Raw genomic sequence first — 72089 nt, 5'->3', positions numbered from 1 at the left:
CCCAGTGCACAGAAGTCCTTTGCCAGTTCCAAAACTTATTCCTGTTCCTGCTCCAGCACGTGTGACATTTTCTTGTTCAAATGGATCAGAGAACAAGATATTGACATGATTTGTTACAATTGTGAGATTAGAAGTAGCTTATTTCTTTTTTGCTTTTGATTGTTATAGTAGTATTGTTTCTGTCATTCACTTTTTAAGGGAAATCTTTTAAAAAGCAAGCTTGACAAATTCTTGATTTGATCTCCAAATGCTGCATTGTCTCCATGCAGATTAATCAATATCATACTCCTGAACATTTCTTAGTCTTCCCATTGCTTTGCAAATTGCCAATCTAGCGCATGCCAGCTTCATCCGGTCACAAAAGCAGTCAGAATGGCTTTAGAGCACTATGGAGAGGTGGACGGCCATCTTCTTCTAAATTGTCCCAGCTGCCCAGTTCATTACTCTCACAATGAGTCCAGCCTCCTGGGGAAATGAAGTGCTCTGTCATGCACTGATTATGCTTACAAGAAGATCTCTTCATCCTCTTCTTTTATTATCAAACAAGGTCTGTTGTCATTCACAGTTTATTAGTAATGATGCCGGAGGTGGAGTGGATCATGCATACCAGGTCTTTGCAATGAGATCTAATAGGTTTCCTCACAGACAGAGCAAGAGAAGAGTTTCCATGGACATGCTATGACCACCTTCCCCCTCCACCTCATGCTCCCATCAAAAAGACATCATGATTCATAAAAGCTGGAGAATTTGAACCAACTTTGAATTTGGTCTCCAGAGTTGTGGGCTTGTTGCCAGAAATGGACTACCAGAGCAGCTCCTCAGCCCCACCCAGTATCCAAGAGCATGGTAATGATCCTTGGTTCTTTTGGTTTTGATAAGTATTTGCTTATCTAGGTTCATTTGCATAAAATTCTAAGCTGAGTAGTTTTGTTCTTTTAATTCATCAACTGTCTCTTCCCCAAAATTCGTTTGTTAAGCCCTAACCCCTAATATGACTATATTTGGAGACAGGGCTTGGGAGGAGGTGATAAAGGTCAAAGGAGGTCATAAGGGTGGGGTCCTAACCTGACAGGATTAGAGGAAGAGCCCCCATAACTCTGTCATGTGAAGAAGCTGTCTGCAGAGTAGGAAGAGGTCCTCCAGGATCTGACCTCACTGGCCCCCTGACCCCCAACTTGGCAGTCTCCGGAACTGCGAGAATATAAATGTCTATTGCAGCCACCTAGCCTGTGGTAATATGTTCAGGTAGCCCGAGCTGACTGACACAGTACAACATGGGGAGGGCGAATGTCCTTGTCCTCTGTCCACAATCACTGCCCTGTGGGAATGGACGGCCTTTGCAATGGTAAAGGTTTCTGGGGGAAGAACAGAATGCCTCTCAGGTACCTTGTTACAAGTTGTAATGCTTCCCATAACTTACCTTGGTAAAATAAACCCAGATGTGTGATAAAGGAGTGAACCTCACTTTATAAACTTGTATTGCTTCTTCATAGGCTTGCCAAACAGGTCCAAACAGGCTATTAGATAGAATAGCTCATTAGTGTGTGTGTCTCTCTCTCTGCCTATCATATCTGCATCTAATATTGTTATAGGTTTGAAACATATCAGTTTTTCCATGATGTCTAATTGTATTAAAATCCCTTATCACATTTGTAATTCCTTGTTTGATATCTGTTTTCCCAGTTGTACTGTAAGTTCTGTAGTAGCAGGGTTTATATCTGTTTAGCTCAAGAATTTATCCCCAGTAACTACCACAATACTTGGCAAAGAGTAAGTGCCCAATGAATAGTTATTGAATGAATGAAATTGAATAAATGAATTCCTGTTTCATCTGGCCTAAATTATTTTGGGGCTCAGGCCAAAATCCTTCATATCTCAATTAAATTGACAGCTCTGTATCTCCTGGCAAGATTACAGGAGATCAGAAATAAAGATGTTTGGATGAATATGCTCAGTTTGGGCAGGAGGCACATTTATCAGAATCTAATCATCCATGTCTGTATCTATTTCTCTCCTTTTTTTTTTTTTTTACCCCTCATGCAACCCACATAAAAGGTATTTAATATCCTTTTCCCCTTCCCTCCAGTTTAGGGACTCCGAGTTAGATGACTACTCTCTACCCCAGTTCAGTCCTAGAAAATGAACCTGATCAAGCATATCTAAAGGCTGAACAAAGAGGTTAGCAGTAAATGGATCCAATCCCTGCATGGCTCTGTCTTTGTCTACATTCTTAGGAACTTATACCATGTGGGTTCAACCAAATTCTGAAATATTTTGTCCAGCATGGCATTTCGTAAGATTATTTTAAAACATACATGTAATTGAATTCATTAAATTTTCATCTCTCCATTCTCCACAAGTTTGATTATGCATTGTGGAATGGAGTCTGAATCTCTGTGCTGAAAGACTGTCACACCCTGATGTGAGGAGAATAGATCTGTGCTTAGAGGGTACCCAGGATAGGCAGAGAGAGCTGAACATTCCAGCACCTTGAGAATGTCCCTGCTTTCAAAACTAAAGAGCACTACTGTTGATCTGGGAATTCATAGTTTTTCTAGGTGTTTCTCTTTCCTGTCTCCTTTCTTTAACATGGGCTCTCAGTACATTATCCCGTTTTATGGATAAACAGTCTAATGATGAAATCTATGCCCTTATGCCTTTTACATGGAGTGTGTTTGTGTGTGTGTGTGAGAGAGAGAGAGAGAAAATCTGCTATGTGAGATTTCAACCTCTGGCCTTTCAGCCTACAGTTGGGAGCCAGTTCTTCTCTCACTGCTTGGATGACATTCAGGTGGCTCCTGTAGTTTTTTGTTGTTGTTGTTGTTGTTGACTTGAAAACATTCTCTGGTTATTAGTAGTCACTAGAAGTCTCATTTCAGTTTAAATGTCTATTTTCAAGCAATAGTCAAAATTCTGAAACTAATGCTGGTTTAGTTCCCCACTTCTTTGCTGTCCCAGACTCTGACATCCTTTAGAGAAGGGAGGATATTTTCTCCCGTTGGCCATTCACAACTCTCCAGGTATCTGATCGTTCAACCAACTCAGGTCCTCTCTTGGAGTCCCATTCCTTACTAGATGGCTCTCTTGGACAAATTCCTTTAAGACGATTTCAAGCTGACTTTCTCTTCTACAAGGCCCACATATGGCCCATGCAAAAAACTTATCTTATTGCCGGGGCTGTCTCTAGCTTCTATGGTACCCCTCCGCAAATAAGAAAGAGATGATCCCTTGGGAAAGATGCATCCTTGTAGAGCACTCGTTCCTTGGTGCAAAGAAAAGTGCACCCCTTGGAGGGGGCAGATGAGGTCTTACCCTTGTGGATCAGAGAGAGGGTGTGTTTCAGCCTCCACTTGCCACCTCTGCCCACCACCTTTATGCAGCACACACATGGTGCAGCCTTCTACATGCAAGGCAGGTGTAGGACAGTGCAAGTCCCTCCTGGTTCTCCTCTCTGAGTCGGAGCGGCTAGCTAGCCACAGCCACCCGTCCTTGGGCTTTTGCTGGTGTGGATCTGGCTCCAGTCTTTGTGCTCCTCGTACCCCAGAGACATAAATCACATTCTCTGGGTGCTTTCACCTGTCACAGCCTGATGCCTCGGAAAGGCTAGTACCCCTTTTAGACCACTGCCCTCCAACAACTCTTTCTTTCTCTCTCTCTCTCTCACACACACACACACAAAAATGCCACTCTCAACTCCTATAACATTAACCCCTTTCTATCTCTGAAGTAGTGTTACAGTTGCAAAACTGTTCGGGGCCACCTCCTTTGCAAGTCGGGTTCAGATGATCAGATCCCCTTTGGGATGTGTAAATGGCCGTCACCTAGTGGTTCATTGTAGCCTTTTGTGATCTCAGTCAAAAAGGAGATTTTTTTAAGAAGCTCCATTTTAATATCCTCTCACATTCTTAAAAAAAAATAACATATTCACGGTGTTTCCGAACGATGCAGAATTCTCTCATTTCCGTCCACCCAGTTCAGATATCTGAAGACAGCAGTCTATACTACCTAGCCTGCTTTCCATTGCCTCTTCCTCAAAATGACAGTGACTTTCAGACTTTTCCCCATCCTGATTTCCTCTTTGGTCATATTCTAATTTGCCGTGGTCCTTAAAATGTTGACCTGTAATTGAACATAATACTCCAGATGTGGCTTGATCAGAATATAGAAAGACGATTACTTCCCATAAACCAGAAATTACACTTTTATTAATGCAGTCTAAGATCCTTGGCTTTTTAGCAGCCACATCACACTGAATTACAGAGTTGACTGTAATTCAGAATAATATCCAATTTAAAGCAAGTGCTATTCCCCTGCCAGCTGGATAGGGTTTCCCATTTTAATGGAGCATTTAAACCAAAATGAGGTTAATATGTGACCAGAGGTGACATTAGACCACCAAAGCACGTTGTGCTCCTAAATTGGTTGACTAATAAGTGTCACAAATCAGCTCAAGTGAAACTGGAAATGTCAACTACCTTGACTACTTGTCAACAGGAGGAGAAATTGGGGTGGTAGTGGTAATAAACAAATCATTTTTCAGAATTATTCATCGGTATTTTGTCTGAAGGAATAGGCCTATTTATTATACAACTTGCTCTCTTCAGATTTTAATGTGATATTTAAAATTCAGCTCTCTTTAATTTTTAAAAACAACATGTTTCCGATTTTAAAATACATGTTCATTGTAGAAATTTGGAAAATATGGCAAAGGTAAGAAGAAAAAAGAAGAAAAAATAATATATATCCACTACTTCAGTTAACTTTTTTTTAGTGCAATGCTTTTTTTGTTTGAAATTGCTTTCGCAGAGGGAATAGTCACCTGAATGAACACGGCTTTCTGATACTCATCTTTAATAGCCAAAGACAAATGCCACTGAGTTTCTTCAACCAGGAAGTGCTTTCCTGAACAACGCTCATGGAGGACATGACTAGTAATTTCTTATGCAAGAATTCGAGAAACCTGACCCGTAATTTGTATCTATTAGAACCATATGGCACTACCATATTTGTAGGTAAAAAGTAGTTGAATATTAGCAATATGATATGGTTCAACATAGTATATTTGTGGCAGGCTTGCCAAGAGCTTCTAGAATTTTGTGAATGTCAAGACAATCACAGTGGATTGTCTACTACAATGTAAGTAGTTCCATTTGGCAGGAGAATGGCAGAGACTGGAAACAAGCTGCCCACACCTATGTTTTTCAATGAGTAAAATGCAAAGACTAAGGTTTAACAATTTGCATAAATGCTGATGTGTGAAGCATATTTTAATATATCTCTAATGTGTTTGGTAATGTGGACCTGGGTACTATATTTCTAACTATGAGTCTTTGGTGGTACCCCTCTGTTTTGTATTCTATTTCTAATGCAGAGTGTGCTGACCAGGAACTGTAGATTAGTATCCTCAGGAGGGTTAAAATTACATGGGAGTTTCTTTGGTTCCACTCTTTGACACTTTAAGGAAGCTCTAGGCCTGTATGTCCATGCAAACACATTTTCAGATAGGTTAAATAAAACATCCCTCTCTTGATCCAAATAAAATATCTTAAGAAGAGTAACACAAATCAAATTACTGATACCAGTCTTCCACGTGGGCAGTACTTGAGTGAAATAGAGATACATTTTCTTGTGTTGTGATTATTGCTTAGTGATCAACTGTTCAATTGAATTAGCCTTCGTTTTTCATTTCCTTGCCTCTCAAGGTATAATTAAAGCCTGATGTCAAATCTCACTTGAGGTCTCATCAATAACTTCCACTTAACCACTTTTAAGAAGACAGCCAGCCTTTGGGCTCAGACAGGGAGTATACAATTCACAACTTACTGTTTCAATGACCCTTAAAAGCCATCCCTGGTCAATAATTCAAACCAGTGTCCAACTCCCTATATAAGGGGGAAGGAATTAACCTTTTGTGCCCTCCTAGCAATGTTTCATCTAGGTAATGTAAATCATTTAGATTGAAAACATAACAAGATAAAGAACAGATTTTCTCTCTGCACATGAGTGAAGGGGGCTGTCTAAGAAAAGCAAAGCAGTCATTTTCCCTGATGCTGGAAACACAAAGAGTAAACAATGCTGTGGTTGAGCTGAAAGCTGCTCATTAGGCTGGTATTGGAGATAGAAGAGGTCAGAGCAGCACCAAATCGCTGCCGTGATTGCCAAGAAGCAGGTCACATGGAAAACAAATGACATTTGAGGTATTATACTAAACGTTGTTTCATTACTTACAATAAGCAAATACATTTCTATTTGTTATCTCCATGAATCTCCTCCCAAACTCTGGTATTCTACCTGCTTTACACAAAGGAAACTGAAGTCGCGAGATTTTAAATGACAAACTGGCTGTTGTTAAAGCGAAGGCAGAACTTGAATTCAAAACTTCTGATTGCGTGATCTGTGCTTTTTCTGCTAATCCCACAGCTCTTGAAAGGTCTTGAGTGTTCTCCACAGAAAGCCAGGTGAGGAAGTACATTCGAGGCCAGATGGTGGAGAGGTTCATTTCCCATCTCTGGTGATATCACAGAGCTGATGACCTTTTAACAAAGGAGGATGAAGCCAGATTCATTGTCCAACTTCAAGTCAGCAGTGATATCAGCATGAGACTTGACAAGTAATTGTAGAGCTTAGTGCAATTACCCCTCTTTAATTTTTTTGGAAGTCATAAGATTAAATATATATATATATTTTTTCTTTTTTTTTTAACAGAGTCCAAATATTTCAGAAGATATAAAATATAGACTACATTATCTCCCCATCCCAATTTTTCACTCTCATGCCCACTCTTGTTCCTAAACTGCAAACATTTTAACTCTAACTCGTTTTAGTTAATCTGATGCTTATCACCAGACTTTTAAATAGCAGGCTCACATTTAACTCTGTTCTTTGACTTATAAATGTATAGTTTTTCTTTAAATTGTATTTAAAAAGATGAGTAATTAAACCCACATTTACTACCTCCCACATGGCCTCCATTCCTTTGTGTTTTTAAAATAATAATGACATATAATATATATTTTATAATTGTGCATTAATTTAATTATAATTTCATTAAAATATAATATATTAAAGATAATATAGTAAACATATAATACTTATTACATATTATATATTATTAAGTTTTGTTTTTCTTTCAGCTACCTTTGCAATTCTAAGTGATACACTTGGTTAAATACCCATATGAGGCTGAAACACTGGAAAGTTTGACAGAAGCTTTCATATATGGGTAGGGCTTGGGATGGGAGGCTTCACCTCAGGATAAATGGGAAGATAACAACTTTACATGAAAGGACTTGTCATAGAGCTAGATCCAATTTATTGCATTACAGTGTGGAAAAATTATTAGCTTCGGCAGATCCAGGAAAGCTTCTATATTTGATGATTAATGTGGAAATATTCTGTGTGTTACATCTTGTTGGTAGAAGTTGACCTTGTTAAATCAGTAGATTGAAGCAATCATGCCCTGGTCAAGAAGAAAAATTTTTGGCCAGAAAGATACTTGATCTAGAAATGATAAGGGGGAAGAGGCAGTTCTTGGGGCCCTGAGAAAGGGAAGGGGGAAGGTGGTTCCCAAGTGTTATAGAAGACAGTCATCAAAAGGCCGTGATAATTGAGATTTCAAACCAGGGGTAAAAGAGAAAACAGTGAGTCTGCAAGGTCTCAAGCATGTTTTTGGCATGTTTTCGGTCTTTCTCCCACTGACATGTTTTTGAACAGCATAGATAAACCAAGTGTTTTGGGATCAACTTTGATTTACTTGTATAACTAGCTAACTCTTTGAAGGAAACGTGGAAATGAGAAATTGCAGAGACCATTCTCCTAGAGGTTTCTATGAATTAAGAGTGGGTTGCTTGAAAGTGTTCAACAATGGACTGAACTCCCTGTCTGTTGTACGCATTGTCTGAGAGTATTGAGCACCCTCAGATAAAGTCAACATACACACTCACACACACACACAAACACACAGAAAGTAAACTAATGTCTTTTATATAACTACACTTACAGTAACAAGCTCTGGCCAAGATTTTGTTCTTCTCTTACTATGTTGCCCATCTTCATCAGATAGAATTATCACATAAGATTTTGTTTTGAGATATTTCTCTTGAAACAGATATATGGCCTCTGGATTGCAAGGAAAGTTATTTTTTACGATGTACACAGATTTGGGTATCCATAGACACTACATTTGATCATTCAGAAAAACTGAAAAGATTTCAGTATAGAATAATGGTTTCATTTTGCCCATGAAAACTGACCCTCTATGCAACTTCATGAGTTGAGTGGAGGTGGCCCCTATGGATAGAAAGTCTATAATTTGGATATTTGGGGTAGATATAACTTTACGATCTTATTGGATTTAATGTTTGTATGGGCAAAAATATTACCAGATAATTTTATAAGGAGAAAAAAAAGCTTTGTAAAAATATGTTTCTTGATTTGGGGCTTAGAAACTGGTCACCATACTTAATCGGCATATATTTTAATAGCTAACTGATGGTCTTTAAGGTGCTTGGGTTCTCTATGTTTCTCCCAGACAACATAAACTACACAAAGATGAACTTCTCCAAAAACACACTCTACGCTAAATTATCAAATATTTGAAATGAGAGGATTTATGGGAGGTTTTATGTTTGCTATTTTAGCATGGCCTGTCCTCTTTCGTTTTTTTTTTTTCCTTTATAGAACAGGTCGATAAATTTTACCTGAGTAATAAAGCAATTTTGCGGATATCAATCTCCAATCCTGATTTATTCTGAGTGGTTTGTGTCAGTGACTAAGAGATAATTCACAAGATATGTCTGCCATTTGTCTGCCAACGGGTCTCAAAGACTGGCCAGAGAACAGTTGTATCTAATCCTCCTCTGTAACTCATCCCCAGAGATTCGTCATTCAGCTGGTTATTGAAATGATTTGGGTGGCTAGCATGTAGGAACACGGACTTAGAAAGAAAAGGGAGAGAGAGAAAGAGGGGAGTGGAAGAGAAAGGTGAAGAGGGAGAGAGGAGAGTGGTAGAAAGAGTGAGAGCAAGAGAGCATTTTAATTTGGTCTGGTGGAAACCAGTTTTCGTTGTGCATGTTAGGAGTGGGTGTTTCCTACCAGAATGAAATAAGCAATAATTGTGGGTTATCAGAAGGTCCGGATTTATTAAAGGAAATGCAGTAATTTTCTCAACTGAGGTAGAAGCTCACAGGAGGAAGTTCCATAAACAATCTCAAAGTGTGACTTAACAGCCGTCTTTTGCAGCCATTAACGTTTTTAATATGGAGGGAAAAGATGGAGAGCAACACTGTAGAATCTTCTTTTGTCTTCTCTTTCAACATACCCGTGGCCTGGGCACACACACATGCACACGCACACGCACACCAGTCAAATGTTTTAAGGATTAACTCTTTAGACTTCGGTCTGAGACAGATTGAAAAAGATAACAATACAAGGTGCAGCAAAACCCACAGCTGACTGGCAGGTGGAGGGCTTTTATCTTCTGCCCATCATCTCAGATTGTCTTGTTTACCCCGCTGAATCCTGATCAGGCACCATTACTGCACTCGGTGTCCACAGCCGTCTTGTGAAGGAAAAATTAATTCTGAGTTAGTGGCCCCATAACTGCCTGTTCTTCACATTATCTGTCAGGAAAATAAGCAGACAATAGCTAGCTAAGTGGATTTCTGTTAGCTGCTATTCAAAGGAGAAGGGACAGGTGTTCAATGGGGCTTCTTTCTTTCCTCAACTGCTATTTAAGGATACATACAAGAGGAGTTTAATTGCCTGCACCCACCTGCACCCTTGTCATTTCTTGGTTTTATTGGTTTTAATGAAAATATTAAGTGCACTCTAGTAACAGTGGCTAAGTGACATTTTGATTGAAATATTCAGGAAAATGTATAATGGAAGCAGGCACTATTACAGTTTTAATAGAAACTGAAAGAAGTAACATCCAGAACAACATTTTTGCTATTGTTATGCATATAGCTAGTCCTGAGAAGGGTAACTGGGGACTGAAAAAAAAAGTGTTTGTTGTTTAAGAGTCTTTCACCTTAGCTCCCTGACTTTTTTTCTGAGAAGAATGAGGTGGCCAGGCTTTGGCATTTTTCTTTTATTAGATACTGATTAGGTAGCACCCATCATCAATTATGCATTGGACTACCTTTCCTCTTTTCTAGAATCATGGTTTATTAGTTTCTGGAGAGAACTTGGATTTGTGGATAAGAGTCTGGGATGAAAATAATGATTCATTGCATCTGACCAGGTAGAAAAGGGGCTTTCTCACCAGCTGGCAAAGACTTGTGTTTGCCAGAGCCCATCTCCTGGACTCAAGATTGAGAAAGAAAACAGTCGAAGTAAAAACAATTCTATGAATCATTTTCAGTGTATGTAATGGCTTTAAGTTTTACTGTAGTTAAATCTTGTTTGTTATAAGAACGGTAGCATTCTTGTGTCATGAATGCAAAAGAAATAGAAAACACCATCATTCCCAATGGACATATATGCACATGCAGAAACCCACACAAATTACCCCTTAGAGTTTTAACTGCTAGGATACAGAATTAGAGACCTCATAAATTTCACATATTTTTATTTAAAGTTAGAATATTTTCTAGAGAGCATGGAGTGGCGAAGAACAATTTGTCCTTCATTAAGAAGGTTCCTAAATGTATATAGTCATGTAAAAGAGTAATTAATGTGCATACATTTTCTTCAGTGAGAAGCTCTCTGTTCATCCATGATAAAAAAAATGTGAAAGTTTTACAATATATTATAATGCAAAAGGGTGAAATAGAAATCCAGCAGGACATGTGTTAGATACCTGTGCATACACGTAATTATCCCTGGTATTTTTTGCCCATTACACGCCTGTACAAACAATCTTATTCATTCATTCATTCATTCATTCATTCACTCATTCATTGGTTCATTGGTTGGTTTATTCATTCATTCATTCATTCATTCGTCCACCCACCTATCCATTCACTGTATTAGAATCTTTGGATCGCAAGTTGTGAAACATTCAACTAAAATTGCCCTAAGAAATAAAAGTCATATTTTAACTCATAACAAAATGGCCTGAGGCAGAGTAGTTCCATGGTTTGTGGAGTTACTTAACAGTCATCAAAGAGCCATATTGTCTTCATATTTCTTTTCATTCATTTAAGCCTGTTGCTTTTCATGTCTATGCTTCCCTTTCTCTCTCTTTTTTTAAAGATTTTATTTATTCATTTGAGAGAGAGAGAGTGAGGGAGGATGAGAAGTGGGAGGGGCAGAGGGAGAGGGAAAGCAGACTCCCTGCTGAGCCAGGATCCCGTTGTCGGGCTCAATCCCAGGACCCCGAGATCATGACCTGAGCCAAAGGCAGACTCCGACCGAGCCACCCAGACACCGACCAAGCCATTCCCTCTCGACTGCAGATTGGCTAGAGGTATCACATTCTTAAAAGACAGTGTTCAAAGGCAGGAAATTTGAGCATTTTTATTTTTATTTGGAAGAAAATCCAAGAAAGCCCAGGTCCCATTGGTAGAACTGGGTCACAGGCCCTCCCCTTAATCAATCCTGGAAATGAGGCTTGGGATTTCCATTATTAGCTTAGACCAACCATCATTCTGGCTGGGCTAGTGGAATGCTAATAAATGTTTAATAATCTGTTCTCTGGGGAGAAAAAAAAAATAACAAGGACTGATTATAGCCCTGGCTGATTTCCATGGTACAAATATTCTCATCATGGCTGTTTTAGGCTACCAACATGACTTCACCAAGGCAGAGCTGGGAAGAGATGTGCATAACTGGCTCCCACAAACCAATGTGAAATATCTCCAGCACATTACCAGGCTGGGTGCATGTCCGCTGGCCTATTGTCACCCACTACCCAGCTAAATTGGGGTGATTTTAGAGAGAAATAAGGGGAAATTGACATGTTACCTGCAGTGCCTGCCACATTCTTGTGTTCATTCATTTAACACATGATTTTGATGCCCTCTGGGGGTCAGATATTAAGGATAACTACTAGACACCTTTGAGGGAACTACCTTAACTATGCCCTTTATCAGAGAATCTGCTCATTCCCACCATTTCTACTGATGGAGCAGTGAGCAATGTACCATGTGACTGCTCCCCATTCCCCCTCCCAATTATAACTGACCTGATTGGGAACTATGTACAACCTGATAATAGGACTCTGCACAGGGAAAACTTGGACAAATCAGACTTTTGAAGTCATTTATCAGTATTTAATGTTGGACCTAATAGGTTTCATTAAGGCAAGCGGGTTTATGTGATATGAATAACCAATAGAATATAATCAAAAAAGGGAAAATGGAGCTGGTCATCAGAGAACAGAAAAATAAGAAATGTGATGGGGTCAGAGATATATGAAAAGAGATCTCAATCCCTGACTTTTGTTTCTAATCTACGTGAGGCCCAGCAAATAGTACCTTCCTCCCTGTCCTTGAATAAAGCCTTCAAATATATCCTTGTGGCCCACCATTTTATTTTCTCTATTGATTAGAGGGTTTTTTAAACAATTATTTTTATTATCTCAAATGGTTTCCATTCCTTGCAATCAAAACAGTCCTTTTTGTTTAAAGATTTAATTAATTAATTAATTAGAGAATGCACTCGAGCAGGGGGAGGGGCAGAGGCAGAGGGATAGGGAGAGAATCTCAAGCAGACTCCCCGCTGACCACAGAGCCCAAGATGGGGCTTGATCTCACCACCCTGAGATCATGACCTGAGCCAAAACCAAGAGTCGGACACTCAACTGACTGAGCCACCCAGGTGCCCCAACAATCAAAATAGTCTTAACTGGAGGAGAGCACAGCAGTGAGCATGAACCTCCTCCTGTCGGTGAGCTCATGATCTAGCAGTGGAGATACAGAACTAAAACAGCAGGCAACGACCTTGTAGTGCAAAAATGCCTCACTTAGATAAAGTACACAACATAATGGGAGCACATTGGAGGGAGGCTTTTGCCTAGTCTTCAGGGAGCAAGAGAATGTTTTTAAGAGTTGCAGAATTCCTTGTTGTGCCATCAGGAGAACTTTTGTTTACTCTAAGTATAAGACTATGTTTTCAGGTATGAAGGTTTTGGTCTTAACTCTATCCCCATTCTTTCCAGATTCCAGATTCTGGTGTCTCTTATTTATTAGACTGCTCTTAGACCCAGAGAAGGGAGATAAGTAATTGTCATTAATACCTCTAGGTCAAGGCAGAAACTCTCTCTAATAAAGAAGGGGAAAGGCATGTCTCACACACCTTTCACGTGGAGCACATTTTTGCAAGGGACGTTAAGGAACTGATGTGGTGGCATTATTTTCTCTAAAGTAGTTCTGAAGAATTAGGGTGTTCAGGCACAGTAAAAAGCAAGCCAAAACAAAACAAAACAAAAAGATAACAAGAAAAAAAACAGAAAATAGTGTCTAAAACACCTTTCTCCTGAAGTATGATGGAGGGGTTCTACCTTGTAGAGGTAAAATAGGATGTGTGGCTCCATATGCAGAGTTTTCTTTCTGTTTGAAGGAACTTCTGGCACTAGATTAAGTCCCTCTCAGTGAATATAGACCATCCATTCTGGAGTTGCATTTTTAGGTAAAATACAGAAAGAATCAGTTATATATTTTGCGCAAACCCTTCCTCTTACTTCAGTGTTGGCCTTTACTTGCTGGCTCAATTCCAGTTTATGCAATTATACCCTGATTATCTGAAGCTCACCCTGCTGTCACTTCAATTGGTTGTGGGGTTCTTCTTTACCTCTCCTTTAACAATCTTGCTAAGTGGCTGTAGGACAGTTATTACGTTTGCTGCATCTTACTTCAGTTATCACTGAAGCCATCTTAGGGCCACATATTAATAGCAGACACTACCAGCATTGGATGGCAGAAATCATACAAGTGTATTAAAAATGTCTTTGGCTTCCAATGAAAGAACACAGAGGATTTTAGGGCAGTGAAACTACTCTGTGACTACTTCACGATGTATTTGTGCCATTCTCATTTGGTCCAAACCCAGAGAATACACAATACCAAGAATGTTCCCTAAAGTAAATCATGGACACTTGGTGATAATGATGTGTCAATGGAGGTTCATCCTTTGTAACAAATGTACCATTCTAGTGGGAGACGTTGCTAATAGGGGAGCCTCTGCATGGGAAAAGCCAAGGAGTATGTGGGAAGTCTCTGTACCTTCCCTCAGATTTGCTGTGAACCTGAAAGTACTCTAAAAAATAAATCCTGTTATTAAAAAAAAAAAAGGCACATGTTTAGAGTCTGAGAGCTCAAGCAAGAAGGTGGAGCATTGCCTTGTTCAAACTCAGCTGAGAATATGTGTGTCAGGCAACTTAAATTTTTTGCCACTCTGCACATATCCACAAAGACCATGGAAGTACTGTTTTTGATTTGGGGTTTACCAATGAATTTTAGGTAAATTTACAAATATGGGATTCATGAATAATAAGAATCAACTGTATATCCAGCCTGATTCTGAGTCTAACCATGATTCTTAATTTGTAACAGGTATTTGGCTTATGGTAGATTGTATCTATCATTTCTATGATTTTAATATGAGAAGCTAAATTTCCTTTTCCTCCTATGATCTCCATCTTGACTTTCAGACTGATGTGCTTTCAAATAACCGTTCTACCACTTATTAACGGCATGTCCTTGGACAGGTTGTTTAGCCTCTTGGAACTTTAGGTTTGTTATCTATAAACGGGAGGGAAATAACACCTAAACCTACACAACTGTTGTGAGAAGTAGGGAGATGATGACGATAAAACCACCACCACCCCACCTGGCCCACTGCAGGAGCTGATGGTTACCTACTCTCATACTCCAGTAGCTACCAAAGAAAAGTAATTAGGTCCTGTGAGTTTGACATAGGCACACGTGGAAGCTCATTTATGTAAAGAGTCAGTCTTTCAATCATTTATTCATTCATAATTCAATATTTACTGAATAGTTAGAGTATGCCAGATACTAAGCAGGTGCTAACAATGCAAAAACTAACATTGGATTGAATAAAGAGCTATCTAAGCAAATCAGATAAAATGAAAATACATGTTTGGTTGAAGGCAGCACAGACTGGCAAGGTTAAGGAGAAGTTCACAAAGGAGAAAGTGGCTATGCTAAACCTTAAGGAGGTATAAGAATTTACTACATGAGGAAAATCAAGAATCATATTTTAGGAGGAGAAATGCGTATGTATGAAAGCCATGAAGTGAAGAGAATATGGCACATTTTGAGCAAGAATTTTGATAACATACAAACCCAAGGTTCAGTGTCAAAAGAAGGAGCAGGACATATCAAGGGAAACCAAAGCAGTCTGGCTGAAGATGTTAAACCTTATTCGGAGGTCAATGGAAAAAAACAGAGAAAACTGTTAAAATAGGAATTGATATAATTCAACTTGCATTTATGATACTCACTTGGTCACTGATATGGAAGACATTTGGAGGAGCAATACTGAGAGAAAAGGAGATAGTTTTGTGAGCTCATGATACAAGTTCATTGTGAAGAGGTTGGGAACTAAGCAGTGGCGTGGCAATAAATGAAGATTCACCCAAATGAGAATGAGCAGAAGCTATTTATCAGAACTTATAAGAGCAAGGGAGTCAGCCACCATTTGTCAGAGACTCAAAGGCAGGCATAAGAATGGGAAAGCTTACAGTGGAAAGAAGGGGAAAGCCTCCAGTATGCTCTGAATGAAGGTGGTTGACATGTGAAAGCCATAGATAGACAGCTAACAAGAAGCAGGCCATGCTGTGTGATTGGTTAGGGGTACGTAAATGGCTTCCTCTGGGTGATCTTAAGTTAGAAATGGGGGCCAAACAGACACATGAAAAAGTGCTCGGCATCACTCGGCATCAGGGAAATCCAAACAAAACCTCAATGAGATATCACCTCACGCCAGTCAGAATGACTAAAATTAAAAAAAAAAAAAGGCTAAAATTAACAAGTCAGGAAATGACAGATGTTGGCAGGAACGCGGAGAAAGGGGAACCCTCCTACACTGTTGGTGGGAATGCAAGCTGGTGCAGCCACTCTGGAAAACAGTATGAAGGTTCTTCAAAAAGTTGAAAATAGAGCTACCATACGATCCAGCAATTCCACTACTGGGTATTTACCCCAAAGATACGAATGTAGGGATCCAAAGGCGTACATGCACCCCAATGTTTATAGCAGCAATGTCCACAATAGCCAAACTGTGGAAAGAGCCAAGATGTCCATTGACAGATGAATGGATAAAGAAGAAGTGGTATATATATACAATGGAATATTATGCAGCCATCAAAAGGAATGAAATCTTGCCATTTGCAACGACATGGATGGAACTGGAGGGTATTATGCTGAGTGAAATAAGTCAATCAGAGAAAGACATGTATCATATAACCTCACTGATATGAGGAATTTTTAATCTCAGGAAACAAACTGAGGGTTGCTGGAGTGGAGGGGGGTGGGAGGGATGGGGGTGGCTGGGTGATAGACATTGGGGAGGGTATGTGCTATGGTGAGCACTGTGAATTGTGTAAGACTGTTGAATCACAGACTGGTACCTCTGAAACATACATTATATGTTAAAAAAAAAAAAAGAAAAAGATAGTAGGAGGGAAAGAATGAGGGGGGGGGAATCGGAGGGGGAGACAAACCATGAGAGACGATGGACTCTGAGAAACAAACTGAGGGTTCTAGAGGGGAGGGGTGTGGGAGGATGGGTTAGCCTGGTGATGGGTATAAAGAGGGCACGTTATGCATGGAGCACTGGGTGTTATACGCAAACAATGAATCATAGAACACTACATCAAAAACTAATGATGTAATGTATGATGATTAACATAACATAATTAAAAAAATACTTTTTTTATGGAAAAAAAAAAAAAGAAATGGGGGCCAAATTAGAGAAGCTGTCAGTTGTTAGTAAAGTCCTGGAAGTTTTGGACCAAGGGCTACCAGTGTTATTATTTTGCTTGATAGAGATATTATTTAGACTTTTTGGATTCATTGCAGTAGGTAGTAGGTTGCCTTCCTGGGCTGACTGCTGCAGGTTGTGGGCCAGAATTCCATTTTTACATATAGTCTGGCCACTGTCTGACTGCATATTCAGTCTCTAAGTGGGTAGTGCATTTTAGGAAATCATAAGGGAGCATGGAGATAGAAAAGAAAACTGATATTCAGGCAAGAGCTGTGACTTGCCTACGGTCACATATCACAGAGAGCGCGGTGGGGCAAGAATGAATCCCTTGATCCTCTCTAGTGCAGTTGCTGATTTTCTACTCTGCATCTAAACTAACTGATCAATAGCTATAATAAGAGGTGGGAGGATGAAAAGGAAAATTCCTATTCTATGTTAAGAGCAGAAGTAATTCAGATTAGTAAATACAAGCATGTTCTAGTCTTTCCATAATCTCCGTAAGGGGGAAACTCTTCACTGCACTTCAAAATATTATCTCCTGTCCTCAAAACATGCTTTTTCATCAAGTGCATTAGGCTTTTTCTTCTACTATGTGCTTTATTTGGTGTATTCTGTGCGAACTTGGAACTAAAAGACTAAAGTAGAAACTGAGCAAATGGAACAGTTTTTATTTGGATGAACTGCCCGAACCTTTATGTCTTACCTCAAGGAAAAGCTACTTCTTTATTCCATCTCTCCATGCCATGTAAAATATTTTTCCTTACTGGATACAAAAATCTTGAATCATTTAATTTGAGACAAGAATTAAATGTTAGTAAAAGTTTCATATTTGATCCTAGAGAGAATAGAGATGAATGTCTGGACTCGCAAATTATTAGCAGACCAAGGAAGCCTGACAAATACTACAGATAAAATAGAGCCAATAAGCATATCATTTTGGTCTTCCATGCCCAAAAAAGTCCAATAAATAAAGACTGATGATATGAATGTGCTTTAAAAAAAAAAAAAGATTGAGGGGCATCGGGTGGTTAAGCGTCCAACTCTTGATCTCAGCTCAGGTCTTGATCTCAGGGTCATGAGTTCAGGCCCTGAATGGGCTCCGTGCTGGGTTTGGAGCCTACTTAATAAGTAAGTAAGTAAGTAAGTAAATAACTAAATATATTTTTTTAAAGATTTGGAGGGGATGGGGGGCGGTTAAAAGAAACTGCTACTAAATTATTTCAAAATGTTGAAAACAAAATATTTCTTCTGCCTCCAATACAGTTATTTATACCCAGTCAGTGGCAGAGGTGGAGTGAAGAAGTTGTTTGCCTAGAACTCATGCCTTCTGTACTGTTACCTCTGAATTTCACCTGGCCAGGCTCCTTACATTTTATAGGCTAGCCACACCTCAGTGAACACTTTAAATGCCTAATGACTGAAATTATTTCACTTCATAGCTCCTTCAGCTTTGCTTTCTTTCACTGAAGACTGTTGGAAGGAATGAATTTAGGGCAGAGCATTTCTGTCCTCTCCCATTGTTATCAAAGGCTTTAAAGGAAACATATTTCAAGTAGGGGAAATTCTCCTCCCATGTTGGGGTTCACATTTCCCCTCAACCCTCTTTGTGTCCCAGGAACTGACTATTTAATGTGGGAACTCATCAGGAACCTCACTCTGATCTTGGCGGGGGGGGGGGGTGTGGGGGGGAAGGAAAACACCAAACTGAGACCACAAGGCAGAACACGTACTGAAGTTTCATTAATTAACGATATGAAAATAACATCCATAATCATGTGGATCAAATGCTACTCATCTTCTTTAACTGCCTTATGGAAGTAGACCCTCCAGGCAGTCAAAGAAGAAGTAGGCTACCAAGACCTCTTTTCTACATAACCACATACCCCAAAATAAGATCTGAAGAAGGTGCTGGGACTGCCAGTTGCAGAAAATCTCAAGACTCCTACTTCTTGGGAAGAGGGAGAAGAGGTAAGAATCCAAAAAACTGGAGAATAGAACTGTCACATTATGTCAAGCTCACGATTCAGAGTTCCCCACTGATTAAAATTCTTAACAGCTTCCTGCTGCGTAGGATCAGGTTCACACTCTTGGCCAGGCATATCCAGCCTTTCATGACTTGACCTTTGGCCACTTCTCCACCTTCTTCTCCTGCCAGCCCACACCATTTCCCCTCCCTCCACCACCCTTAGTGCTCCTCTCCAAGCATAGAGCATTTGACATTGCTCCTTCCCTCCTTACAGTTCGCCTGCCTGACCAAATTTTCCATTTCTCAAGACCTTAGGCTATTGTTATTTCTTCTATGAAGGCTCTTCTGGCTTCCCTTGTCCCAAGACAATTATATCTCCTTTTTCCTTTGTTCTGCCACCATCATTTCTTGTATTTACTCAGTAATCTTCCCACTCAGTAATGTTTATCGCAAATATGTCTGTCTTCTCTCCCAGAGATAGGGCCCCTTGCAAGCAGTAATATATCTGTCATTACTCATCTCCAAGCTAAACACATTTCCTGGCACAATAATAATGGTTGCACGTAATAATTATTTACTGAATAAATGAATTAGTATATGACAGTGGTTACAAAATTCTGCCTCTGACAATAGATGTTTAATAAAAAGACCCAGATAAGACATTTTCCTTGTTAGGTCATTATAAATATGGCTTCCATAAATGTAACTAATGCTTTTGTCATACAGATATTTTTAGCCTCTGGGTAATGTTTATTTCACACTTTGTAAATGTTTAGTTCACCTTAACATTTTTTTGAGGAGGGGCTTCAGGGGATAACACCAGTTTCTAAATTATGCTGAGTAAGTCCAGTCCAATTTTATACTATTTTTGTCCCCCATGATTTTATGGTCATACTTTATTCCTTTGGAAAACTGAGAAGTTATTACTTTTAAATTGTGTATTTGTCAGGATAATGGTAACTGGCTGACACATGTGATTTGGAATCCTGGCCAGAGCTGCATCCGGGAGATCAAATGATTAAGTGTCTAACTCTTGATTTCGCCTCAGGTCCTGATCAGGGTCATGGGCTCGAGGCCTGTGCTGGGCATGGAGCCTGCTTGAGATTTCTCTCTCTTCCTCTCCCTCTGCCCCTGCCTCCCCTCCCACTCTCTCGCTCTCTTTCTAAAAAAAAAAAAAAAAAAAAAGAAAGAAAGAAAAAAGAAATCTCACACTTTTCCTGTTTCTCTTAGCTCTGCTTATCTCTGTGTTGTTTTCATTCCTTTAAGCAATATCCTTTGCTTATGATGGCAAAGATAACCACTAGCAGCTTTAGGCTCCCCTAGTGTTTCCACTAAGTGATCCCAGTGAAAGACCATGTTTCCCTCCCTGTGGCAAAAGCACGAGTCATGCAGATGGCTCATTGGCCCGAACTGTGTCCCATGGCCCTCTTTGGACCAGTCACTGTCGCATTGGACACTAATTGGATAGAACTAGGTCATAAACAGATCCTCATGCTAGGGATGGTATGGGAGTAATTTTGGTTTACTGTACCAGAACTAGATGTTTTAAAAATGTAAAAGAGATGATTTCCCAAGAGAGATACCAAGCAAACAAAACAAATTCACAAAAAATCTTTTGGCTTACCACAAATATCTTTTGCTTGTTCTCTACAGCTGTTCTATGTCTTCCTTGAACTTAAAGCAACCAGAATGCCATAAAGTATACAGTATTAGAACTGCCATCATATTGTAGAAGAGAGTAACACTCTGTTTTGCTTTTAAACATTAGTACTAAACATTAGAAGATTTATGGGTTTCCTTTTTGTCTTTTTTCCACATAAAGCTTTGTCTTGAGCAAGTATTTATAACCCTTTGCTCCCATTCCTGAATCATAATTGATTGCTTTGAGCCCGGCCCTCTCTGAAGAGAGTTCAATTTTTATTTTTCCTCGAATATTTGCCTTACACTAAGATCTTACTAAATCCACTTGCCACTTTGCTGCTCACTTTCAAAGCTTCAAAGATTGCCTTGCCATTTATCCCACCCTGAATCTCTCCAAGGATGGGACACTGAGAAGGGTTTACTCTATTATTTAAACTAAATAAGTTTTCTGTGCCTACTTTCTCGAGAGTAACTTGTGATATCATCCTCACATCAAAGCATAATGACAATAAGCCTAATCACAATGGCCAAATATCCTGGTTTGACAACCTTGCTGTTTATGGAGTTAGTGTCAAGTTCTGTTGTTCTAATCTTTCAAAGCCACAGCTGAATCTGGGGGATGCAACTCTGGGGAACACAGTATCTAGTTGTGGAATGCTACTATAGTGAGGGTAACTGCATTCCTGTCACAAGGCAGAACCTGACTGCAGTTGGCATATCTTTATATAGAGCTGGTTGAAATTCGTCTCACCATAAGGAAATAAGATCTCCTTTTCAGAAAGCCACTTTGGCCAAGTATACAAAAATGCAAAGAAATCATAATATACCTCAACAATCACATAGTTAGTCATATAGTTAATCTGCTCAGTTACCAAATGTAGCAATCATACCTTCAGCAACATTATTTCCTAAGTTCATTTCCATGACACATGTATATATGCTATGGGTTGTCTTTGCAGTCTCCTTCTTTATGTTCTCCTTCTTTTCTATCCTATAAAAGCGTGTCCCCATGACCCCTCCATAGACTATAATCTTGCCCCTTTGCACCCTCTTTTTGGCAGTTTCTTGTATTTGCACCATTTCCGTGAATAATGCATACACCTGTATTTTTAGCCACACTTTTCTTCCAAACTCTAGACCTGAATTTTTTCATGTGCACCAAGTGTCTCCATTCAAGTAGCCCTTTAGGACTTCACATTCTTTACCTGTAAAACCCAATTTAACACCTCTTCACAAAACATTTCTTTCTCTTAATTTTCTTTCCTCTATCTCTCCCTCCTGTTTCCTTTCTTTTTTCTTTATTTAGCTCATTATACTAAACAATTTTATTCTAATAATATTCAAATGTGTACAACAGTAATAATATAAAAACAGGTAAAAATTTCTTAGGATTTTAACTTTTATGTGTCGACTAAACCAAAAGAGCCAAATATTTCTTAGGATTTTAGTTCTTATGCAGTTATTACCAAAAAAAAAAAAAAAAAGTAATGTTACATATTTAAAACATTCAATATGACAACAGTAAATTTATCTTTTGTTTCACAATAATCCAGTGGACTATTGGCTAAGAAATGATAACTTTTTAATATAGACAATGGCAACATAGGTTCATTATAATATTCTACATAGATAGATGGATAGACAGATGTACTGTTCAAAATAATAAGAATGTTGGAATCATCCCAATTTACTATCACAGTAAAATAGATCAATATTTTTGCCATAATCACACAAAGAAATACTAAGAATAAAAATGAAGGAGATATATATTGATACAGAAGAATTATATAAACAAAATGTTGAGCAAAGAATAAATCACAGAAAAAATTACAAAATGATTTTATTTATAAAAAATTCTAAAGGAAACAAGACTACATACAGGGATAATATATGTGTGGTTAATATGAGCTGTGCATATATGTGATATATCCATAAAGTGTAACATATAGTTCCTTGGTTGTTAGAAGAGGGGTACATAAAGACTATAAAAGATACAATGCATGGAGCACTGGGTGTTATACGAAAACAATGGATCATGGATCACCACATCAAAAACCAATGATGTATTGTATGGTGACTAACATAACATAATAAAATTAAAAAAAAATAAAAATAAAAAAAGATATTTTTAAAATATCTCTTCAGCTGAATGGAGAGTACATGAAGATTTTATAATTTTTTTCACAACTATTATACATAATTTATATACATTTTTTTGTATGTCTGGTCTCTCACAAAAAGAATAGAGGCAGAATCAGTTTCTAAATGAAGAATTCATAAAATTTAAGACAAGTTACATAAAGTTTTCACTCTAGTTCAAAAGGACAAATAAGGGGCACCTGGGTGGCTCAGTCAGTCAGGCGTCTGCCTTCAGCTCAGGTCATGATCCCAGGGTCCTGAGATCGAGTCCTGTGTCAGGCTCCCTGCTCAGCGGGGAGTCGGCTTCCCCCTCTGCCTGCCGCTCCCCCTGCTTGTGCTCTCTCTCTGACAAATAAATAAAATCTTAAAAAAAACACAAAAGGACAAACAAGATGATAGTTTAGTTATCAAAAAGCATCTGATACATGATAAAAAAATGGATGACTGGCATAGCCATCACTATCATATTCCATTTTAAAGTTATCTTCCTGTCATTAGTTTACAACTTAATACTATTGGGCCAGAGAATACAGACTTCATACTCTCAGTTTCTTTGGAATTTGTCAAAATTTACCTTATGGAAAGTCAGTTATTGCAAAAGTTAATTTTGTGTTTGAAATGAATGTATATACTCCACTTGTAAAAGCCAGGAAGTCTATCTATAACAACTTAATCAAGCTGTTCAAATTTCCTTATCCTTACTGATTTTTGTACGTTTGTTTACTGTATCAATTGCAAAGAGAAGTACATTAAAATTTTCAATTATGATAGTATTTGTCCAAGTCTGTTCAGGCTGCTGTAACAAATTACAGTAGATAGAGTTGTTTATAAAGAACAGAAATTTATTTCCCACAGTTTTGGAGGTTGGGAAATCCAAGATCAAGATTCAATCTCAGATTCAGTGTCTGGTGAGAACCCACTTCCTGGTTCATCAACAGTAGTCTTCTTGCTGTGTCAACGTGGTAGGAGAGGGAGAGAGGGAACTCCCTGGGCTCTCTTTTTATAAGAGTGTTAGTCCCATTCATGAAGTCTCTGTTCTCATAATCTGATCACTTCCAAAAGGCCCCACTTCCAAATGCCTGCACAGTGGGTATTAGGTGTCAATGTATAAATTTGGGGGAGGACACAAACATTCAGTTTATAGCAGTATTTTTGTCATTTTTTCCTTGTGATTTTGCCAGTTTGCCCTATACCTTTTGAAGCTATGTTATCAGGTGCGTACAAGGTTAGATTTTTAAAATCTTCCTTGTAAATTGAACTTTTATCTATATGTTATAATATTTTTATATTTTCTTATAATCTGAGCTTAAAATATAAAGAACTTATACAACTCAGCACCAAAAAAGCAAATAATAAAATTTTAAGAGTGGGCAGAGGACATGAATAGACATTTTTTCCAAAGAACACATACAGATGGCCCACAGACACATGAAAAGATGTTCAACATCACTAATCATCAGGGAAATGCAAATCAAAACCACAATGAAGTATCACCTCACACCTGTCAGAATGGCTAAAATTAAAAACACAAGAAAAAACAAGTAAAAAAAATAATAATTTCAGCTTAATGAGTTTTTTTAATGTTAATATATTTATAGAAGCTTTCTTTTGGTTGGTTTTTATAAGGATACACTTTAATATTCAAGTTTTCTAGGTCTTTGTGTGTGTGTGTGTGTGTTTTAGAGAGAGTGTGTGTGCATGTGCCTATGGGGGGATTGGGGTGGGTAGAGGGAGAGATAGAATCTTAAGCAGGCTCCACTCCCAGTGCAGAGGCCAACGTGGGGCTTAATATCATAACCCCAAGATCATGACCTGAGCTGAAATAAAGAGTTGGATGCTCAACCAACTGATTCACCAAGGCACCCCTCTAGGTCTTTATGTTTAAATGTGAATTTTGTAAACAGGAAAACTTGAATTTTGCTTCTTTCAATCTTTGTTTTTTAACCAGAATGTTTACAGTACTTATTTATTTTGATTACTGATATTTTTGGTTTTATTTTCCTATTTTATTTAGCATTTAATTATTATGTATATTTTAATATGCACATTCTTTTGGGTTAACTGGGCTTTTCCCCTTCAATTTCCCTATTTCCTTTCTAATAGTTAGGAGGTTATATATTTTGTAAAAATTATTTTAATAATGTAGAAAATCTGCATGCCCATTTCAACAATAAACTCCAAAGTTAATTGATATTTATCTTTTGCTTGGTTAACAGTATTAACACAAATTGAGTGACTTAAAACCATACATTTATTATGTTTCAGTTTCTGTGGGTCAGGTGTCTGGGTACAGATTCGCTGGGTCATCAGCTCAGAGTCTCACAGAGTTACAATGAAGATGTCTTTGACTCAGTAAATGTATTTGTTTTATATTAGACATTTGGCTTTATAATATCTATAGTCTTTTGGGGTCTGAGTCCAAATTGGTTATATTTTCTGTATTAACTCATGATAGCTTGTTTCCAGTTAATTTTAGTGACTTATTTTATTGTGGGTTTATATACCTTTTACTCTTACCTGTGGAAAGTCTTTGAGACCAGGTCTTTGTTTGGTGTGTTCTTCCAAAGAGGTTTTTGATTTGGCGTATGCTAGGCATCTCAGGGCAGTCATTTAAAGGTCAGATTTAAACTAAATTTAGAGTTTGTGGATTTTCAGACTAGGTAGTTATTACAAATTCTGGCCTCCAATCCAAATTTATGTAGGTGTCAGTTAGAATATTAGGTATTAGTTAATTCTCAGAACATGAATTTATTTTTCTTGGTTCTACCAGAGCAAGGACAAACATAGACATGTGAAATTTGGGAGTTCCATTACATCACATTCAGTTTTAGCAATTTAGTAGGAAGCTTGAACATGAGCTTCCAGTCGTTCTCCTGGTGGAGTCATGCAGGCAACACTTATTTCCAGCCATGGTGTGTGTATTGCCAACTAGAGAAATATACCAGAGCCTTGAGGTCCAGAGTTTTTATTAAGGGTCAGTCATATAGACATGACTGACAATCTTTGTGTTTGACCTTAGTCTGTAGCTCCTCTAAGAGTCAAGTTGATTCTGCATGGACCAAGGCTGTCACCATAAATCATACTGTTAACATGGATTATCTGGTATGGTCCAAGAACACCAGGTAAACAAACACATTTTTATCAGTCAGGGCATCCCAAAGGCCTAGAGATTATTTCCTAGGAACAAAAGACAAGGGAAATATCTCTCTTAGGACAAGATTAATCTTTTATTAAATAGTTTGTATCCTTATCGTCTCCGTATGTGGGTTTACCCGATCCTTAACCCCCTTACTTTGCCTTTTAAATTTGCCTCACTTGATAAGGCCTAGATTAATTTGGGATCTCAGAACTAATCTTGTACCTGAGTACATCCCAGGTTTTATTTCTAGATAAATAATAATAATAATGGATGGTATATTAAAACCTAAGTTCTGGTCTCTCTGGGATGGACACATCCCCCAGACGAAACACTGGCCCATATTTCTCTCACCTATAAATTCATGATATCTTGTCATTTTTGGCTTCTAAAGAATTACCATACTTCCTCATCCTCTCAACCATGAACTGAACTGAATGTAATGTTCTTTTAATCTAAAACTTTTAATTGTAATGAACTGAGTGGATTTTATAAACATCTAATGGTCCATATTTTTAGTAATGGAAATTAGGGCATCTGGAACTTAAATCTTAGAAACATATTTGCATCCTCGCGTTTTACGTGGAACCAACTGGTGAAAAGTAGCTATTTATTATCTACCTTACCTGAAGCAGTCTCCTTTGAAGTAGAATTCCTATTAAGGTGTACCCTCAAGAAAATGCCATACATGGGGCTTGAGAGTCTCCTGACCTCCGTTTTCCCTTCTCATGGAAAACAGGTCCAATTAAAAGACTTCAATTATTATGCATAAGCAGCCTATACAAAAATTTCTGACTCTTTCCAGTAAGAGGCTGTCTATTTGCAATTAGAGAGGAGGACACATAATATCTAAGTCCTCTGTTATTCATCTCTCGCTTGCTCTTTTGATATACCTCTATGATCTATCTCGTTTCCCTTGTTCTGGAAAAGATTAAGGGACAGCTTGCTTGTCAGAATCTCCAAGAAAGTAAAAGAAGATATGATTGTAAATCACAAATGGATACTTTCTTTCTGCATTGAGTAATACATTGCCCACTGCAACATTTTCTAGATTGTCTCCTGAGGGACTTGATTGTGGGCAGCAGGGTGATCCCTCTGGAATCTATTCCCATTTTAGCTCTATGATCTACTCTTACAGGGCTAATGGAGTTCAGAAACTGTTAAGGTAGTTGAACATTTTAAGCACCCTCCCCCCCCCCTTTTTGGTAGAGTCACTGAAAGTTAAACGTGATATTTAATTTTATTATTCAGATTAAAAATGAATTAGAGGGAAAGAAGTGAAGGAAGAAAAGGAAGAAGGGAAAGAAGGAAGAAGTTTTGTGAGGAGGCCTATATTGTTTGTTTATATGAAATTACATTCCATTCATAGTGGGAAATATTTGAGAATGTTAATTATGATCTACTACTGTCCCATGATAAAATTTTAGATCAGTTGAAGAGAATATAAAACATTTCTTCTATTCTAACTTCACGGATGAAGAAAGGGGCTCTAGGAACTTAATTGTAGTTTAGACTCAGAAGTGTGCTTTTTAACATCATGTAGAGTGAATGAAAAATTTGTCTGCCAAGAACAAGTTTTCTGACTTTTCACCTTAATTTTCTCACAGAAGGAATAGGAAAAGAAACCTCTGGAAAATTTTTCAAATGCAGACATATTTTAATTCTTGGATCCTATTAATGGGAATGTTATATATAGATTTTCTTATTTTCTGAGTGGCAATATAGTGCAACATTTAAAAATACAATGATATAAAAGTGCCCCCCTCTTTGAGCTTTTAGGACTAAAATTAAAGTTTCTCAAAGGTGACTTCCCACCAAGTAGGGCAAAGGTTCAGCAATGTGGATCTTTCTGAGACTAAGATTTATTTTCACTTTCCCAGAGGTTTCTGAGAATTGCCTGTTACTGCTCTTTGACTATCTTCAGAGATTGTGACCTGGTATGTGACCCTCAGCATATTAAAATTCTGAGATAATGAGTTTAAAAAAGAAAACTCCACAATTTATGGGCTGTCATTAAAAGACACAGGGCTGTAAATAAGATGATTATTTGCAAATAGAAATAGGAAAAAAAAGATGCTCTTAGAGGATATTATTTGAGTCCTCATTATCTCTAGCCTATATTACTGTCCAGTTTGCTTATTGGTCTCCTGCCTAAGTGACCTCCATCTGAGTGCTCTTTCTGATAACGATTGTAATGTATTACTGCCTTGCTTAGAATTCCTCAGTAATTCACCATCGTCTAGAGGGAAAAAAAATCTACTAAATTTTGTTGCATATCTCCTATGGAGTTGTATGTGATCCATTCCCCTGTCCATTTTGTTTAAGTTACAGTAATGAGCTCCCTGTCCTCCCTCTCAAACCTGACACTCTTTCTCATGCCTCCCTATATGTTTCCCTTAACTTTCTTTACTTTGGAAAAACCCTTCTATTCCAAACTCTGTCTGCTCCATCCCCTAATTTGTTGTTAATTTTTAACCATCCAAATGCCTACTAAGCCTTATACTAAAAATTTGTGAGGCTTTGTCTTTTTTTTTTTTTCCCCCACCCTGACTTGGCCAGCTCTTCTTATATACCCCTCTGTGGGTGGCTGGATAATGCCTCCCAAGGATGTCTAGGTCCTGATCCCTAGGACCTCTGAATTTTCCTTTATATGACAGGTATCACTCTGCCAGTATGACTAAGTTAAGGATATCAAAAGATTATTCTAGATTATCCAAGTGACCTTAAGTGTAATCATACATGTCCTTGTAAAAGACAGGCAAAATGAAATTAGGCTTTAGATGACATTAGTGGCAGAAGCAGAGACTGGAGTCATGTGCTTTAAAGATGGAGGAAGAGGTCACAAGCCAACGAACAGATGTAGCCACTAGAAGCTGGAAAAAGCAAGGAAATTAGTTCTCCCCTACACACTATGGAGGAAGCATGGCCTTGCCAACATTGTGGTGTCAAGCTGGTGAAACCCATTTTGGGCTTCTGGGCCCCAGAAGTACAAGAGAATACATTTCTGATGTTTTAAGCCACTGAATGTGTGATAACTTGTTACAGTAGCAATAGGAAACTAATATACCTTCTCTTGCTTGTACATTCCTCCATTTTAGCAAGTGTTTCATGCTTTTGTAGTCCTTTGTGTACTTGCCTTCTCTCTAGATAGGTGGATCTTTAATCAGATCCAACAACTTACCATGCCCCTTGCACTGTCCTAAAGTGCAATTCATCTGCACTCATAATTTGAAAAATCATCACCATGCCTTCCCTGTAATATATGGAGAAATGAAAGGAAAATTAAAATTTATAATAAAATGGTATCTGTTTCATATGTGTAAATATTAAGCATGATTAAATGTCAAGACAACTAAGACACTGGCTCAAATAAATAGGATAATTGTGAAGGTGACAGCTTCATATGCAAACCAATGCAGGTGTGTTTCGTTGGTGACTCAAATCCTAAAGAGTAATTATTGTTTTTTAAATTTTTTCCCCATTTATTATTATTTTTTTATTGTTTATAAAACCATGTAAAGCTCTTGGCAACTTCCAAAAACAAAACAAAACAAAGTATGTATAATTATTCCTAGACTTTCATAATGGTTGCATTCTTGGAGAATTCACTATAAATTAAAACTGTAAAAATTTTTTGTGCATATTGGTTAATGTCTGGGTTCAGATAATGTCAAAAATGTTTTCACCACATGAATGTCTGGTAAGAGATTGGGAAATCATGTGGGAGATGGGGCATTTCTTCATGTGTGAAGTATCCTGTGACCTGTAGGATGTCCAACATCTTGAGCCTATGCCTACTAAATGCTAAAAGCACCTTGTAATCATTACAGCAACCAGGAATGTCCCCACAAACATCCAGAATCCTTCACTGAGAACCACCGCTATGTACTCTCAGCTCCATGTAACTAGTGAGTGCGTCTTAGTCATCCAGATAGTCTCCAAATCTATCTTGGCTTCTAACACATAGCAGATGTTAAGCTCCTGCATGTGGTGTGAAGAAAAGGTTGTGTAAATATTGTATAGTGTTTTTTTAATATCAGTAAGGTCAAGGTGATGGATAACGTTCAGATCCTCTATCTCATTTTTGTTTGGTTTAAACAGCTTTATGGAGATATGATTCATACTATACAATTGACCAATTCATTGGCTTTGGTATATTCACAGAGATGTGAAACCATCATTATCATCAGTTTTAGAGCCTCTTTTATCACCTCAAAAAGGGATCCAGTGTTGTCTAGCCATCGATTCCATATCTCTCAATTTCCCTCAACCCTGAACAATTACTGATGTACTTTATTTCTCTAGATTTGCTAATCTGGATATTTCATAGAAATGGAATCCTGTAATTGTCTTTTGTGAGTGGCTGCTTTCATTTATTATTTTCAAGATTCATCCGTTTTACAGTATGTATCAGCACTTCCTACATTTTTCATGGCCAGACAATATATCATTGTATGGCTATCTCACCTTGTGCTTATCCATTCAGTTAATCAAATCCTCCTTCTTCTCTTTATCCTCTATCATTTTTAAGTTTTTCTGTAGTTGCTGAGATGTATTAAAGGTTAAAATTTCCTACTATGATTGTGCAACTGTTAATTTCTTTTTTGATTTTGTCAATTGCTTCATATATTTTGAAGCATTTTAGGCATTTATATATTTATGATTATATATCTTCCTACTTTATTGGCTCTTTTATTGTTATGATATATACTCTTTACCCCCAACAATAAATACTCTTTTGTCTTGAAGTCTGTTTTATGTAATATTAATATATACAAGCCAGCTTTCTTATACTTCTTGCTTGCATCATATATTTTTCTACATGTTATACATTTTCTGTGCATACAGTTGGATTTTGCTTTTGTATTCATTCTGATGATCTCTTCCTTGTAGTTGGAAAATTTATTCTATAGACATTTAATGAAATTATTTTTATGTTTGGATTTAGGTGTACCATCATGTTGTTGTTAGTTTCTTTTCTTACCCTCTTCTGAATATTTTATAGAATTTGACTTTTATTTTTTATTATTTCACTCTAGATCTTTGACTACATTATAAACTTCTCAGTTTTTTCTTTAAAGTCACATGTACTTTAAATTAATTATTACATAAAATAGTTTTTAATAATTGCCCATGATTTTGTAATAATTCATGAAATCCTTTATTGCCATTTAGATTCTTTTATTTCATTCCTAAAGATCTGACTTTTCTTCTGGCATGATTTCTCTCCAGCCTGAAGATCTTCCTTTATTATATCTTGCACCATTGCCTTGTCATGACAAATTCCCTTAGCTTTCCTTTGAGGGTGACTTGTTCAAGAGCATGGGTTCTTGTAATTAATCCAATTTGGGGTTTGCTAAGCTTTTTGTATAAATGTTTATCTTTCACCAAATTGGGAAGTTTGTTGTCATTTTTTGTCCAAATATCTTGTTCTGTCCCATCGTCTCTCTCCTCTTCTTCTCAGATAAATACTTGTATACAATACCTTTTAAAACTTGTCCCATATATCCCTGATCTCTTTTTATTTTTTTTCCAGTCTTTTTCTCTCTCTCCTTCAACTGTTACGCTTCCTCTTGATCTGTCTTCAAGATCATCAACATTTCTTTATCATTTCTGTGCTCTTTTGATACTAATCCAGTGAATTTTTAATTTGAGATCTTCTATTTTCACTTCTAAACTTTCCATTTGGTTCTTTTTTTTCATGTTTCCTACTTATGTGCTGTTTCTATCTTTTAATTCAACACACGTATGTTTTCTTTTACCTCATTGATCATAGTTAAAATAGTGGCTTTAAAGTCCTTGTCTAATGGTTCTAGCACCTGGGTCATCTCAGGATTAGCTTGTATCAGTTGTCTTTTCCTTTGAGGATGGGTTACATTTTCCTGGCTTTTGGTGTGTCAAGTAATTTTGGATTATAAACTGGGTCTTATAAATGTTGTGTTGTGGATTGTCTGGACAGTATATATTGTTATATTGTAACAAGATATTGATTGTTACATCATCAAAACATTGATATTTTTATTTTTCCAAGTTATTAATTCAGGTAGATGAAAATTGCTGTCACACCTGTGGTAGATAATGGCTCAGTACTGAGTTCAGTTATTTAAACCTCAGGTCTTAGAAGCTTTCAGTCATCCCTATGCAAGCCTGATTCAAGGGTCAGCCGGTGATTTTCTTCTCTGCCTCACTCCATTCTGGAGTTCCTTTATCACGCTAATGGTTGTACTTACCTTAGGGCTCCTTTCTATGATTTCTCTGGGCAAAAAGATGATTAGTTTTTGGTGTTTTTCTTTTCTTTTTTTTTTTAAATTTTATTATGTTATGTCAATCACCATACATTATAATCATCATTAGTTTTTGATGTAGTGTTCATCATAGTTTTAAAGATCACTTCAACTATGGCTGACCTCAGGGTAAAGCTGCAACAAAACAAGGAACTCAGTCCAAGTTTCAACTCTCCCCCAAAATATGTCAACTTATTAGTCTTCAGATCCCTCCAGATCCTCCCATTATTTTATTTATTTTCTTTTTGGCCAGGGTTGATGACTGTTCTCTGTGGGAGGATTGGTTTCTTAAAACACTGTCCTGTATCAAAAGCATGTTAATTTCCTTTTCAGAAAAAAATTTTTACAAACATATAAAAATAAATCATAGCTAGTTAAGCTTTATATTATTTTATGAAGTTGTCATGCACAGTTCATAATATGTGTTCTTCTTACATATAAACAACCAAAGGTATTAGTCTGTCATTTGCTCTGGAAATTCAGCAATGTGTGTGTGTGTGTGTGTGTATTACATATATATGTCTCTCTCTATATTACATATATATATATGTAATAGTTCAGACCTCTGGATAGCAGTGTGCTTGTTCAAAGCTACAATGATGACTCTGTTAGAATGGGAAGGTTCTGTGATAATTTTGCAAATGGATGAAAATACTAGTGGGCTTTCTTGAACTCACCCTGGGTGTTAATTGCCCCTATTTCTGAAGACAGCAGGGGAGAGAGAAGTCGGCCAGGAAGAGTAAGAGCAGCCAACATTGCCTTCTCTTTTCTCTGTGCTCTAGTGAAGAGAGGATGAAACATCACAGAGAGATGAAAATCTTTTGGTTTGCTGTGAATCAGGCCAGCATGTTTGATGACTCAGGGAAGGCATTGATGGGTACCATGTTAGAAGAAGAAAGTAACAGCAAGGGCAGGTTATGAACATATTGTTCTGCCTGTAAAGTAGCCACTTGCCTACTTGCCCTACACACAGAACAACTCATCCAGGCAAGAACACCCTGTAGGGAAGTGGATCAAAAGAGAAGCCCAGCAAGTGAGATGAACTAGCACAAGGCTTCTCCAACTTTAGTGTGCAAGCCAATTTCCCGGGGTCCCTTGTTCAAATGCAGATTCAGATTCAGGAGTTCTGGGTGGGCCTAAGAGTATGCATTTCCAACAAGTTGCAGCGTGGTGCAGACGCTGCTCTAAGGAGCGACAAACCAGAAGCTTTCCTATAGCAGTGTTTTACCAAGAGCTGACCCTGGTGCCAGGTGGGGAGAGTGAAACGATGATTTCATTTATTTTGCTGCCAGGAAAAATTCCATGGGGGAAAGTGGAAACATTTTTGCTTGAGTTGGTCCATTTTTTGTGCCTATTCAAGATATGTTGTTAATTTATTATCAGGGAAGCACTTATTAAGTTCGCACTTATTCTGGCTGCTGTATTATGTGTTGTGAGGTGTCAACAGCTGTGTTATTGATACTGTTGCAATTTTCTTCACTAATAATTATTATAAAACTACGATTTTAAGTTGGGGATTATTTTACCCTGGTATTCCTTCTGTGGCATTTCACACTGTACTTTAAATCTGTGGGATTTTTCCCCCATGTATTAAGAAATAAACATCTATTTCTATTTGCAATTAAGCACGGGTCTTTATGTTATATTTTACTCTAGTGTTTCGTACTTGTGGTCATAAAACACATAGGGAAAATTAAATAGTTTATTCTCTGCTCTGTCACTATATTCTCTGAAACACAAACCTGCCTTTAATTTTTTAAAATCTTTACATTGTGTCTATGGTAGGCAGAATATTGGTCCCCCTAAAGACGTCCATGTCCTAATCTCTAGAACTTGTGTGAACGGGTAGTTACGTGACAAGGTGATTAAGGTTGTAGATGAAATTAAGCTTTCTAATCATTTGACCTTAAAATAAGGCTGTTATTTCGGATTACCTAGTGGGCCCAGTATAAGCACAAGGATCCTTAAGTGCCACGAAGCAATATGAGAACTTGACTGGCCACTGTTGGCTTTAAATATGAAAGGAGGCCACAAGTCAAGGAATGTGGTAGCCTGTAGAAACTGGAGAAGGCAAGGAAATGGATTGGCCCCTAGAACCTCTATAAGAAATGCAGCCTTCCTGACAATTTGATTTTGGCCCATTAAAACACATTTCAGACTTCTGACCTTCAAAGCAGTAGGATAATAATATATTTTTTTAAGTTACTAACATTGTGATGATTTCTTATAGCAGCAATAGGAATTTGCTGTTTTGGTATTTGGTATGGGGCTGCTGTACCCTAAAAATGTGAAAGAGGCTTTGGAATTGGGCAGTGAGCTGAGGCTGAAAGAATTTGGAAGAAGACAGAATGAGCCTGGATTGCCTTGAAGAGACTGTTAATAGATATATAGATGTTAACAACTCTGCCTCTGAGGGCTCAGAAGGAATTGAAGAAAATGGTAGAGAAGACATACATTATTTCAGAAAACACTTAAATCAGCATGAACAGACTATTAGGAGAAATAGGACATTGAAGGCTCCACCAGTGAGGATTCAGATGGAAGTGAAATGAGGAGCATGTTATTGGAAGCAGGAGGAAAGTAGATTCTTTTAGTGGCAGAAACTTAGCTGAATTTTGGCCTGAGGCTATGTGAAAAGCAAAGCTTGTCAATAATGAACTTGGATATTTAGCTGTGGAGACTTCCAAGCAAAGAGTTGGAGGTGTAGCCTTGTTGCTTATAATGCAACAGGAATGCCTTAGATGGCACTTCTTCCAGAATCTCAATTCGTAAACATCCTACTCTCCAACCACTGCCTACTCTTTTTATCCCATTCCCTCCGCTCATGCCCTGAACGTAACATCTTTTAAATCCTACTTGCTTCTACAGTTCATTGATTTTCACCATTCCACACCTCTCTTTGATATTTCTAGAACTAAAATAAATGAGAGATTTGACATCTTGAATGTCAGCTTGTTATTTTTAATGGCATATCATCTTCCTCCAAAAGATTGGGAGATAGAAGTTAAAAAAACAAAAACAAAAAAACAAAAAACAAAAGAAGACCTAATGCCAACCACAATAAGATCTTTAATGTTGTATTTGGCCATAATGAAGGATTTAAGCAACTAAAAGAAAAACCTGAGTATCCTGCATTTTAAATCCCATTTTACTGATAACTGTTTTCTTTCATCATTTGGGATTGAATGCAGCATAAAAACTTTTATAAGAGGATCAAGGTAGAAGAAACAGATGGAGAAATCCTACCATTCTACCAATTGTCACACACTTCTTGGGGAAAATTAATTTATTCATTTACCTATGTACTGAACATATTTATTAAGCATCTATTTTCTGTCGGGCACCAAGATAGAAGCTGGGGATTCAAAGATGAGCAAAAGGTAGACAAAAACAATTGCCAAATATGTTTATTAGAATAAAAATAATTTATAAAGAAATGGATAGTTTATTTTCTGTGCACATATTTATTATTTGTTCAAGCAAAAGACACTGATTATGTCCCTAGTGGACCCCTTCCAAACACCTGTGAATAAGAGGATTGATAGTAAATTCCAAGTGGAACTATTTAATTGAAACATACTTAGAGGAATTTTAGAGAGACAGGGCAGAAAGAACTGAGGAATAAATCCAAAGATCGTACCTATGGTAGCACAGACTTCACTAAAACCCCCAAATCGCTTTTAGAAACAATATTTATACTTGCCCACACCACCTTCACCTGTAGGTCATCTGTGGTTCTATTCTGCTGTCCCTTCACTATTCTGGATTCTGAGCTGAGGGAACATCCTTTATCCAAGGCAAATCGTTCTTATGGGAGAGAGGAAATAGCAATATTGAACAAGCCAATGGCTCTTCAAGCGTCTACCCACACATAGCTTCTGTTCTACTCCCATTCCATTGGCCATAGCAGATCAGATGGCCAAGCTAATGTCAATGTGTGAGGGAAGATAATGTCTCTTGAAAGAGAAGGAGAGAAAATACTTGGGAATAATAAATTGATATTTATTTAAATAAGATGTAAGTGGTTCTTTGAAAAGGCAGAGTAGAAAGATTGAGAAAAAAAAGAGACCATACTTTGAAAATAAATTCAGCAGTGTTTTAGAAATTCCAATTAATATTGATCTTCTATGGCTAAAGAGGAAGACTGGTCTATTGAACAAGGTTAAGTTGCCGACAATAGAATATAATCTAATTAATCAGAACAGTTTTACACCAGCAAATAGAAACTCATAAAATTATTGAAAAGGCCAGGAATCAGTTCTAGGCTAAAGTTAAGGAACGATTTCTAGACTCAGAACTGGTCTACTGTAATTGTTAAGTTTACCTCTGCCTTCATGGAAAGCTGACAATCTCGGAAGCTGTTGTCACCACTGCTGTTTGCAAAACATACTAGTTCTGCCATGGAAATGCTAGGAAAGTAAGCTGCAAATTGAGAAGTTGCTAATAGAGCTCTAGAGCCACTATCTTATCTGCTATATTCTGTGCCAGCAAAATAAATGTACTCCCTAGCTATCGCACATAACTTTTCTAGGGATCAAAGTTTACACAGGGCATTAACTGGTGGAATATAAGTCACACTGAGAAGCCTAGCTACAAGAGAATCTGGGAAGGTATTCTTTTTTTTGTAATAGAAAGGCTTTATTTAACCTTTATAATAATTATGCTCTTTTATTACAGTGTTCTTTTGACTTAGACACTAATCACACACATAAAGAGAAACAAAACTTAATTAGAAACAAAACTTAATTAGAAATTGGATAAACATCACACTTGTTTTATATTGTCTTTTTTCAGAAGTGTGATATTTTAGGTAAAAAATTCAGAGTCCTAAGAATTGGAAGACATTCTTTTCTAAGGCTGATGAGAAAAAACAAAATTAGCAATGATTTTCATTTAATCAACTCTTACTTAAAGAGAGAACGTACTGATTAACATTTGATGGAAATTGATGAAATTAAATATCCTTTTGTTTACCTATTCACTTTTTGAAAATTTCAGCACTTTTTCTACAAATTTTGTTTAAAAAAAAAAAAAGAAAAGAAAGCTATAGTGAAGTTTAAGGACTAGTATTTGAATACCTTATAATCATTACTTATTTTATCAACTGTTAAACCATCGCCATATTGCATTCTCTCTTTCCCTCCTGCCTCCGTCCGTCTCCCTCTCCCTCATAAAATAAATGCTTTACTCTCTATGTCCCTCCACACATGCCTAATTTTTTTTGCAGAACCATTTGAAAGTAAGGTGCACGCATCATGACACTTCACCCCTAGATAATTCAACATGAATATCGTAAGAACAAGGACATTTTCCTACATAACCACAATACCATTAACACATCCGCAAATTTTAACATTGACTCGACGGGGAAAATGTAACTTTTAGCTTTCTCTGCATTAAAAAGAGGTTGGAGTGGATGTTTACTGAACCCAGGCACATTATCTTCCATTTTTAAGTTCAAGAACTGCCTTCCCTTATATAGGGGTTGACTTTGATGTCTAAAGCTGTCACTATCCTGTCAGTCCCTGAAGGTGAATTTCCTACTCAATTCCATTCAAAATCATTTCCCCTCTGGATAGAAATTATCATAAATGTAGCAATTTATTCCTGTTATGCCCTGAGAATAAACTCAGGGTAAGTTGAACTTGCAGCGCTGAAGTCAGGCTCTGACAGAACACATCTGTTTTGGTGTCAGCAGCTGTGGTTTTGGTCATGGAATTTATTTTCAAAGTGATGAACAGGGAGAAAGTGGGGTGGTTTGTTTACCTGTCTGGTTTTAATGATGTTCTCAAAAAAGACAGAAGGAAATACGCTACATCATTGCCTCCGTTACTTCTGTAACTGATTCTGAAGCACGTTAATGTAAAATAAAAATTCAGACGGAAAAGCAAAAAAAGGTTTTCCTTTATAAATTCTGTAAACATAATTCAATTCAGTTCCTTTTGTAGCACTGAGGTGCAGAGTCACTACCTAGAACCACAATTAACTACAGCCTCTCTTATCTCCTCCATCTCTAGAGAGAGAGAGCCTTAAAAACATACAAAAACAGACCTCCACAGACTTTAAGAGCAGTCCACACGGAGGGAGAGAAAAGTGAGGACTTCTGAAATAGAAAGAAGGAGCTCCCTGGGTTGATTTCCTCTGAATGACCCTGCCTTTCTTTTGGAGATGGCATTACTGTAAATCAGACTTGCACATTTCAATTATAAAAATGACTCAAACTTTTCATACCCCCAAGTATGAGCATTTCTGGAAAAGTTTAAAGTCCACCATTCTTAGATATTCCTTAAGCTGCCCATCCCCGGCCACTTCCACTGCTTTCATTTGTAAGAACTTAAAATTAACCCGGATTAGACTTTTCCCTGTTTTCAATTTTTTTTTTTCTCTAGAAAGTTGAAACTTCTGAGAGAAAAATTTCAGAAGTATTTAAAGTTGATGATAAGAAAAGTGACTCATGAAGAAACCATTCTCCACTGAGGGCTGAGGTATCATCTATGATGACCTGAACTGAAGACAGGTGCTTAACGACTGGAGGCACCCCTCATTTCCCTAGATCTTTGCTCCTGGTCTCCTTCTACCTTCTACTTACCCTGTTTCTTCTCAAGTTATCCCAAATATCATCTCTTTGATGTCATCTCGAACTGTCAAATAAGGTTTATCCTTCCTTTATTATTCTCCATTACACCTACAATGGTTCTTGTACTATTTTGCACTGAGAATATTTGGGTACATGCTTCATTTTTACTATTAAAAGAAGTGACTGGGTGGCTCAGTCAGTTAAGCATCTGCCTTTGGCTCCGGTCATGATCCCAGAGTCCTGAGACTGAGTCCTGCCTCGGGCTCCCTGCTCAGTGTGGAGCCTGCTTCTCCCTCTCCTGCTCCCCACTGCTTGTCTCTCTCTGTCAAATAAATAAATAAAATCTTTAAAAAGAAAAAGAAGTGATTAAAAAAAAAAAAACCCAGGGACCTTGTAAATTTGTATCTCTTTCAGGGTCTAGTAGAGTGTCTTGTACACAATTGGTATTGTAAAAACTTTGCTGAGTGAATTTACTGCATTGAATGTGTCCTGAGAACCAAATATCATAGGGAAAGAAAATACCAGTATTTTAGTATGATTTTGCAAAATGTAGGTAAGAACATTTACTATTAAAAGTACATCTTGTAGTACTAAATGAAGCAAGGATTTCCAAAGAAAAATTCAAAGCACAAAGTGATTTGATATATATTCTTTTCAATCTGATTTTGATAACTTTTCTTCAGCTCTTTCTCTCAGCCTTTTGTTATCTAGTTTCAAGCCCTCAAAGTCCCACTTGTTAAATACATTTTTAGTGTTATTTACAAAGGTATTATAAATCCCATAGGACTGAAATCATCACAGTTGAATCTTTCATTATTCTCATAGCAGGTAATATCTGTTCATCTTTGTCATTCTGAAGGTATCTCTTTTTTACTAACAGCAAAAGATCTCTTTCTCCTACTCTGTATGCCTTCTTAGTGAATGTGTCTGATGTCATTCTGTCTGTTATTTTCAATTTGCCTTCCTGCACCATTGCCCCAGGCTCTTTCTTGTTTATGGCCTCATTTCAAATTTAAAGTGCCATCTGCATAAATTTAATTTATTAAAATTATTTAAAATCATATTTTAAAATAGATACTTTTTGCAAAAGAAATAGGGGAAAGACCTTGATAGCCAGGCACATTTAGATTGATGGAAAAAGAAATTGAAAAATAGAGAAGGTAAAATTATAGGAGTTTATTGGTTGGCTTTCATTCAGTGGTTAGGAATTTTTCTCTAACTCTATTTGAAAGATAAACATTTTAATGTAGGATTTTGTAAAACCATGGTCCATGAGTTAGAAATCATCCAGTTGTCTATGTCTTGTCTTGCCTTTAGTCATCTAACATTTTTAGATGATAATTCATGAGTGACTGTGGATGGACCTATGTATAATAGATAATGCTATTCCATGATTTCACTGATGAATAGTACTGTCATCATGTGCAAATATTTTGTTAAATTAACTTTACAACTATAGAACTATTCTGATTACCAAATCTGATGCAGGTGTTTTGGGGGGATGGGGTGGTTTCCCACACCACCAAGCAGTTAACTCAGTTCTGACACTGTCTGCCTGGAGATAGCATCAGATCCCACAGGTTAAGGGCTCAGTCCTATAAGACTGCCCTCCTGCTCCGACTTCAGATGCCAGTCACAAGTCCAGGTTGTCTCCTGTGCTTCTTACCAACTGGCTATAGGTCCGAGGTTCCAACAACTCCCTTTCTGGGCTCAACTTACATGCTAGAGTGGTTCATAGAACTCAAAGCAGTGTTTTACTTACTAAATACCAGTTTATTATAAAAGTCTATAGGTCAGGAATGGCCAGATTGAAAAGATGTACAGGGCTACTAGGTATGGGGAACAGGCACAGTGCTTCCATGCCCTTTCCAGACCTGTGACTCTATAGCATCTTCACGGGGTCACCAATCCAGAAGCTCTTTTGAAGTCCCTCTTTTGGTTTTTTGTTTTGTTTTGTTTTGTTTTTGGAGACATGCTTAAATCATTGGACATTAGTGATTGGTTCAACCTTCAGCCACTCTCCCCAACCTGGAAATCAGGGGATGCGACTGAAAGTTCTGATCCTCTATTCAAGATTGTTTCCCCTGGCAACCAGTCTCCATCCTTAGGTACTTTCCAAAAGTTACCTCGTTAACATAAACCCAATTATGAATAACAAGACAGCCATTTCACCTTTATGGCCCTGAAGCCATAATTTCATAATTTCAGGAAGTGAGGACAAGAGACCAAATATTATAACAAAAGATGGCTCCTATTGCCCTTATTGCTCAGGAAGTTGCAAGTGTTCTGGAAGCTGTGAGCCAGGAACTGTGGACAAAGACCAAATATATATGAGAAATACATTTTGCTGATTTGAAGGACCAAATTTATGTTTCTTATAAGTCATAATTATAATATAGTATATTATTATACATAGTATATTCTTGAAGAACAGCCATTAGTTTGGGATAAATAAATTAGTCATTGTATGGGAAAAATTAATATGTGCTCATTTTATTTTCCTTTTGAGTTGAAACTCAAAAAATGATGTTTGTAATATTCTTTCCTAAATGTATCTATGTCATCATCTTTAATCTTCAAAAAGGATGAGGGTTAGGATATGGCCCAATAAGAAGGTAAAATCAACTATTATAATTAAAGCAACTCTTCATCTCTGTCATCATATTTTATGCAAAGTTTTGTATGTTTGTTGTATGTATTTCCACATCCAGAGAATGAAAGAAATGAGGTAACATGCGATATTGGTCTACACAGTGTCTCAGCAGAGAAAGCTCAGATTTGAGTCACTTAAGTCTATGAAATATTAATTTTCTTATAAAACAAACCATTTTCTAAAGAATTCTGGGCTTGCTTCAAAAGACCAGATTTCAGTTCTACTTCTATCACTTACTGGCTGTGTGATGTTGGGTAAATTACATACATTTCCTAAGGTTTATTTTTCTCATTTGGAAAAAGAGTTATGATTAAATGAGATACTATATTTGAAAATACATTGTAGCATGCTATACTATACTTTAGAAATCTTTATACTGTTTACACTTGAGATATGGAAATTACAAATCACCTTCAGAGGAAAAATACTTAACCTCATCTGATTTGACATCTGATATCCCTTCAGTTTTTTTGTTGGTGTTGCGTTTAAAACAAAAAAAGTCTTCCTCTGTCTAATTTAAGGCCCACTTGTTGGCTGATCATCTCAGGAGAGAATGTTTTATTACTTACGTTTCACCAGACAAGTAAATAAACAAATATGTCTGAAGTCTACTAATTCTAGGATGGAGATCCTTCCTAGTGGATTACATCCAGTTAAGCCAGACAAGTATATTTCCAAAGCCTCATTTTGTTGAATGAAAGCAAATCACCCTGTGACTTTAGTTACGAAGAAATGCGGTTGGAAATCAATAAAACAGCAGGTTTTTCCTAACCCAACATCTTTTCTGTCAATAAAAGTATACAATTATATGATAGAAAAATATGACATTTAGGGAGATTTCGGTAGAACTAAAGACTGTATTCCACCTGATATATTGAGAGACAATTTGTAGGTGGCATGATTGAAAGAGAACAGCTGGGTAAACAGCAGTCTTTCATCCCCACTGAGGGTATATGTTAGGTCAGAGCCACTATTTCCCGCCAGTATGTTTAGCTACCCAGGAATATCCCCTAATTTATCTTCTTGCGTTATATTCCCAATTTCTCAGAGCATCTGAAATGTCATCAATTCTGAGAGGGAGGGATCTTTAGAGTGCTAATATCCTGGGAATATTTTTACTTCCCTCTGTGTGGAACAGTATTTGCTTCTGTATTGGAGAAATTCCAGGAAATTCCTTATAAGTGCCCAGAAATATCTTTCCAAATTTTATTTCTGTGATGGTAGGAAGAGGCAGACTGGTCATTTGGGTGACTGCTAAGGAAGAGTTGACAGGGGTTCTACTTCTCTGCACCTTAAAAGATAACAGGCCTAAGTAGATGCTCATTTTTGGGTGGGGGTACTTCTATTTTTGGGGTTTTTTTTTGCTACTATTTTGAGTGAAATGTATTTTTCCTATTCATTTTTAAATGGAAACACTATTTTTATTTTTCATTGATTTTTCTTTTTCTCTTTATTCATTTTATTGAGGTAAAATTCACATAAAAGTTACCATCTTGACCATTTTATAATATACAGTGCAGTAGTTTCTATTGTACTCATAATGTGGTGCAACCATCACCACTATCTAATTCCAGAACATGTTCATTACCTTGAAAAGATTTTATGCAAGACTGTTGAATCACAGATCTGTACCTCTGAAGCAAATAATACATTATGTGTGAAAAAAAGAAGAAGAAGAAGATAGCAGGAGGGGAAGAATGAAGGGGGGGAAATCGGAGGGGAGATGAACCATGAGAGACGATGGACTCTGAAAAACAAACTGAGGGTTCTAGAGGGGAGGAGGGTGGGAGGATGGGTTAGCCTGGTGGTGGGTATTGAGGAGGGCACGTTCTGCATGGAGAACTGGGTGTTATATGCAAACAATGAATCATAGAACACTACATCAAAAGCTAATGATGTAATGTATGGTGATTCACATAACATAATAATAAAAAAAAAAGAAAAAAGAAAAGAAACCCCAAACCCATCAGGCAGTCACTCTCCAACTGCCCTTCACCCCAGCTGCTGGCAATCACTATTTATTTGGATCACTGGAATTGCTGGGTCATATGATAACTCTATATTTGACTTTTTGTGGAAAGCCCAAATGTTTTCCACATGGATGTACTGCTTTACATTCTCACCAGCAATGTAATTTTTCCACATTCTCATCAATACTTGTAGTTTTCTAGGGTTTTGTTTGTTTAAAATTAGCCATCCTCATGGATGTAAAGTAATATCTCATTGTGGTATTAATTTGCATTTCCTAATAACTCATGGTGCTCAGCATCTTTGCATGTGCCCAGTGGCCCTTCAAATATCTTCTTTGGTAAAATAGCTGTTCAAAATTTCTATCTTTGTTCGCTTATTAATTGTCTTTTCTTTGGTCATTGAATTTTAAGTGTTCTTTATATATTCTGGACACTAGAATCTTATCAGATATATGATTTGCAAATGTTTTTTCCCATTCTATGGGTTGCTTTTTTTTTTTTTTTACTTTCTTGATAGTGTTTCTTGAAGCACAAATGTTTTTAATTTTGACAAAGTTCGATATATCTAACTTTTGTTCCTCGTATTTTTGGTATCATACTTAAGAAAGAGCTGATCCAAAGTCACAAAGACCTGCACCTATGTTCCCTTCTAGGTTTTATAGTTTTAGCCCTTGCATTTAGGTCTTTGATCTATTTTGAGTTAATTTTTGTATATGGTGTGACACTAAGGTCAAAGTTTATTCTTCTGCAAGTGGATATCCCATTGTTCCATCACCATGTGTTAAAAAGACTATTCTTTCCTCAGTGAATGATCTTGACAATCTTGTTGGAAATCAGTTGATCGTAGATGAATGGGTTTATTTCTGGATTCTTGATTGTATTCCATTGATGATTATGTTTGTACTTATGCTTTTTTGATTACTGTAGCTTTGAATTAAGTTTTGAAGTAGGGATATGTGAATTCTGCAACTTTGTATTTCTTTTTCAAGATTTTTTTAGTGATTCAGTGTCCTTTGCAATTCTATATGCATTTAATGATCAATTTATTTTTTTTCTGGAAAAAAAGAAACGTTAGAATTTTGAGAGAGATTACATTGAATCTGTAGCTAAATTTAGAGAGTATTGCTGTGTTAACAAAATTAAGTCTTTCAGTCAATGAACATATATGTCTTTCTATATTTGGAAAGTTTCTGTTAACAATGTTTTGCAGTTTTCTACATATCTAATATGTCCTTGACTAAATTTATTCCTAGATATTTTAATATTTTTGATGTTATTGTAAGGGAATTTTCTTAATTTAATTCACTGATTACTGTATGCATATAGAAATATAATTATTTTGTTTATCTTATATTCTGCAACTTTGCTGAAATTGTGTATTCTAATAGATTTTAAGTAGATTCATTAAGCTTTTCTATATACAAAGATTATGTCATCTGCATGATTCTAAATAAGTCATCATAATCATGTATTTATAATCATCTATTTATTTTATATATATGTAGTTTTACTTCTTCCTGTTCAATGTAGATGCCTTCATATATCTTTTTTTCTTGTTTAATTGCCCTGAATTGAACTTCCGTTGAGTCAAAGAGGTGAGAGTGGACATTCTTGTCTTGGTCCTGATTTTAAAGGGAAAGCTTTCAGTCTTTCACCCTTTAGTGTGATATTAGCTGTGAGTTTTTCATATATACTCTTTATCAAATTGAGAAAGTTCCTTTTACCCCTAGTTTCTTGATTGTTTTTATCATGAAAGATCATTGTATTTTGTCAAATAATTTTCCTGTATCTGTTAGATGATCATGTGGGGTCCTCCCCCCTTAATTCTATTAATATAGTGTATTATATTGAATTATTTTTGCATATTGAACTACCCTTGCATTTCTAGGATAAATCTCATTTGGTCCTTTTAATATACTGAGGTATTTGTTTCACCAGTGTTTTGCTAATGATTTTTGTGTGTATATTCATGAGAAATAGTGATCTGTACTTTGCTTTTTTGTCTTTGCTTTGGTCATAATAGTGTCATAGAATGAGTTAGAGGTATTCCTTCCTCGTGTGTGTGTGTGTGTGTGTGTGTGTAAAAGCTAAATGTTTGGTAGAATTAACTAGTGAAGACATTTGGTTCTGGGCTTTTCTTAGAGGATTTTTGATCACTGATTCAGTTTTTTACTTGTGGATTTATTTGGATTTTTCTGTTTCTTCCTTGTTTTATGGTTTGTGAGTTTTGAAATATTTGTTCATTTCATTTAGGTTACCAAGTGTTTAGTCATATAATCATTCTTATTATTCCCTTAAAATCTTTTAATTTCTGTAAAGATGATAGTATTGTCCCCACTTTAATTCCTGATATTAGTGACCTTAGTTTCTCATTTTTTGTTGGTCAGTGTAACTAAAGATTTGTCGATTTTGTTGATTTTATCAAGGAACCAATTGGTTTTGTTGACCTCTCTGTTTTTTTATTCTCTAGTTTATTTATCTCTGCTATACTCTACTATTTCCTTCCTTCTTGCTTTGGCTTAAATTTATTCTTGTCCTAGTTTTTTTAAGGTGGAAGTTTAAGTTAAGGACTTGAGACTTTCCTCCTTTTTAAAAATGTAGATATTTAAAATTATCATTTTCCTCTGAGCACTGCTTTGGCTATTAACATAAATTTTGATATATATGGTTATCATGTAATTCCTCTCAAAATATCTTCTAATTGTCCTGTGATTTCTTCTTTGTCCTATTGAGTTTTTAAGTGTTGTTTAATATACATATATTAGTGATTTCCCCAAATTCCCTTTTGTTATTAATTTCTAATTTCATTCCATTATGGTTGGAGAACATACTTTATATGATTCTAGTGTTTTTATTTTTATTATTTTCTTAATTTTTTTAAAAAAATTTTAAGTTTGCTCCACTCCCAACATGGGGCTTGAACTCACAATCCTGAGATCAAGAGTTGCATGCTCTACCAACTGAGCCAGACAGGCACCCCCTGATTCTAGTATTTTTAAATTTATGAGATTTAATTTGTGGCCTAACACCTATTCTGGAGAATGTTCCTTGTACCCTCGAGAAGAATGTCTATTTTGCTGTTGTTGAAAGAAGAATTTTAGGTCTGTTAGGTCTAGTTGATATAGTGTTCACATTTTGTATTTCTTTGCTGATCTTCAACTAGTCGTTCTATTCCTTATTGAAATTGGGTTATTTACATCTCTCACTGTAATCATTGAACTGGCTATATCTCCCTTCAGTTCTGTCAGTTTTGCTTCATTTATATTGTGACCCTGTTGTCATTTTCATTTGTGTTTTCAATTTTTTTTCTTTTTTAATTTTATTATGTTAGTCACCACACAGTACATCATTAGTTTTTGATGTAGTGATCCACGATCCATTGTTTTCGTATAACACCCAGTGCTCCATGCAGTACGTGCCCTCCTTAATACCCATCACTGGGCTAACCAATCCCCCCTCCCCCCTCCCCTTTAAAACCCTGTTTGTTTCTCAGGTCCATAGTCTCTCATGGTTCATCTCTCCCTCCAATTACCCCCATCCATTTTTCCCTTCCTTCTCCTAATGTCCTCCATGTTATTCCTTATGTTCCACAAATAAGTGAAACCATATAATAATTGACTTTCTCTGCTTGACTTATTTCATTTAGCATAATCTCCTCCAGTCCCATCCATGTTGATGTAAAAGTTGGGTATTCATCTTTCCTGATGGCTGAGTAATATTCCATTGCATATATGGACCACATCTTCTTTATCCATTCATCTGTTGAAGGGCATCTTGGCTCTTTCCACAGTTTGGCTATTGCGGACATTGCTGCTATGAACATTGGGGTGCGTATGGCCCTTCTTTTCGCTACATCTGTGTCTTTGGCGTAAATACCCAGTAGTGCAATTGCTGGGTCATAGGGTAGCTCTATTTTTAAATTTTTGAGGCACCTCCACACTGTTTTCCAAAGTGGCTGTACCAACTTGCATTCCCACCAACAGTGTAAGAGGGTTCCGCTTTCTCCACAACCTCTCCAACATTTCCTCTTTCTTTCCCTGTCCATTTTTGACATTCTAACTGGTGTAAGGTGGTATCTCAGTGTGGTTTTGATTTGGATTTCCCTGATGGCTAATGATGATGAGCATTTTTTCATGTGTCTGTTAGCCATTTGTATGTCTTCTTCAGAGAAGTGTCTGTTCATCTCTTCTGCCCACTTTTTGACTTGATTATTTGTTTTTTGGGTGTTGAGTTTGAGAAGTTCTTTATAGATTTTGGATACCAGCCCTTTATCTGTAGTCATTTGCAAATATCTTCTTCCATTCTGTGGGTTGCCTCTTTATTTTGTTGACTGTTTCCTTTGCTGTGCAGAAGCTTTTTATCTTGTTGAAGTCCCAAAAGTTCATTTTTGCTTTTGTTTCACTAGCTTTTGGAGATGTATCTTGAAAGAAGTTGCTGCCTATGTTCTCCTCTAGGATTTTGATGGATTCCTGTCTCACATTGAGGTCTTTCATCCACTTTGAGTTTATCTTTGTGAATGGTGCTAGAGAATGGTCGAGTTTCATTCTTCTGCATGTGGCTGTCCAATTTTCCCAGCACCATTTATTGAAGAGACTGTCTTTTTTCCATTGCATGTTTTTTCCTGCTTTGTCAAAGATTATTTGACCGTAGAGTTGAGAGTCCATATCTGGGTTCTCTATTCTGTTCCACTGGTCTGTATGTCTGTTTTTCTGCCAGTACCATGCTGTCTTGGTGATCACTGCTTTGTAATATAGCTTGAAATCAGGCAACGTGATGCCCCCAGCTTTGTTTTTCTTTTTCATCATCTCCTTGGCAATTCGGGGTCTTTTCTGATTCCATACAAATTTTAGGATTGTTTGTTCCAGCACTTTGAAAAATGTCATTGGAATTTTGATCAGGATGGCATTGAAGGTATAGATTGCTCTGGGTAGCATAGACATTTTAACAATGTTTATTCTTCCAATCCATGAGCATGGAATATTTTTCCATCTTTTTGTGTCTTCTTCAATTTCTTTCATGAGTGTTTTGTAGTTCCTAGAGTATAGATCCTTTACCTCTTTGGTTAGGTTTATTCCGAGGTATCTTATGGTTTTTGGTGCTATTGTAAATGGAATCGTTTCTCTAATTTCTCTTTCTACAGTTGCGTTGTTAGTGTATAAGAAAGCAACTGATTTCTGTGCATTGATTTTGTATCCTGCCACATTACTGAATTGCTGGATGAGTTCTAGTAATTTGGGGGTGGAGTCTTTTGGGTTTTCCACATAAAGTATCATGTCGTCTGCGAAAAGAGAGAGTTTGACTTCTTCTTTGCCAATTTGAATACCTTTTATTTCTTTTTGTTGTCTGATTGCGGTTGCTAGGACTTCTAGTACTATGTTGAACAACAGTGGTGAGAGTGGGCACCCTTGACGTGTTCCTGATCTTAAGGGAAAGGCTCTCAGCTTTTCCCCATTGAGGATGATATTCACTGTGGGTTTTTCATAGATAGATTTTATGAGCTTGAGGAATGTTCCCTCTATCCCTATACTCTGGAGAGTTTTAATCAGGAAAGGATGTTGTATTTTGTCAAATGCTTTTTCTGCATCAATTGAGAGGACCATATGGTTCTTCTCTCTCCTCTTATTAATGTGTTCTATCACATTGATTGATTTGCGAATGTTGAACCACCTTTGCATCCTGGGGATAAATCCCACTTGGTCGTGGTGGATGATCCTTTTAATGTATTGTTGGATCCTATTAGCTAGGATTTTGTTGAGGATTTTGGAATCCATATTCATCAGGGATATCGGTCTAAAATTCTCCTTTTTGATGGGGTCTTTGCCTGGTTTGGGGATTAAGGTAATGCTGGCCTCATAGAATGAGTTTGGAAGTTTTCCTTCTGTTTCTATTTTTTGAAACAGCTTCAGTAGAATAGGTATTATTTCTTCTTTGAATGTTTGGTAGAATTCCCCAGGGAATCCATCAGGCCCTGGACTCTTGTTTCTTGGGAGGTTTTTGATCACTGCTTCAATCTTGTTACTGGCTATTGGCCTATTCAGGTTGTCAATTTCTTCCTGTTTCAGTCTTGGCAGCTTATAGGTTTCCAGGAAGGCCTCCATTTCATCCAGATTGCTCAGTTTATTGGCATATAGTTGTTGTTAATAATTTCTAATGACTGTTTCTATTTCCTTGGTGTTAGTCGTGATCTCTCCCCTTTCATTCATAATTTTATTAATTTGGGTCCTTTCTCTTTTCTTTTGGATAAGTCTGGCCAGTGGTTTATCGATCTTATTAATTCTTTCAAAGAACCAACTTCTAGTTTGATTGATCTGATCTACTGTGTTTCTGGTTTCTAATTCATTGATCTCTGCTCTAATTTTAATTATTTCTCTTCTAATGTGTGGCTTAGGCATCGTTTGTTGCTTTTTCTCTAGTTCTTTAAGGTGTAGAGTTAGTTGGTGAATTTGGGATTTTTCTATTTTTTTGAGTGAGGCTTGGATGGCTATGTATTTCCCCCTTAGGACCGCCTTTGCAGTATCCCATAGGTTTTGGACCGATGTGTTTTCGTTCTCATTGATTTCCATGAATTGTTTAAGTTCTTCTTTGATTTCTTGGTTGACCCAAACATTCTTGAGCAGAGTGGTCTTTAGCTTCCAAGTGTTTGAATTTCTGCCAATTTTTTTCTTATGATTGAGTTCCAGTTTTAGAGCATTGTGGTCTGAGAATATGCAGGGAATAATCTCAATCTTTTGGTATCGGTTGAGACCTGATTTGTGACCCATATATGGTCTATTCTGGAGAAAGTTCCATGTGTGCTCGAGAAGAATGAGTATTCTGTTGTTTTAGGGTGAAATGTTCTGTAAATATCTATGAGGTCCATCTGGTCCAATGTATGATTCAAAGCTCTTGTTTCCTTGTTGATTTTCTGCTTAGATGATCTGTCCATTGCTGAGAGTGGAGTATTGAGGTCTCCTACAATTAACGTATTGTTATCAATATGACTCTTTATTTTGGTTAACAGTTGGCTTATGTAGATGGCTGCTCCCATGTTGGGGGCATAGATATTTACAATTGTTAGATCTTCTTGTTGGATAGACCCTTTAAGAATGATATAGTGTCCTTCTGTGTCTCTTATTACAGACTTTAGTTTAAAATCTAATTTGTCTGATATAAGAATTGCTACCCCAGCTTTCTTTTGAGGTCTGCTGGCAGGGAAGATAGATCTCCATCCCTTCACTTTCAGTCTGGATGTATCTTTAGGCTCAAAATGAGTCTCTTGTAGACAGCATATGGATGGGTCCTGTCTTTTTATCCAATCTGCAACCCTGTGCCGTTTTATGGGAGCGTTTAGGCCATTCACATTGAGAATGATTATTGAAAGATATGAATTAATTGTCATCATGTTGCCTGTGAAGACATTGTTTTTATAGATTGTCCCTGTAAATTTCTGTTGTAGATCACTCTTGGGGTCTTTCTCCTTTTATAGAACCCCCCTTAATATTTCTTGCAGGGCCGGCTTAGTGGTCACATATTCTTTCAACTTCTGCCGGTCGTGGAAGCTCTGCATCTCTCCATCCATTCTAAATGAAAGCCTTGCCAGATAAAGTATTTTTGGCTGCATGTTCTTCTCATTTAGTACCCTGAATATGTCTTGCCAGGCCTTTCTGGCTTGCCAGGTCTCTGTGGATAAGTCTGATGTTATTCTGATGTTCCTCCCTCGGTACGTAAGGAATCTCTTCCCCCTAACTGCCCTTAAGATGGTTTCCTTGGTTCTAAGATTTGCAAGTTTTACTATTACATGCTGGGGTGTTGGCCTGTTTTCCTTGATCTTAGCAGGGGTCCTCTCTGCCTCTAGGACTGAAATGTTTGTTTCATTCCCCAGATTAGGGAAGTTCTCAGCTACGATTTGCTCAAATACATCTTCTAGTCCTCTCTCTCTCTCCACTCCCTCCAGGATTCCAATTATTCTGACATTGGAACGCCTCATGGTGTCACTTATTTCTCTGATTCTATTTTCATGGATTCTGAGTTGTTTTTCCCTGGCTTCCTCTTTTCCCTTTTTATCTATTATATTGTCTTCCAGGTCGCTTATTCTCTCTTCTGTCTCAGTTACCCTAGCTGTTAGATTATCTATATTGGATTGGATCTCATTGATAGCATTTTTTTTTTTAAAGATTTTATTTATTTGACAGAGAGAGACACAGCGAGAGAGGGAACACAAGCAGGGGGAGTGGGAGAGGGGGAAGCCGGCTTCCCACGGAGCAGGGAGCCCGATGCGGGGCTTGATCCCAGGACCCTGGGATCATGACCTGAGCCGAAGGCAGACGCTTAACGACTGAGCCACCCAGGCGCCCCTCATTGATAGCATTTTTAAGTTCTGCCAATTCACCTTTTATTTCTGCCCTTAGAGACTCTATGTTGCCATTAATTGATTTCTCCATTCTAGCCATTGTCTTCACAATTGCTAGCCTGAATTCCATCTCTGACATCTTGGTTATGTCTGCATCCATTTGTAAATCTGCAGCATAAGTCATAATCTCTGAGTCTTTTCTGTTTTGGGGGCTCCTCCTCCTAGTCATTCTGTTGATGGGTGTTTGAAGGAATGTATAGAGTCCAAATTATTGACCAGAACCCAAGCAAGATGCACCTGTTTTCTTGGGACCTTAGGGTTGCTGGCCTCTTGTTTTCCCAGCCTGTCTTCTGCAGGCGGGGTCTGCTGCGCTGTTAGTCAGGCAACCCTGTTTGGGCGGATTTGCCCTGCACCCCTATGGTGGAGGATGGGCTCAGTGGGAATCACTCTTTGGGGCTTTTGTTCTCTGGCGCCTTTCCCTGGCGGCTTTCCACCTCTCTTCCGCGAGTCAGAGCAGAAGAGACCATTTCCAACCCTCTGCCTCAGAGCAGAGAGACCACAGTCTGTTCTTCAGTGAGCTCTCCAGGCCACACCATCTCCATTTCTGTCCGTGCTGCTATAAACTGCAGCGTCCTGGGTTGTGCGCCCCTCCGCAACACCCCCAGTCCTGCCTCTAGGTCGGGGCACGTCTCTGCCTTTTGTGCTTCTAAAACCGCCAGCCACTCCCAGTTTGTGTGCGTGTGACTCTGCTCCTGGGGGTTTCCACCCCGGGGGTTGCAGTTCACCAGCGGGACCCCGGCGCACCGGGTTTCTGTCTCAGAGGCTGCAGTTCGCGTGCGCGGGACCCCACCGGTCTGGTTTTCCACCCCGGGGGCTGCCCTAAAGTCCTTTCCCGATGCTACCGGCCTGCAAGTCTGTGCCTGTCCCCAGCATGTGAGGCTGTCACTCACCAGCGGTGTAGGATCCCCACGGCCAAGCATCCTCCCCCCTCGCTGCCGTTTATCCTCTAGTATCTGCCCGCAGAATCACGGCTCTCCGCTTCGTACCTCAAAACCAGCTGCCTATGATATTCTGTTTGTAGAGATCCAGACCTTCTTACACCTCAGGCTGGTTTCGTGGGTGCTCAGAGTGGTCTGGTAGATATCCAGCTCAATTCGGGGACCAGTTGAAATAGGGTCCCCTACTCCTCTGCCATCTTTCCCCCATAATTCCTGTGTTTTCAATTTTTATGTGTTCTTGATGGATTGACCCTTTTATATAATGATAATCTTTGTCTTTCAAGTAAATGTTTGTCTTAAAGTTTTATTATGTCTGATATTAGTATAGCCATGTCAACGTCTTTTTGTTACTGTTTGTGTGGAATATCTTTTTCAATCCTTTTTTTTTCAAATCCTTTGTCTCTTTGGATTAAAAATGCATCTCTTATGGACAGGTTTTTGTCCGATCAATGCACTTTATTTTTTTAAATTCATTTTGGCACTCTACCTGTGAATTGGAGATTTTAATTCATTTATTGTTAATGTGATTACTGATAAATAAGAATTTCTGCCATTTTACTATTTGTTTTCTATGTATTATATATCTTTTTTGTTTCTCAATACTTCCATTACTTCTTTGATTTTGGTTAAATAGTTATTGTCCTGTGTATCATTTTAGTTCACTTGTTTCTTCTACTACACATTTTTGAGTTATTTTGGGGGGTTGCCCTCAGGATTACAATTAACATGTTAATTTATAACTATCTAATTCAGATTGATACAACTTTATTATAATAATATATATAAGCTTTCCTCCAATATAGCCCTTGCCCTCCTCCTATGTTGTTATTGTCACAAATTACATTAGTGTACTCATTAATATAGATTTAATATTGTTCTATGCTATTATTTTTTTTAAAAATCTCACTTAAAAATGGAGTTACAAAGGAAATACATACATATTGAGTTTTATAATTACCTCTGTAGTTACCTTTACTTGTATTCTTTATTCTTTTTGAAGATTTGAGTTACTGTCTATTGTCCTTTTATTTCTGCCTGAAGGATTTCCTTTAGCGTTTCTTGTAGGGCAGGTCTACTAGTAACAAATTCTTAATTTTTGCTTATATAAAAAGCGTATTAATTTCTTTTTCATTTTTAAAGACATTTTCACTGGATATAAAACTTTTAGTTGACAGGGTTTTTTTTTCTTTTAGCACTTTGAACATGCCATCCAACTGGCTTTTGTCTTTAATGGTTTTTGATGAAAAATCAGCTGTCAGTCTTATTGATGGCCTCTTGTGTATAACAAGGTGTTTCTCACTTGCTGCTTTCAGGTGTTCTCTTTATGTTTTGTTTTTGACAGTTTAATAATGATGTGTCTTGGTGTGGATCTCATTAAGTTTATCCTACTTGGAATTTGTGGAGCTTCTTGGATGTGTAGATTAAAGTTTTTCATCAAATTTGAGAAGGTTTGGCCATTATGACTTCAAATAGATTCTTTCTCTCTCTTTATCCCCTTTTCCTCCCACTCTCCCTCCATTCCTCCCTCTCTCTTTTTATTTTTCTTCATTTTTTGGTCTCTTTGTTTCTCTGACTGGATAGTATCAGTAGATCTATGTTCAAGTTCACTGATTCTTTCTTCAGTCTTCTCAAATCTACCACTGAGCAGCTTTAGTGAATTTTCCACTTCAGTTATTATAGACACCAACTACAAAATTTCTATTTTACTACTTTTTAAATTTCTGTCCTTTTATTGATATTCTCTACTTGGTGAGACATATTTTCTTGGTTTTTCTTTTGTTCTCTTCATCATACTTATTACAGTTCCTTTAAAGTATTTTCCTAATAGTCAACTCTTGGGCTTTCTCAGAGACGGTTTCTATTAATTACTTTTGTTCCTCTGCATGGAGCATAGTTTCCAGTTTGGTTCAGGGCACATCCTCTTTTTAATATTGCCTTAAACAATGGTACCTGTGTAGAGCTTGCATCCCAGGTGTCTGTGTCTAGTAGGTATTCACCTTGTTCAATACCACCGGGATTAGGGAAGATTTTTCTCTTATCCTTGTATTGGGCACATAACCCTCCAAACTGGTAAGATGCACAGAAATATATATTTTTCTGCATTTGCAATGCCTAACACTTGAAGACAAAATAACTGCTAATGTAATTTCTTAGCTCACAGTATTGCCCCAACCATTCCCTCATATTCTGTATTATTTTGTATAATTTCAGTCCTGGGATGGATGTTGAAAGATTAATGGTAGGTGGCAGAATCCTCTCTCTGCTTCTAAAAGTGAAGGAATATCTACCTGGTTCTGTTTTTTGGCATGGAGCAGACATTGAGGAGAGGTGAAATAACTCCCTACCCTATTTATTTTCTGTTTCATAAAACATTGCATGCAAAGCTATAAGTGTATTTTTCTTAATCCAGCACCTAGAGCTGAGTAGCGATTGGAAATTCTAGACTGAAGTAATAGGTTTTCTATCAGTCTTTATTTTTGGAAGGTGTGAATTTTCATCTTGTTCTGTTGCTTCATAGGTATTTTAGTGATAAATTGGAAAGGCTGCTGCAGAAGTTCCCAGCCAGATGCACTTTAAGCTGGAAGAAGAGAATGTGTTCTTTGTGTTCACACATGTCCTGCAGCCAAAGTGTGCTATCATATTCCTTTAGAATTTTTAATTTTTTTTTCCCCAGCAGGACCAGCCCTGACTGGAAATATTTAAAGTTGGTGGACTGTAAAGTGATCAGATTCACTGACACTATGTAAAACACAAAGCCTTTGGGTTTCATTATTTGTGCTGGATTTAATGAGCCATATGAGAAAAACAAAATTAACACCTTATCATTGTGGGATGTTTAACACAAAGGCAATTAGCAGCACAGGGAGATATCCAACCTAGTCTGAGGTCCTAGCAACCCTTAAGGGTTAGTTTTGTTGTTCGATATGCTTACCAGGAGTTGTGGACTGAAATTTCTTATTGGTTAGGTCTAGAGCATGAACAATCAGAGGGATGAATGCTCTGGATATGTTCTGTCATGTTGACTACATCAAAGGCACTTTCCTCTTAGGTTCCAATTCCCTTTATAACCTTGAAAAAGAATGGGAGTTCCAATTAATGAGTCACCAAGTGAAAAATCCTTCATCAGCACAGCACATCTATGGGACAAATGTGGAAAACGAGTAAGAAAAGTCACAAGGACTGATGACCAGGGACCATTCATTTCACTTCCCTCAGAAAGGACATTTAGTTTTCCTAAAACTGAGTTCAAAAGAGGAAACCATCACTCTTTAAACACACACAAACATGCATGCACATACAAACACAGGTCACCTTTGGTTTCATCTGTCTCTGCTCTGAATTCATGTTACCTTAAGCAGAAGCTTGCAGTCTAGTGGTTTAGTTTGATTAACCCTCCATCTGGAGGGCATCTGAGAGTACATGTATGGGCAATCTAATTCTAAGATTTAATGTTTATTAGCAGTAGCCACAAACACATCTGTGACAGCAGTTCAAATAGAAGTAGAGAAATAGATTGAACTGAGATGATGCTATTCTATTTAAGCCTGTGATGTTGTTTTACTTCAAAAGAACACATGCCTATACTTGGCTTGATAGCCTTCAATCATGTGGCTCATCCTACCTGGCCTCTCCCTGCACTTCGGTACCAAAATTCTATTTCCTCCTCACCTTTTTCTTCTAGATCAGTTTTGTCCAATACAACTTGCTGTAATTACAGAAATGTTCTATATCTGCACTATATAATAAGGAAGCCAATAGCCACACATGCCTATTGAGCACTTGAAATGTGGGTAATGCAATTGAAGAATAGAATTTTCAACTTTATGTTAACTAATTTAAATTAAAATGTAAATAGCCTCACATGGCTAGTGGCTACTATATTGTACAACATAGCTCTAGATTCTTACTATTTAAAGCTTGATGCCTACAGTAGTAGCATCACCTGGGAACTTTAAGGTATTCAAAATCATGGACTCCACCCTAGATAAACTGAATCTGAATGCAACATTTAACAAGACTCTGGATGATGTTCATGTTCTGTAAAGTTTGAGAAGCACTGCTCTAGATAACTTCGTCCTTCAAAATTCACGTCCAGAGTCATTCCTTTAGGTGGCCAGGACCAACTTATCAGCAGTAGACACAGTGTTATAGGACCCACAATACTTTTAGGGACCCATGAAAATCTTTTAATTTCTTTTAAAATCATAAGAAAACTGTGAACTTCTAGGTCAAAGAAAATATCTTAGTATATACTTATTTATACACACACAGTCATAAGTTATCATTTTGTGTATACATGGAAGAAGGGACCAATGAAGGCAAAAATGCCTAGGACACATGGAAGTCATAACATAGCCCTGTTGGTAACATATTTGCCCCTAAGTCTGACTCAGCATCGTCTCTTCCTCCTTCTTATGGCTTGCTAATCATTCTCATCACCCAGTACTACGATTATGTGCTCATATGCCCACTTCCTCATTATCCTCTAAGCCCCTTAAAGGCAAGGACAGTGTCTTACGTGTACCTATAGCACCAAGCCTGTGTCATGTCACACATCTGGTACTCGATAAATGTACAAAAGAAGGAAGAAAAGAAGGCAGGGGGAGATTCTGATAGATTAAGTAGTTTACGGGAGGAACTACGACTGACAGCCATATCCCTTAAGCTGTTTTTGATGAGATGAAAAACAAAATGTAACCCTCAAAGTCATTATAAATCAGCCTCTCATTAGGTGTGTAGAAGTAAATCTGTGTTTCTTGGCAGAAGACCATGACTAGTGTGCTGTGGTGAAGAGAAAGAGTAGTTCCCTTAGAGTTGGGACACCTGAGTTTTCTTTGTCATTTCACTAATTGCTTTTATGTTTGGGCAGGTCATTTTACTTTTGATTTCTCAATTTTCCATTGGTAAAATAATGAAAAGCTAACTCTTATTGGATTCCTACTGTGTCAGTGACGTTTCTGACAACTTTAGTGATTAATTCATTTACTTTTCATAAAACTTTGTTGTTATCCCATTTTACAGATAAGGAAACTAAGGCACAAAGAGCTTGACTGTCTTGCCTAAGATTAAACAGCTAGGAACTAGTGGAGTCTGTCCTGAAATGGGCTATCTGACCCTAGAATCTAAGTTGAACCATTACTCTATGTTGTCGGAGATAAATGACTGCATTTTATATAGTGTTATAGGAAGAGTTGTGTCCCCCACAAATTCATGTTTGAATTCCTAACCAATGAATTATTATCTCAGAATCTGAGAGTATTGGAGAGAGGATCTTTAAAGAGACAATTAATTTACAAACCAAGAAACAGACTGTTAACTACAGAGAACAAACTGATGGTTACCAGAGGAGAGGTGGGTGGAGGGATGGTGAAATAGGTGATGAGGATTAAGGAGGACACTTATCATGATGAGCCCTGGGTGTTACATGAAAGTGTTGAATCACTATATTGTACACCTGAAATTAATATAACACTATATGTCAACTATGCTAGAATTTTAAAAAAGATAATTTAAAATCAGATCATTAGGCCCTAATCTAATATACCTGATATCCTTGCAACAAGAGGAAGTTAGGACACAGATGCATACAGAAGGAAGGCCATGTGAAGATACAGGATGAAGATGGCCATCTATAAGCCAGGAAAAAAAAATTCTTCCAACACCTTGATCTCAGACATCTAGCCTCCATAACTATGAAAATAAATTTCCTTTGATTAAGTTACCCGGTTTGTGGTACTTTGTTATGGCAACTTTAGCAAGCTAATGGATATATCATGAGACTCCTTATATAATAATAAATAAAGGGTAGTACTAAAATGTAGTTTCTCATTTATTTATCCAATGAACATTATCTTTTATTATGTAAAAGCAGTATGTTGGTTGCAGCAAAGGATAAAAAAGGAATCAATTAGATGTGGCTGTGTGACTGTATCACTAACTAATATTTTATTGATTTGTCTCAGTCTCCTCCACCAGAATGTCAGCTCCATGGAGGCAGAGTGCTTTGAATAAATATCTGTGATTGGATGAATGACTGAGCAAAGCTATTGAGCAAGGTCCATTGTTGGGTTGTAGGATGACAGTCTAAATAGGCCATTGTTGTCATTGTTGCTATTTTATCATATTCTCTTTGTTCTTTTTAAACAGGCTCTCCTTGTCAATTACCAGTAAAGCTATCCCTTTTTGTTCCTAGCTCACGGGCTTACATTCTCACCCTTTTCACCTTGCTCCCCTTCCTGCCAGCCCTGTAACATTTTTTAAATCTTTCCCTTCCTCCTCCAGCCTCACAGGTCTCTCCCTCTGGGTCCTCCCTTGGTGTAGCATTACAAAATATTGGACTGTTGCTGGTAGAGTAGATACTTTTTGGGTGGTGGAGGTGGAAAAATGGTGGTTGGAGGAGGAAATGAGAAGGGAGAAAATTGTGCTGGCAACTTCAAGGTTTACTTTGGTGGTCTGGGTGAAGGAGGGCATTTTGTGAGCATTGTGAGTTCCCATGCATATAGTTTTTATTCCATCAAAGAAGAATCCTGTTTTCCAGATGCCTGTAATCCAGTAGCAAGCAAAAGACATGTGCATAAAAAATGACAATACTAAAAAAGATGTGATAATTTCATATTAGTGTGCTTAGCTCTGTGCTTTACTTGCCTATTGCTGCATAACAAATTACTCCAAAATCTAATAGCTTGAAAGGACAAATATTTATTATCTCACAATTTTTTTTGAGTCAGGGATCTAATGCAGCTTACGTTTTTATTGGCAGGATTCAGTTCCTCACAGGTTATTGGACTGAGTCCCTTGGCTCGTGGGTGTCTCCATGAGCAGCTCACAACATGGCAGCTGGCTCCCCTCAGAAGCCAGAGCCAAGGGAAGTGAGCAAGATGAAAGCCAGATTCTTTTTTAAATCTAATCTCAGAAGTGATACCCTCACTTTTGCCTCATTTTATTTGTTGTAAGCAAGCCACAATGTGCAGCCCTCAGTCGAGGGTAGGGCATTACACAAGGACATGAGTACTAGGAAGTGGGGATCATGAGAGCCATCTTAGAGACTACCTGCCACATTCTCATTACTACTTAAGAAATGCATTATGAATGAATATAATGTGAGAGGCACAGATAAGGGGTTAGACAAATTGGGAGAAGGAAATTGATATAGGAAAAGTTCTTTGAGGGAGAAGACTCTTTAGTTGGGCTTTAATGGTGAGTAGGATTAGGTCATGTGGAAGTGAATGAAACATGTTTATAGGTAAAGAAATAACACCAGAGACAGGAAAAATATGAGATCTGATATCATTAAAGGTGTCACTATATATACACCATAAAGACTTTTATTATATATTAATATAATGAAGTTTTGTTTTTGGTGAGTGATGGCCTGTCCTAGACTGCTATAACTAAATACCATAGACTGGGTGGCTTGAAATAAGACATTTATTTCTCACAGTTCTGGAGGTAGACCTACTTACCTCCCAATACCATCTTCTTAGGGTTAAGACTTCATAAAAATTTCTGGGGGACACAACATTCAGTCCATAACATTGCCTTGTTCAGAATTTCTGCAAAAAAACCTTCAAATTCATGAAGAGTATTTATTTATTTGACACAGAGAGAGAGCAGGGTAGGCATAGTGGTAGACAGAAGGAGAGGGAGAAGCAGGCTCTCTGCTGAGCAGAGAGCCCAATGCGGGGCTCGATCCCAGGACCCTGGGATCATGACCTGAGCCAAAGGCAGACGTTTAACCAACTGAGCTACCCAGGTGCCCCAAAACTATAGGTCTTAAGATGTTTCTCCTAATCCAAGGATTCAAAAATGCAGATGGTCATTATATTCATTTAATTGGCTTCCTCTGATTTTGGAAACCTGCCCCTGCTCATTCTTCCTCTCTGTCCCTGCTGCTTCAATTAATGTACCTGCCACATAGTGGTTCCATAGCATCACCATCAAACTTTTCAGAACTGTCCCAAAGCATTCATAACATGAATTGATGTAGAAGTTGAAAAATTAAAATGGAAGTGATTCATGGTGACATGTGGGGTTTTTTTTTTATTCTTATGTTAATCCCCATACATTACATCATTAGTTTTAGATGAAGTGTTCCATGATTCATTGTTTGTGCATAACACCCAGTGCTCCATGCAGAATGTGCCCTCCTCAATACCCACCACCAGGCTAACCCATCCTCCCACCCCCCTCCCCCCCAGAACCCTCAGTTTGTTTTTCAGAGTCCATCATCTCTTATGGTTCGTCTACCCCTCCGATTTCCCCGGCTGTGGTTTTGAGCTATACGGTAAATAATAGGATTAAGTAGCAAGGGCAGATTTCATTTTTGTTTTCAGCCAGAAGAAAGTTCCTCCCAAGAGATTGCTTGAGTCTGAAAATACCAGGCAGTAGGCATATACTAGAAAGGGCAATAGTACCTTCCTAGTCAAAAAGGAACAGAATCTCTCGAGTGGCTTTCACATTTCCTTGCCTGCTTTCTGCTGTCAATGACAGTATGGGTAGATAAGAGAACAGGCAGATTTATCTATGTGGGAACAAATGTCTGTCATAAGGAAAGCTTAAGTATAGGCACTTGGTTAAAAATAAAATAACCAACACTGATTTCTTGAAATAAAAAGTATTCAACATTTTATGTATTAGGTAAATTCCTGAATTAAATATCAATGTTTCAAAGTCTGCAGTTATATTTTAAGTAGCTTGTCTTAGGATGATAGAAAGAAAGAATAATTGTGAATAACAATTAAGAATTATTTTATCTTTTCCATTTGTCACATTTTTTAAAAGAATCATTCATTGTTATTTAAAATTCTGGGCGAATTTCAAAGTGATACTTCAAGTCGTCTATTAATACAATATGGAAAGGTCTGAAATTTTAACTTTAAAAAATGTTTTGACATCTTTATTCATTTTACTGTTCAATCTATTACTTTAATACCTTCAGAAGAAAAGGGGAAAAATCTAAGGATTTTAAATGACTGAAAAGGGAAGGCGTACAAATGATCTGTTGCCAGGAGTTGTAAAAATACATCTCCTTAAAGGTACAATGTTAAGACTGCGTGTGTTGGTGGCTGTAGGGGCAGGTGTGGGTAGATGATGGGTGGTGATGGGGGGAGTGTACAAAAATGGAATGGAGGGAGGGATGTGTTAATGCTAATCTGCAGTGTTCTGTTATCTGGAATTGTGGCTTGTCTTCCTTCCTTTCTTCCCTCCATCCTATTTTCCCTCCTCCTTTTTCTTCCCTCTTTAAATGGAGAATGAAACAATTTCTTATAATTTTGAGAATGGGTTAGAGGTGAGTCAGTGGGGAATTGGAAAGACCTGATAAACTACAGGCACATATATGATTTAGGAGACTCCTGAAAGGCATCTAGAGTCTGCTTTTAGTCCTTTCCTGGAAAGGCATTGTTTATCATCGTTTCTCACATTGGGAGGCCCTATGCAAATAAATTGTTGGTTATATTTATATGGACAAAATAATGGACACGAGCAGAGTTGACCTGTGCATTTCCTCCATTTTGACAAGTGATGGCGGTCCTCGGGCAAAAAGAAATTCAGAGGCAGTTTTCTGTTTGCCTGTCCTAGAGAAACCCATTTGGCCTGCTATCCTCTCTTCTCAGACTCTCTGAGCTTCATTATTTCTCTTGGTGAATAGTTGACCTTCCAGAATAAACCATAATAAGAATCAAAAAATCAGGTTGGTTGAATGAAGCTTTATTAAAAAAAAAAAAAAGAAAAGAAAAAGAAAAAGTGTATCCTGCTAGTGTTCAACCAAATAATCAGTCAACTCCAGCACTTCATAGTCTATTGGAGTTGATTACCCCACCTCCTTATTCTCAGAGAATGCAGAAATCAGGAAGGGACCACCCCCAATTTCCTTTCCTGCCATAGCCCCTGCAGATTACTCTCTCTCTATACCCTTTCTTGTCTTCTTGGATCCTATGTCAGAGCGTGAGGTTGATCTGTGATGTGAATTCTATGTCTTCCTAGGAAGTGCCCCTTGTTCCATTTTGCTCTTCCCCCCCACCCCACTCCCAGCCACCACACCTTACCTTCATCTTATCTCTTGCAAATGGCTCTTTCCTGTAGCCAATGAAATATGCTTTCCTACACAACAATAAATAAAACCTCCTTTAAATGTATGTGTGCCTTTAATTGCCATCCCATTGCTCTCCTCTCACAGTTCATCTCATTGAAAAATTAGGCACCTAGGGGTGCTGGGGTGGTTCAGTCGGTTAAGCATCTGACTCTTGATTTCGGCTCACGTCATGATCTCAGGGTCACGAGATCAAACCCCACGTTGGGCTTTGTATCGGGTATGGAGCTTGCTTAAGATTCTCTCTCTTCCTCTGCCTGCCCCCAAATTAGGCATCTCACATCACCTCCTCTCTCTGATACCATCTAGTTTCATTTCTCTATTACATCTACTTTTGCTGAAGTCAACAAGTAATGTCAAATCTAATTGGTACTTTCCAGTCTTGCCCTTATTACCTCTGATTTCATGCCTTTGGCCACTCACTCTCAGCACCTTCACCTTCCTGGGCATCCCCAACAATTTTTCCTTCTGATTTTCCTTCAAAGTTTCTAAATGCAGTTTCTCTTTCTTCTTCATGTATTCCCCCGACTCTGCTCTTCCCATGGAGGGAATGCTACAAGGTACCACCCAGATCCCCCTCAGGAATGGACTATTCCCCCTTTAGTTGGGCATGCTGCCAGAAGTTGGCCGTCATCTGACCACCCTCTTTGGGCACTGCCTTGATTGCAAAGCCCTGTTTCATCTGAGGTCACACCTCATCAAGGGAGAGGCTACAGCCAAACACCAATCAATACAGGGGCATAAAGACCCCCTAACCCCAAATCTGAAGAATTATTCCAGCTCTTTTGGGTTTACTGATAAGTCACCTGCAACTGTATGCTCCTCAGCTTTATCCTTTGTTGAATCGTACTTCCTTCTACAGATGTGCATCCCACAAGAACTTCCTAATAGATATCCTGCATGCTCATCTCCATCTCAGGTTTGTTTCCTGAGGAACCCAATCCATAGAACCCCAGAAACATTTGACTTAGTGGATCACTAAATCATTTTAATGAATAATCTGCAAATTGCTGACCTGGCTTTATCAGAAATGAGGTGCTGTCTTAGAGTTTTTTGCACTCAAACACTTTACAATCTAGTGAGAGAGAAATGCTTAGAAAATGTTAAACAAAATAAGATGACAGAAAAAGTAAAAATCCTAATTTTGCCTAGGGCCGTGTCACTTTTAATGTATTTTAGCCCTCGAATTCCTTTATAATTTACAAGACAGACTAAAGTTAATAAAGATGCTAAAGGATAACTGAAGTATGTCAGAATGAGTAGTTATAATAACTTTTACAAAGAACCGTGCAGGTTATAAAGAACTTCCACTGGTGTTCTCTCATTTGATTGTTAAACCATTGCTTGGAGTATGGTTCTTAGTACAAGTTTATGAGTGAAAAAGTGAACTCTGACAGTTTAAGTAATCTAGCTGAGACCACATAGCTAGGAAACAGAGCAGAGCGTGTGCAGAGCAGGGAGAGAATGAGAAGAGCTGCCTTCCTACCTGCTTGTGTCATTTGTCCATCCTCTGTGATGGCACTGGATCCATGTGGCCGGGAATGGCGTGTGCTACTGATTCTACATTTAGCTTTTGTCTCATCTCTCCTTTGACAATATAACTATATGAGAAGAGAAAGCAGTCCTCAGTTAGAGTCCTGTCCCTCCTCAAGATCTAACGATCTTGGTCGAACACCCTCTTCTCTTTTACTCATAACGTTAAGCCAGTATCGTTCCATAGAACATTTTGCGATGACAGCAAGGTTCTGTATCTGCACCCATCAGTTGGTAGCCACTCGTTGCTGGGGCCACTGAGTACTTAGAATGTGGTTATGGACTGAGGAAACGACTTTGTAATTTCATTCCACTTTAATTGATTTACATTTACATTTAAGTGCCGTTAGTGGCTCCTGTGTTAGTATATAGTCTACACTCTCTGGTGACAGAGTCTGGCTGCTTCTCAAATCCTCCAGTTTCCTCCTCCCACTCTGATTTTCCATATGAAGAGGGTGCAATTGCACCCTTTCTCTCCTTATCCTACTCTTTGCCTGTCCAGCCAACACCGCCATGGGAACCAGTTCCCACTGGGAGGCACAAATGGGGCCGCTCTGAAGATGGATACGAGGCTCATGCTGCCGCAGTAGAAGCTACTTTGTCTCTGGGTAGCACTTTACTCTCAAATATTGTAGAAATACTCTAAAATTCATCTTGGTTTGTTTCTCATGGTATGAAAAAAAAAAGAGAGAGAGAGAGAGCAGCTTTCTTTAAGCCTTCCCTGGTTTGTGTAGATACTATATGTGACTGGTTAGTTCACCATCACTCCAAATAAATGATTTTATATCTCTATCACATGTTGACTATTCTGCTTAGCAGGGAGCCTTCTCATCTGTCCCTATCTAAACTCAGAATAGCCCCTTGCCTAGTGTTTCTCTACCCGAATTAATGACTCACTTCTTTGTGTCTTCATAGCTCCCTATTGCCTCGCTCATTACAGCCTGAACCAGATGATAAGAATTTGTGTATCTTTGTGTTACTGAATTGTGGACTCTTTAAGGACAGGATCATGCTGCATGCCTCTTTGTATCCATCACTGTGAGACAGAATGCTTGGCCCAAAGTAGTACCTCGGTAAGTCTTCTTAGACTCCATATATCCACTTAGGCTCTGAAAGTCACATCTTCTCTTCACTGGTCCATCTACTTCCTTTTCCTGAGGTTCCACTCTAAAAAATGGTATTCTGAGATAAGAACTCTTTTCACATACTACCTGAATTGCTCTCCTACCAGTTCCAGTGTAGATTCCATTTCAATACATGTGGATTCTCTAGGATTTTTATGGTTTCATATCAGTAACTTCTTTGACATTGGCCATAGCAACTTCTTTCTAAATATGTCTCCTGAGGCAAGGGAAACAAAAGCAAAAGTAAACTATTGGGACTTCATGAAAATAAAAAGCTTCTGCACAGTGAAGGAAACAATCAACAAAACTAAAAGGAAACCTAAGAGTGGGAGAAGATATTTGCAAATGATATATCTGATAAAGAGTTCATATCCAAAATCTATAAAGAACTTATCAAACTCAACACCCCAAATATGAATAATTCAATTAAAAATGGGCAGAAGGCATGAATAGACATTTCTCCAAAGAGAGGACATACAGATGGTGAACAGATACATGAACATCAACATCACTGTTCATCAGGGAAATAATACAAATCAAAACTACAATGAGATGTCATCCCACACATGTCAGAATGGCTAAAAATCAACAACACAAGAAACAAGAGGCATTGGTGAGGAAGTGGAGAAAGGGGACTCTGTTGCACTGTTGGTGGGAATGCAAACTAGTACAGCCACTCTGGAAAACAGTATGGAAGTTCCTCAAAAAGTTAAAAAATAGAACTATCCTACAATCCAGCAATTGCACTACTGGGTACTTACCCAAAGAATACAGAAATACTAATTCAAAGGGGTACATGCACCCCAATATTTATATCATTATCTACAATAGCCAAACTATGGAAACAGCCCAAGTCCATTGATTGCTGAATGGATAAAGAAGAAGTGGAATATGGAATATTACTCAGCCATAAAAAGATGAAATCTTGCCCTTCGCAACCACATGGATGGAGCTAGAGAGTATTATGCTAAGTGCAGTAAGTCAGAGAAAAATACCCTGATTTTATTTACATGTGGAATTTAAGAAACAAAACAAATGAGCAAAGGGAAAAAAAGAGAGAAAGAGAGAGGCAAACCAAGAAACAGACTCTTAACTATAGAGAACAAACTGATAGTTACCAGAGGGAAATTTGGGGGGCGGGGGATCGGTGATGGGATTAAGGAATGCACTGGTGATGAGCACCAGGTGATGTATGGAAGTGTTAAATATTGTACACCTGAAACAAATATAACACTGTGTTAACTAACTGGAATTAAAACAAAAACTTCATAAATAAATAAATATGGGCCCTAGAACATTTGTTTATTGACTTATCTCTCTGTATGTGTTATGGTTGAATTTTATTAATTTCTAGTATTTTTGTTACTTATTTTTTTTATTTCTCACAAATACAGCAACGGAAGCAACATCATCTATTAAACATCTCCAACAGTTAGAAGCATTATTGTATGGTTTGACATTGTCTTTGCAATCTTTGTGTATCTCATCTTACCTCCATCTCTTCTATTTTTCATCACTATCCTTAATTATGCCAATAAGATCCATGATGGACTGCCCCAATTGTAAATTCTCAGTAATTATTTGTTCCTAAATATGCCAGATGCATCTAAATTCACAAAAGCTCAATATACATTTGACAAGTTGTTAAATACCAAATCAAAATGTACTTTAACACTTACACACATGAACTGCTGCAGTAAATAAGTTCCTGATGAGGAAAGTTATTTATCCTATTTGATAATTTCAATTAAATTATTTTAGATGTAGAATCTGAAATACTCATTTTTCCAATCCTAGCTGCCTTTCCTTGGTAGCAGGAATATGACTCTTGGATCCCTTGCATTCATGACAGAATGCCATATTGAATATTTTCCTAATTGCAAACTTGATTTTCATTCACATTCATGCCTATCTCATTGTGCATTGTTATTATACCTGTCAACAGAGTATACCTGCAGTTGCCCCTTTTGGACTTGGGCAAGTTTGGTGATCTGCAGGAGTGATACTTGAAATATATCAACAGGGAGTATGGCACCAACCAATTAGAATGGACCCCTGCAGGAGCAGGTTGGGTTCTGGAGGCCCCCTGCTAGGCCAGGCTTTACCCCTTTAGCTGCAAGAGAGTTCTTGTGAGTATCCAAGGTGAGATGCCAAGGCAGCCAAGGGAATGAGTGGTGGATGATGGTCAGGGTGAGGATAGCTGCTTTTACCGACCGGTATGGAGCAGTGCAGTATCTGTGCATGCCTGCTGAATATCAGCCTTGGTGGTGTGTCTGTTTAGGAGCCAACAGAAAAGAAAATAGTTGTTAAGGTGTTTGGAATATGTGTTGGAAGAGTAATGTGCATTTATTTCTAAACTTTTTGATTTGCACAATTGTGTTTGTCATTAAACAGTTAAAAAGAGGACATGTTCTGCTTGGAGCAGAATTCATCCTGTTGTTCTGAGAGTGAGTTAATACCTTGGCAGGTCAGAAACCTGAACACACAGACTCACCTTTCAGAGCTCAGGTAGGAGTTGGGAAGCTTTTTCTAACTGACCCATGTTCCTGAGTCCAAGTGATAAATAGGAATGAGCTCAGCAGGGGGGACGAGGTAGTAGAAGGAAAAACATTCCAGGAAGAGGAAGCGTTATGTGCAAAGGCACAGAAGGGAGGATTGTGCCACCCCAAGTTTAGACAAACTTCAAGCAGGTTTGAATTGCTGGAGGGATGGGGTAAGGAATGATCTCAAGCAGGGTGGGTGAGACACAAGGCTGGAAAGGTGTAAAGGAGCTGGGTATAAAAAATGTCATAAGGAGAAAAAAAATGTTCATTCATTCTAAGACAATAGTGATGAGAGGATTTGGAGCAAAGAGGAAGAAATTTGTCTCAATACAGAGCATAATGGCAGAGCCTTAAAATGGGGCTCAAAGATGATGAGCCTCCCATATGGGGAGAGACAAGAATTGCCTCTTCTCGTTTGTAAAATCAGAACTTTCCACAACTTTTATTAATGGAGGTTTCCTACAGAAGCTTTTTATAACCACTGAATGGCCTTGGGGAAGTACTGGTATATAGCTTTATGGTTGAGTTAAATTCTATTTATTGTTTAAAAAAAAAAAAAAGTCTTTAGGCATGAGGCCAAGATGTTGGAGGCTATTACACAGTCTAAAAAAATCTATTTGATCACCTCCATCTGAGTCATAACCCAAGCCACTAATGACATGAAAACTCTCTCCCAGCATGACTTTCTCCTTCCAGCAGGGCTCAGTCAGAAGCAGCCAGCCCATCGCCCAGTGATCAGAACCCATTTGCAGCTGGAGTTCTGTGTGCAACACTCACACACAAGGTACAGAAGCCTGCTTCATGATCAGATTAACAAGGAGTTTATCCTCCTCTCTGGCCTCTAGCATTAGCACCTCTGATGATAACTTGGAGATGCTGAGCCCCTGAAGGGAGGGAAACATCCCCTGCAGAGGTTAAGTGTCAACCAATTAGCTTCCCAGTGCAAATTTACCAGAAATACCACTTAGTTTCCTAAATGTTAGTAGGGTTGAGCTGTTGTAAAAATCAAGTAATTAGATTAATAGCTCACTTTTGACTGTTTGCACACTTTCAGACCATAATAATTATTTGCCTCAATAGAATGAAGCAAAGTAAGAGTTAATTAAAATGGTCCTTCATTGCAGTGCCTAATCAAATTTAGATTGCCTTTTTGAAATAATTGTTCACAAAATGAGTCAAATATCAGTTCACAGTTTACATGTATGAGATATATTTTATTTTACTTAACAAACCCTTATATATCACTTCTCTTATGCTAGAGGCTTTTTAAAGAGCTACTCTAATCTTCAGTGGTTGTGTACAGTTTTTGTCTGAGCAACCCCTTGACCGTATCCATCTAGCCCTTGCTCTGGCTCTGGCTACTTCCTTGACACATCCAGGAAGATCAAGACTCATGATACTTTTTGTCATGCCAGGCTATCTAAGGCTTCATCTGCTCAATGAATTATTGAGGTATTTATTTTCAATTATTATTATTATTACCATTATTTTAGAGAGGGGGGAGGGAAAGGACGGACGGAGAGGGGAAGAGAGAGAATCTTAAGCAGGCTCCACACCAAGCACAGAGCCTGATGTGGGGCTCAATCTCACAACCCTGAAATCATGGCCTGAGCTGAAATCAAGAGTTGAATGCTTAACCCACTGAGCCACCTAGGCATCCTAAAGTGTTATCTCCACAGTGGGAATTCATAGGGCAAGTATATTTTAGGCACTTTTCTATGTACAGACACTCTTTTAGGCACTAGCAAAACAGTCATTAAATACAGGAAGGAAATTTCCATTCTAGTAGGGGCATATAGGCAATAAACAATTATCAAGATGGTGGTAAGCACTGTTGGGGCCCATCACTATATACATTTTTATCACTAAGCTTGGGTTCTCTCCAAAAGCACGGCCTGAGCCAACAACTTGCGTGCTGGAGATGATCCTGGGAACTTAGAGTGTGGAGATGGAGAGAGTTTAACAGAGGAGGAAAAGTCAATATAAGCATATGTAATCAAGTTGATGATCACAGTGGACACCAACGGCTCAATTTTGCCTATGTTTTCTGAGGAGGTTATAGAAGGTCTTTCAAATTTTCCACTTAAGCTTTGAAAGAGAAAAATAGGTATACATCAGTTCCTGCTCCCCATTCTTTGAGATATAACCCCATTATTTGAGGTAGCTCTCTGCCAAATTCCAGGCTGTACATGCCTGCTTACCAAGTAATAGCAAGATGCTGTCATTGTGTTGTGGGTTGAGATTCACATGGAACTGTTCAACAGAGCCATGGCTGGAAGCAGAGGTGAGGCCAAAGTGAGGAGGCAGAATAGAGAGGTTGTTTGATACAGTCCAATTTATACTGCCCATACCCATACGTGCTTACCTTAAATCAAGGCTTAAATGTGGTAGCCTGCTTCAATCGCTACAAATACTTAACACAAAGATTGGTGGAAGAAGTTCCAGTTTTTGTAGGTGTAAGTGGTCTGAGGGCCATCAGTGATACTCAACTATCTTCTCCTCAGCTCTCCATTTTAGATTCACTTCAGCTGGTCTGAGTTGTTTGCCTGGTAAGGCGAGCTAGATGTTCATTTCTGAAGGGTCTGAGCCTTTAGTTGCCTTTCCATTGTTTTGATATGTTTGTTACAGTCATTCGCTCATTAGCACCACAAGGAATGGAAACAAAAACAGCCCAGTGAAGATTACCAGACATGCTTCTGTCAGCCCGTTTTATAGCAGCAACCCTCACTCCTCCTGTCATTCTGGGTCAAGATTAACTTCTTTTGTTGTTGTTATTTTGATTTTGGTGGCTGACCTACAACATGAATTCCTTGATATGACCAGGTTCAGTAGAATCTTTACAGTGTTTTCTGATGGAAACATTCCTTCCCTGGGAACTCACGCACAAGGTACAGAAGCCTTGTACTAATTGAGAAGATCTTAAGATTTGGGGATAGGAAGTAGTAATTCCTCAGTGGGTCAGTCAAAGAATTGTTCTGATAAGCAAACTCCTCCCCTTGATTCCTGGATTCATGTAGTCTAGCCTTTGGGGCCAGCGTGCTGGATAGTGGTTATTGGCCTTGTGTGGAATCAGGAAAATGGAACCAACACTGCAGACTATATCCCTCAAGCTGGCATCTTCATTACCTTGCATTGTAGGTTAGCTCCTTCTGATCATGTAGTATACAGCAAGACTAGTGGCTCTTGTGATCATATGCCCAATATCTCACCTTCTTTGCCATAAAATGAGCCCCTTACTTTAAGGCAGTATTGTTTGTGATGGACTCCTGTCCACCTGATTGTTTAGTGGCTCCCCTACAGTGGATGATTTGTGGTGAGCGCTACCCAGAAACACAATAAGCCACAGCTTCTGTGGCCTCACCAATAGGTCCCCACAGAACTATCTGCCCTGCCATGGCTAGAATCAGAGGTCAGACTGAAAGGAATGTGAAGGAGGGTAAGAGACATCTGATGCAGTGCTGTGTTAAGTCACCTATTTATTTTACTCTATCGATCCCTGGCTGATGAGACCATTTAGGGGAGAGGCTACATCTCATTCATCTTGGTGTAGCCAGCACACTTAGCACAGTGTTTGGGATTTAGTGAATGCTTATGTCATTTCATTTTGTAATGTGAAGCATGCATGCTCGTGTGCTTAGAGCTATTTTGGGTCTTCCTCTCTTATGAATAAGGGAGATAAATAAGGGCTAATAATGAGAAGGGACTTGTCTAAGTTCCTCTGTCCACTTAGCAGCCAAGGCAGGGGCAGCTCTTCAGTCTGACCCAAGGCCATAAATCTTCATCATGCTAAAATCTTCTTGGTGGAGATTGGGCATAGTTTCTAAGAACCCAAGACAATCAAAGAATTTATGAGTATAAGGACAAGTTATAAAACTATAAAGGATTATGAAACAAATATGTTCTGATATATAAATCGCATATTCATATTATATATTCTTTCATTATAACTTATATTAAAACCAAGTAGGGGTTGGGCTTACTAAAGTTGTACACTGAAAGAAAAGAGTTGAGCTGAGGGAGTGTTTCAGAGGGAGGAAGCGTGGAGTAATGATTAAGAACAAAATGTCATTCTGCAAAGCAATCTGACAATTTTTAGTCAAATTAAGTATTCTTATAAACCATGACCCATAACTCTACTCTTGGATACCCAGCTTAGATAAAGTCTCAAATAGATTTGTAAGGGGAACGTGTGAAGAGGCATACAGCATTATTAGTC

This window comes from Mirounga leonina, unplaced genomic scaffold, assembly GCF_011800145.1.
Source record: "Mirounga leonina isolate KUSES-001 unplaced genomic scaffold, KU_Mleo_1.0 Mir_224, whole genome shotgun sequence".
NCBI lineage: Eukaryota > Metazoa > Chordata > Mammalia > Carnivora > Phocidae > Mirounga > Mirounga leonina.
This window is presented reverse-complemented; position numbering follows the sequence as displayed.